Below are 69,929 nucleotides of genomic sequence, written 5' to 3' on the forward strand. Positions count from 1 at the left end.
TGCTTAGTGTGAGTACAAAGTGGCCACTGCGCACAGACCCTTGGGAGAAAGGCTCCTCTGGTCTGCATCCCAGAGTTTCTTACACTCCTCCTCAGCCACGGATCTTCGTATCTGGGGGGGATAAACGGACTTAGTTTCCTTCTTCTCACTGCCTGCTAAAACGTTTGGAGGCAAATGTCTGGCCCACCCTGGCAAGGTTCCCCTCCCACTTCCTACCTCTCTGGTTGCCTTACCTCAGTTTCCCCCGCAGGCTGAGGCTCCTCCCTCCAGCCTTTAAATGCAGGGAGCCCCCCCAGCATCTGTCTGCACCCTCCTCTCTTCTCAGGCCTCGGCTTCTTCCAGTTGCCTTCTGTTTCAGACCCACGCGGACCGCATGGGAGAGGCTCGCTGCGGATGCCGCTCTGGCGGCGACAGAGGTCTGCAGAGGCGGACTGTCCGGGGGCGGGGCGGCCACGCCGGTGGCCCCCACGTCCCTGCTTCTGTGGGCTGTTCCACTCCACCAGCTGTGGCCTGTGGCGTTTGGCCCCGTGGCTGTGGCCCTTCCAGGCTCACGGGGGGGGGGGGGGGGGGGGGCAGAGAGAAGAGGAGGGCAAAACTGCATGTCAGCCTAGTGTGCCTCTTTAGAAAAATAACAATAGATTTAAATAATTGTCCTCCATATAGTCACACAAACAAGTACCTAAATCACATGTGTTTAGCTGAATGAACTATTGTGAAAGGAATTTTGAGATATTGACATTTGGTCTTATTCCCAGGTCCCTTTTAGTCCTTCATTCACTTTGGTTTCTCTTTTTCCTTTCCTTCCTGCTGTTAACTTATTTTGTTACATTTTATTTGAGCTACCTCAAATCCTTTCTGGAACCGGGCAGGATAAGCTAAGAAAGAATACACCAATAGATGGACGGACACACAGTTCTCTGACGTGACCAGGAAGCCGCTGTACCCAGAGTCACCAGTCCGAGGACCAAGACTCCATCCTCGACGTGACGAAATGCCCCTCAGGAGAGATGGGGTGAGTGGGTCGTCACTCGTCATGGGGCCTCCATCCATACTGTTAATCACTTCCTCCCTCATTCGGGGTTCCCAGCTGTAATAAGCACCGTCATGGCATTCCTGCCTTCAGAATCCTCTGCTGTCAGAAATAAAGCCCAGTCATCTCCCTTAATTTGCTAGTAGGGAAATGGCCAATGCCAGAGAATGCCAGAATGACTGTCGGTCATTCCAGGGATCCCAGGTCTCCCATGGGACCTACATGCATTCCTGTCACGTAGCCCTGCTCTCCCCCGCAGAGCAATAACAAACAGCTTCACTGAGTCGGAACAACAGCAATTTCAGCTCTTAGTTCGTATGCAAAAGTTGACCAGAAGTCTTAAGAAGTACCATGTTGGTCTTCTGAAGAACAGAGTCAGAAAGTGTGGGGTGAGACAGACAATACTGGATTCTAATCCCAACCCCTGATACTTTTCTGGAACTCAGTTTCCTCTCTGAGGAAAGTACATACTTAAACTAGATGAGGTCTAGGGCCCTTTCAATCCCTGCCCTCTTCTTCCATTCCCAAAAACATGTGGGTTGGGGTCGGAAGTGGTAGGAGAATCCTGGCCGCTCTAAGGTGGCAAAAATGTTTCTGGATGCTAACACATTTCCAAGCAATTGTTTGAGCAAAGGGAGAAGCTCAACTCCTTCTGACACTGATTTAATTTGGAAAACTCCAGTGGACTTACTTCTTTTCTTGGCAAGTCCTTCAGAAAAGGGGGTGTGGCGCGTGGAGGTGGGGCAAAGGCCTGAGATGAGCATTGCTATGAGAATGTCTGCCTTGCTGAACCGTAGCTACTGCGACCTTTCAGAGGATGTGATCAGATAAATGGCCTGAAAACATAGGTTGGACTTAGAGATTTTCAAAGCAAAAGAGGAGGCAGAATTACAGAGGCCTTAGCTCGGGCAAGCCCTCCAAAGGGGCTCTGCTTGGAAACTCTCTTCAGGTCTTACTCAGGAACTGAGTCCCTGAAGGCTGTGAGGCTCAGAACAAGAGGACAGACCAACCATTAGCTGAGTCTTTTTTTTTTTTTAGGTTTTATTTATTTATTTGACAGAGAGAGACAGCGAGAGAGGGAACACGAGCAGTGGGAATGGGAGAGGGAGAAGCAGACTCCCCGCGGAGCAGGGAGCCCGACGCGGGGCTCGATCCCCGCACCCTGGGATCATGACCCGAGCCGAAGGCAGACGCTTAGCCGACTGAGCCACCCAGGTGCCCCCGATTAACTGAGTCTTAACCGGACCCAGGCAAACCACCTCCTACCCCTCAAGAGCCGCTCGCCCCCACCGCTCGCCCAGCCTGAGACCAGGGCCATCCTAGGACTCTGTGCAGCCATTCCCCAGGCCCCTGGAGACTCTTTTCTTCCCCAGGACTCGGGCCTCACTTGAAATTCTTGTCCACAATCCCCTCAGCTTCCTAATGGAAGTATCTCCCATGCTCAAGACCCTTTCTAACCTTCTTCAACTCCAGATCTTGAGGGGCCGCCATCTTGGTTCACTCTCTGTGTCTGCGCCATGGGAAAAGGATGGAAAGAGGGTCTCAATTAGCGTTTATTAAACAGCTATTTGGTCTGGGCACTGACTGTGTGTGGTGGGCAGTACAAGGGGTCAAGAAGGTCTGGGATTAGTCAAGATGGATGGAAATAGGAACTCTGACCAATTTCTGCCTCTTTTCCTCCCTCCCTGCCTCTCTCCTTCCTTCCCTTCCCTTCCCTTTCCCTTATCAGATGAGGCGAGCAGAAAAGAGGATTTTTTTCCCATAGAATAATAGGCTTCCATAAGTGGGCATCTAGTGTAATGCCTGTTCCCATTTTATGGATAGGAAAACTGACACCCAACTGGGGGGGGAGATGACTCGCTGAGGTCCATGTTCTGAGCTCCTAGGTTTCCATGTCTTTCTTGAACGTGTTTATCTGGCTAAGTGGCATTTTCCTATTCCTTTTTGGATTGTACACGGAGAGGAATTTGTAGAGAGATGAGGAGCAAGGCGGGTTTCTCAAAGTGAGATGGAGCAGGGGAAGGACAGGGCTCCCTGGCCTGAGCCCACGTGCCCCTGTGTTTCTGTGTGAACTTCAGTCATGTAGGGCATTCAACACAGACCTGTCCATTCATGTAATAATTAAGGAAAACACATCAGCTCTTCCAGCACCCGTCCCTGACCTTTAATTAGGTGTGGTGACGCGCTGGAAGCTGTTCCAGCCATGAGGACTGCGAAGTTGCTAGTTTAATCATTTCAAAGGGCTGCCCTGTTTTATTGTGGCATAAAATTTGGAAGTCTCAGATTAAAATGTGCAATTAAATGTATCTTGAATAAATTGCTTTAGGCCAAAGAGAACTTTTCCCTTCCTCCTGCAGCCAGCCCTGACTCCTCCCTCCCCTCCTCTGTTAACTGTCTAGTTTCAAACTCTCTCAATCCCTTTGAGGAAAAGGGATGCATGGGCTCTTAAGAAAACATTTGGCAGACTTACCTGAGTCAGTCTGTAGGTCCCGGGACACCTACTGGCTGGGCTTAGACGGTCCTGGGTGCTGGTGGGCCAAGAAGGCAGACCCCGCAGCCTCTTGGTCCAGGCAGCCTGGTCTCTTGATAAAATAAATGAAACAGGGGTGCCTGGGGGGCACCGTCGGTTAAGCGTCGGACTCCTGATTTCAGCTCAGGCCATGATCTTAGGGTCGTGCGATCGAGCCCAATTTTGGGTTCCCTCCTCAGCGGGAAGTCTGCTTTAGGACTCTCTCCTTTCCCTCTGCCCCTCCCCCTGCTTGCATGCACTCTCTCTCTCTCTCTAAATAAATAAATCAAATCTTAAAAAAAAAAAAAGAAACAATAGTGACCACCACCCTTCCTGGTTCCCAGCCACCTATGGAAAAAAGTTTAAGTTTCTCAGCCCAGAATATAAGGGCTTCATAATCCAGTTTTCTGTAAAAGCCCACTCCCCACACACACAGCACCTGCTCTTACCTTTGGGCATTGGCTTACCCCATGGCCCTCGCCTGGAATGCCCCCTACCCCTTCAGACCCTCTCAGAGTCCCATTTATCCCCCAAAGGCCTGTGTCCACCCACCACGCGTTTCTGGCTCTATCCTGGCTGAGGAAACCTTTCCCTCTTCTGTCCTGCGTGACTCACCCAGGAAAAGAGCACTTCGCATGGAGGGGGGCTAATCCTGGGCAGTGGGTGTCCCTCCTGAGAAACACTGAGCCCTTGCTCACAGGGGGCTGGCATGGAGGATAGGGTCTTTGAAATATGGAGAATTTAAGGAATGTTTTCTTCCTTATAAAATGTGCCAAGTCATATAGAGAAAATGTGAAAAAAATACAAAAGACAAAATTTTAGAGAAGGGAATGATGGCTCATATTCTCATCACCCAGAGGCAAGTCCGCCTTCCTCCAAGGCTCGGGCACATCTGCTGGGCGATGGGGAGCTGAGTGCAGCCCAGAGCAGGAGGGGGGGCTCTGCCACCCAGGCACGGCCAGGGCAACCAGGACCCAGCCCACCTAGACTGGGGTGGTGTGTTCTTTATTTTTGATAATGTTTTCAGAAAGGCCTAGTTTTAAACTTCATAGAAAAACTTTTCATGAGTTAAACAATGGTCTTCAACTCTGTCCAGCATTATTCACTCTGAGGACTGCTGTGTGTGTGTGTGTGTGTGTGAGAGAGAGAGGGAGAGAGAGAGAGAAAATATACCTAACATAGAATTTACATGTTAACCATGTTCCGTGTCCAGCACAGTAGCATTGATACTGTACCACCACCATCCATCTGCAGAACTTTTGCGTCATCCTCAACTGAATCTCTGTCCCCATGAAGCATCACCTCCCCACTTCCGCCTCCCTGGCCTCCTGGTGACCAAGCTCTACTTCCTGCCTCTCTAACTTTGACTACTGTGGGCACTTCGTGGAAATGGTGTCTTACCGTGTTTGTACTTTTAGACCCCCAGGTTGCTTCCACCTTTTGGGGTATTGCGAATAATGCTGCTATGGACACAGGTGTGCAAATATCTGTTTCATCCCTGCTTTTAATTCTTTAGGGTATACACCTTGAAGTGGGATTGCTGGATCCCGGGCTAATTCTGTGTTTAATTTTTGGAGGAACTGCCATACCGTTTTCCCAGAGCAGTGGCAACTTCTATGTTCCTATCAGTGACATGTGGGGGTTCCAGTTTCTCCACACCCTCGCCAACACTTATTATTTCCCATTTTTTTGGATACTAGCCATCCTAATGGGTGTGAAGTGGTATCTTACTGTGGTTTGGATTTGTGTTTCTCTGATGACTAGTGATGTCTAGCATCTTCTCATGTGCTTATTGACCATCGGTATATCTTCCTTGTTGAAATGTCTACTCAAGTCATTTGCTGGTGTTTTAATTGAGTTGTTTGTTTGAAGATTGCTTTTTCACGTGTGAAATCCTCTCTCCTCCACCCACTGCTCCCAGGCTTGACAACCTCTGACCAAATAGTCTCCTTGGAACACTCATGACTCTGAACACACCATCATCATCATCAGGAACAGAATGCTGGGGACTAAGAACAGTCTCATGACATTTGTCCTTGGAGAAACACCACTAATAACTGGGTATGGTTGGAGATGAGTGCTGCAGCTGTCACTGGGGATTTTAAGAAGGTGACTGCCTATTTGTCTCATTGTTATTATTCTATATATTGTCAGTGTTTCTGGCTTCATTCTTCCCACAAGAGGATGGTGTGCAGTACTTCAAATGGACCAAATTCTGCCCCTTTGGAACAAGTAGGAAGACTATAAAGTCCTTTCCTCAAAGACTGCCCTTTTCATGTGAGTGAAAAAGCAACAGAGAAGGGAAGGATGGGGAGGGGAGAAGGGCCCTCCCACTTACTGAGCATCGACTGTGATCAGGACCTGAGCTGGGCATTTCACACAGGATCTTTCTTCTAATCCTTTCATCATTCATATCAGGCAGGTTGTTATCTGAGTTCACACAGGGGACAAAGAGGCTCAGAGAGGTGGATTCACTTGCCCAGGTCCCAACCAGGGATAGACAGAGGTGGAAAGCACCCTATGAGTCTGAGCCCTTTCTGTGACTGAACAATTCTGCTCCTGCTGCTGGGACTACACCCGAGTGCTAAGGTTGGTGCCAGGAGCCTGTTTCGAGAAGAAAATATCATTTGCTCTATTTCTGCTCTTCTCAATCTCTTCTTCTCTGCTGGACATTTCCATTTAATCTCTGACATATCTAATCCTCTGCCATCCTAAAAAGTCAAGACTCACCCTCCCTCCAATCTTTCCTTCTGGGAACCTACCTCCTACACCTGCTCCTTCTACTCCTCTCTAAAGCACTAACTGTCCTTGTCACAGGCTTCCCGAGACCCATGGATCTCATCCATTGACCACTCAATCTTTTTAAGCTCTGCTCCCTGCAGCCCCCCAAACAGTCTGTCCTGCTGCTCCTAAGACCACCCTTATTGCTCTTTCTTGGTTCCTTTGGTGGACTCTTCTTCCTCTGTCTGTCTCGGTAATAAGCAGGGAGGTGGGGGAGAAATACCCAGGCTGCCATTCTGAACCCTCTTCTTACCTCACTCTGCACCCCAGACCCTTTGGGAGTCTAATGAAAGTCATGAAGGTCAAGCTGTCTCCTTGGAAAAGTGTACAGCACATTTCCACATACCTTACATACAATTTCAGGGAATTCATAGGCTGCACCCTCAGTACTTTAGGCGTAGAGAGGCTGCTTTAATGGGTGGGGCTTATGGACTCCAGATTAAGCCCAGTTGCTGGCCAATCTCCCCTTTATGTATGGTTTGTTAGACCTCTATCCCCACCCAGACCCTTCCCCTGAGCTCAGACCCTGATTTCAGGCTCTACTGGACAGTCCATATTATGGTCTCACAGGACTCAAACACAGCCTGTCCAAAATGAGTCTGCCCCTTTGCTTCTTACCGCCTCCATTGCCATGTTCTCTGGTCTCTCTCTCTCTCTCTTTTTTTTAAGAGAGAGAGAGAGAGCATTTGCATGGGGAGCAGCAGAGGGAGAGAGAGAACCTTAAGCAGGCTCCATGCCCAGCATGGAGTTCGATGTGGGCCTCAATCTCACCAGCCTGAGAGCATGACCAGAGCCGAAACCAAGAGTTGGAAGCTTTAACCGATTGAGCCGCCAGGCGCCCCTCTGGTCCTCTTAATGGTACCCACCATCCACTGGGTCACCCATGCTGAAAACCCGGCTGTTCCTTTCATGGCTTTTTCTCTTTCACCCATGGTATGGATTGCTAATAGCCTCCCTAGGCTGCTTCCCACTACTTCTCCTGTTACAAAAGTTTTAATTTATATATGGTGCTCAACTCAAGACTACATTTCCCTTGTAGATAGGGGCAGCCACATGACTACGTCCTGGCCAGTGGGTTATGAGTGGAAGTGATGTGTATAGCTTTCAGGTCATGCCTTTAAAAAGAAGGACTGAGCCCCTTCCTCTTTCTTGCCTTTCCTTTGGCTGGAATATGAAAGTGAAGGCAGGAGCTAGAGCAGCAATTTTGGGCATGGACTGAGGATGGCTGAGCAATTGGATAGATGGGGTCTTGCTTCCTGATATAGTCAAGTCACCATTCCTGGCTTGATGGGAAATAAACATCCACCTTGTTTAAGCTCTTGCTATTTTGGGCTCACTTTGTTTTGGTGGCCTAACGTGTATTGTAACAGCCCCACTGTATGACGCCACTTCCCCCCATGACCAATCCATCGTCATGTCGTACCAGTTTCACTCCTTATTAGCACCTCCTGATTCAGTCTCCTCTCCATTCTCACTGCCCTATCTTAGCTCAGGCCATCATGTCTCCCATCTGAGCTATTGCTGTAATGTTTTATCAGCTTTTCCTGCCGTCTCCCACCCGTACCCCGCAGTGATCCATCCTCTATGCTGCTGCCAGAATTATCCATCCTCCATACCTGTGTTTCTCACCCTCAGCACCATTAACATCTCAGTCCACATAATCTTTACTGCAGGGGGCTGCCTGTGCCCCGGAGGATGTTCTCTTGGCTGTACTCACTAGATGCCATTTGCATTCTCCAAGTAGTGACAACCAAAAATGCCTCCGGGCATTGACAAATGTCCCTTGGGAGGGGGGCAGAATCATGTCTGGTTGCTAAACAACTACCTTACACCAATCTGACTGTGTCTGTCGCTGGCCGCACACTTCTGTGGCCCTCCGTGACCTACAGAGTGAATCCCAGTTGGTGAGGCCCTTCCTACCTTGCATCTTGCCCTCGTCCCAGGATGGTGTTTCTCCTACGCCCTCATTCGCACCCTGCTCTCCAGCTATCTTGAACAATTCGCCACATGCTGAAGGTGCCATGGTCTTTTGTGCCTTTGAATCTTTGCAAACGCTATTTGTTCTTAGAGGCTGAACGCCCGTTCATTCTCCCAGGCTTCCTCCCAGGGCCACCTTCTTGGGGAAGCCTTCCTCTCATGGCCCAGGAAGTCTGGGTGGTTCCCCTGTGTCGCCCCATCCCACATATGCCTTATACTCGAACAAGACCGTTCATGTATTTGGGTGCCTCTCAGGATGAATTCGCTTCTGTTTTCTGGCACCTCGCCCAGGCCTGCCACTTACTGAATGCTCCTTTTGCAGAGTGAATGAGGGGCCCCATGGGGAGCAACCAGGATAGTTGAGGGAAGGGACTGTGTGTGATGTGTCTAAAGGGGCAGATGGAAGGGAGTGAGCCTGTTTGTGGGTCCCAAACATCTGAGGCGATGGCCCCCAGGAGAGGGGAGGCATACTGGGGTGTGAAGATGGGAAGAGAACCCGAGGGTGGAGGTTCCAGGGAGACAGGTCTCAGTGTAATAAAAAAAAAAAAAATGTTTGAAAGAGTAGAACTTTGTTTTTTTGTCTTTGAAAATAGTTGTTTTAATGATCCACGAGATGCAGCTCAGGAATGCATTTTTATTTAAATGGAACATAAGCCAACACACAGCGATAAAAAATCCGCATTCATCACTGTTCCCTCCCACCCCACACTGCAGCAGATCTGAGCGTGCCCTTCTGTGCCCTTTCCTAAGCATTTATGCATAGCTACAGAGATCACATGTGTGCATGTGTCTGCATACATACGTGTGTGTGCATACACACATTTGAATAGAAACACACACGTACACACAGAGGTATAACTGGGTGAAATTTTCTCTCACCTGCACTGTTCTTTCTTGTTCCTCCTCATCTGTGTTCTGGACATTTCTCAATAAAACTGAGAAAATTGACAGAGACTTGGATGGCGACCAATTTTCTTGGTCCTGTTATGAGAGGCCGTCCACATGAGTGGAAGGGATGGCTATTAGTTGGTCTTTGAGAGTCACTGCTCTGAGAAACAACCTAAAATTCCTCCCTCAGAGAACAGCCAGAGCCTTGGGAATGAGATGGCAACCAGGTGGAGGCTTCGTGGTTTCTCTGCCTCCCACAGAGCTGGGCCACTGCACGGGGAGCAGGGGGTGGGAGCAGAGCAGAGTGACTTGGGGAAGGAGAGTGGTCAGGGGACAGGCTGGGACAAGAGCTTTGGGTGCTCATCTGAGGCTGACCCTGTGAGCCATTCAATTGGTAAATTGATGTTTTGTACCATCTTCTAGTGTTTTGTGTGATCATGATGGACAAATAGTGAGATTGTTTTCCTCACTACGTTTCCCATATGTTGAAATAAAACTGAGGAGTTATACATGTATGTTTTCCCCCTAAAACCAGTGAGGGCAATCACACACACACACACACACACACACACACACACACACACACACGTATACATATATATAACTGCTTAATGCATCAGGTATATTTTTCTTCTTCGGAAAATAAAGCTGTATTCCATATTTTTTAAAGGTTTATTTACTTATTTTAGAGATGGGGAGGGGCAAAGGGAGAGGGAGAGAGATTCTTAAGCAGACTCAGCGCTGAGCATGGAGCCCCACACAGGGCTCAATCTCATGACCTTGAGACCATGACCTGAGCTGAAACAAAGAGACCGTCAACCAACTGCACCAGTGTAACTCATCTTTTAAAATTGGCTACTTGGTGTGGGTTTTCACGATGCATGGGATTATTGTCTTATGGACGGATATTTGTATTGTTTACAACAGTCTGTTTTTACAAACAATGCTGCACTGAGGATTCTTGGGCATATAGCTTTGTGTACGCACACAATCACGTCTGTGTATGTGGCACAGATCCTGGTGAATGGGTTTACACATTTTGAATTTTGATAGCTATTGCTCTACCAGTTTGTATTCCCATCAGCAGTGCGTGAGACCACCCACATCCTTAGCAGCCCTGGGTGTTTTCCATCTTCTTTATCCTGCCAGTCTACCCAGGGGATTTCACTGTGTGGTCCTGGCTTCCCCATCCCTGAAGTGAACCAAGCAGGGCCACAACTCTGTCCCTCAAGGGTGCCGGGGAGGGGTTACATGACCTCCAATTCCCTGGACTCTATGCTTATTAACTAAACTCAAGAAACATGCATGGGTGAGAAAGACTGGACTTCTCTGAAGCCCGGGGGCAACCTGGCCCTTCTGGTTCTCCCAGGGGGGCTGGAAAGTGAGCCCTGAGTTTTACAGAGCCTGTGGTTGGTGAATCAAGCTTCTACTTTCACCAACAGATCTCACTGGGGCCGTCTTGTTTTCTCCGTAGCAGAGATTGTGCGTCCCTATGAAAGAGGGGGCCTCAGAGAGCTAAAGCTCAGAGGTTCTGTCGCTGGGGAACTGGTCCTTCCTGCATGGACTGGGTGGCTGTATTGAAGCCCATGTCTTGTCATGAAGACCAAAGAGGATGGTAGGAGTGCTTTGAGAACTGGATGCCTTGTGGACAGCCAAGGGTCCAACATGAAACCTGAAACTCCTGCCGCACTATGCTTCCTGTGGTGTGGCTCTGACTGTGCCTCTATGCTCGTCCAAAACCCTCAGTGTCTCCCTACTGCCTGCTCTCTCTAGAGAGACCTGCCCCACCCCCTCGGCTTCTGCCAAACTCAGTGTTGGTGGAACACCTTCCCTCTCGGGTCTGATTCAATGATTTTCCTTAACTCACTGCCCCCACCCTTCCAGATCCTGCTCATCATTTAAGGCCACCTTCTGCATGAAACTCAAGCCCCATCCCTTCAAATGCACCCACATTTATCCACCTTATTCTGAGGACTTTACTCCCGTGGACTTCTCAAAATCCTTACTCTACACCAATTTAAACACAGCCACACTTCTATCTGTAGCAGTTAGGTGCGTATGAGCACACCGTGCTGGGAGGAGCACACAACCCACCGTCCAAGGTTTGAATTTTGTTTCTGTCACTTAGCATGTGATCTTGAGGAAATTAGTTAACTGCTCTGGGCCTTAGTTTTCCTATTTGTAAAATGGGGGCAATTACTCCCACTCACAGGATTATTGGTAGATCAGTAGTTCTCAACTGTGTGTGTGTGTGTGTGTGTGTGTGTCTGTGTGTATGTTCACAACTTGTAGAGACATTTTTGGTTGTCACAACTTGGGAGGGATGCTACTGGTGTCTAGTGGGTAGAGCCCAGGGATGCTTTAAGCATCCTACAATACAGGCACAAATCACTTTTTTGCACTTTGCTTTACTGTACTTCACAGATACTGCATCTTTTACAAATTGAAGGTTTATGGCAATCCTGTGTTGAGCAAGTCTATCGGCACCATTTTCCCAACAGCATTTGCTCACGTCATGTCTCTGTGTCACGTTTTGGTAATTCTCATAATATTTCAAATTTTTTCATTGTGATTACATTTGTTAAGGAGATCTGTAATCAGTGATCTTTGATGTTACTATGGTAATTGCTTTGGAGCGCCACAAACCACACCCATATAAGACAATAGATCAATGGTCTTGATCCTTTAAGTGTCCTGAATGCTCCACTGATCAGCTATTCCCCTGTCTCTCTCCTCTCCTGGGTCCTCCCTATTCCCTGGCACAGCAATATTGATATTAGGTCAGCTAATAGCCTCCACAATGGCCTCTAAGTGTCCAAGTGAAAGGAAGAGTTACATGTCTCTCTAAATCAAAGGCTAGAAATGATTAAGCTTCATGAGGAAGGCATGTCAAAAGCTAAGACAAGCCAAAAGCTAGGCCTCTTGTACCAAACAGTTAGCCAAGTTGTGAATGCAAAGGAAGAGTTCTTGAAGGAAATAAAAAGCGCTACTCCAGTGAACACATGAATCATAAGACAGTGAAACAGCCTTACCACTGATACAGAGTGTTAGTGCTCAGGATAGAAGATCAAACCAGACACAATATCCCCTTAAACCAAAGCCTAATCCACAGCAGGGCCCTAACTCTCTTCAATTTTATGAAGGCTGAGTGAGGTGAGGAAGCTGCAGAGGAAGAGTTGGAAGCCAGCAGAGGTTGGTTCATGAGGTTTCAGGAAAGAAGCCATCTCTGTAACATGAAAGTGTAAGGGGGGCAGCAGGTGCTGATGGAGAAGCTGCAGCAAGTCCTCCAGAAGATCTAGCTCGGGTAATTATTAAATGTGGCTACACGAAATAACAGACTTTAAATGTAGACAAAACCACCTTCTGTTGGAAGAAGATGGCATCTAGGAAATTCATAGCTAGAGAGGAGAAGTCAATGCCTGGCTTCAAAGGTTCCAAGGACAGGCTGACTATCTTGGTAGGAGCTAAGGCACCTGGTGACTTGAAGTTGAAGCCAGTGCTCATTTACCATTCTGAAAACCCTAGGACCTTTAAGAATTATGCTAAATCTACTCTCCCAGTGCTCTATAAATGGAATAACAACACCTGGATGACAGCCCATCCATTTACAACATGTTTACTGAATATTTTAAGCCCACTGTTGAGACCTACTGCTCAGAAAAAATGATTCCTTTAAAAATATTACTGATCACTGACAAAGGACCTGGTCCCCCAAGAGCTCTGATGGGGATGGACAATGAGGTTTTCCTGCCCGCTAGCATAACATCCATCCCACAGCTCATGGATCAAGGAGTCATTTCTACTTTCAAGTCTTATTATTTAAGGAATATATTTCATAGGGCTATAGCTGCTATAGATAGTAATTCCTCTGATGGCTCTGGGCAAAGTAAAAAAAAAATTTTTTTTAAGTAGGCTCCATGCCCAATGTGGGGCTTGAACTCATGACCCTGAGATTGAGAGTCACGTGCTCTACTGACTGAGCCAGCCAGGTACCCCCAGGCAAAGTAAATTGAAAACCTTCTGGAAAGGATTCACCATTCTAGGTGCCATTAATAACATTCGTGGTTCCACATTCACAGGAGTTTGGAAGAAGTTGATTCCAACCCTCATGGATAATTTTGAGGGCCCAAGACTCCAGGGAAAGAAGTAGGTGCAGATGTGGGGGAAACAACAAGAGAACTAGAACTGGAAGTGGAGCCTGAAGATGTGGCTGAATTGCTGCCATCTCCTGATGAAACTTGAATGGATGAGGAGTTGCTTCTTATGGATGAGCACAGACAGTTGTTTCTTGAGATGGAATCTACTCCTGGTGCAGATGCTGTGAGGATTGTTGAAAGGACAACAAAGGACTCAGAATATGACATAAACTTAGTTGATAAAACAGAGGCAGGGTTTGAGAGAATTGGCTCCAATTTTGAACGAAGTTCTGCTGTGGGTAAAATGCTATCAAACAGCACTGCATGCTGCAGAGGAATTGTCCCCAAAAGGAAGAGTCAATCAACGTGGCAAACTTCATTGCTGCCTTATTTGAAGAAATTGCCACAGCCAGCCCCGACCTGCAGCAGCCACCACCTCTTCAGTCAACAGCCACCAACATCCCGAAGCTAGACCTTCCACCAGCAAAAAGATCGTGACTTGCTGAAAGCTCAGATGATGGTTAGTATTTTTAAGCAAATAAAGTATTTTTACTTAAGGTCTGTACACTGTTTTAGGCATAATGCTATTGCACACTTAATAGACTACAGTATAGTGTAAACACAACTTTTATATGCACTGGGAGACAAAAAAAAAAATTCATTTGCCTGGCTTTATTGTGAGACTTGCTTTATTGTGGTGGGCTGAAAATGAACCTGCAATATCTTCAAGGAATGCCTGTACCTAGGACAGCTCCCCGCAACCAAAAATCCTCTGGCCCCAAATATCAATAGTGGTGAGGCTGAGAAACTTGATATAGATAGAATACTGTACAGATGTAACAAGGTGACTGTGGGCTCTCTGATTCACAGCAGGTGCTTCAAAAATGTCCATCCTTCCTCTCTCCACCCTATCAGCTCCTCATGGGCCAAAGAAAGTATGAGTCATACCTGCTGTCCACAGCTCCCAGTGCGGAGTGGCTGAATGTTAGAATCAGGAAGGAAGGAAAGAAGGTGAAGTGTGTGTGGTAATTCTTATTTGAGCAGGTTCTATGGAAAGGCAATTGACATCCCCATTGTGCAGATGCAGAGGTGCCAGGGTAGTAAAAGGGAGGGAGTGCTCCACTTGGAATATTATTTGGAAGGGAGGCTGGTGATTGAAGAGCTGGGGCTGGGCATTGTGTGGAGGCCCCTCCAAGCAGTGCTTGCCCCTCTTGGGATCATGCCACTTAATGGACTGGTTGCATTTTGTTGCTGGCTCTGAATCATGGTGCCTCCAATGAGGAGGAATGTGCCATGATTCAGGCGGTAGGGCTTGACCACGGCAAGCCACCCAAGTGACTATTTCAGTAATAACACTATGCACTTTTATGTCTGCCTTTCATCGAAGGTCTCAAAGCACAGTGTAAACATTAATTAAAGCTCTTGGCATTCCATGAGGCATGGTGTGTAAATATCACTCTCCCCACTTGGCTGAGAGGGTAAACTGAGCCAGGGAAGGGCAGGTGGCTCAGCCCAGTGCAGCTCTTGCCTTACTGAGGCTGCATCGTGGAGGACAAGCTTGGGTTTGGCAGCCTCCTCATCCCACCGACTAGGACTTCTTCCTCTTCTTGGTTCCTTGTCCCCCACTAGGGCAGCAGGGAGTGGGTTCCAATGCAGAGGTGAAAGGCACCGGGAGCCTCTCATTCTTAAATATGTCCCTTCTTAAATATGCCCCATTCTTAAATATGCCCTCTCATTCTTAAATATGACCCCTGACTGCATCCACCTGTGGGAGGGGGTGGCGAGGGAACAGAGGCCCATGTCGGAGGGAATTGAAACATTGTTTTTAGGCAGAACTTGCTGGGGGCGGGGGTAACTTTATCTTTCTTTGGAACTTAAAATAAGTGCTTTTGCCAAAATGTTAACAATAGGTAAATTGGGTTAGGCAAACAAGAGTGTTCCTTGTATCATTGTTGTCAAATTTCCGGCAATTACATCCCAATAAAAAGTTTGAACGAAAAAGGAAAGACTCAATGCTTTTCCACAAGCCACGGCGCTTTTCTAGAGCCGAGATGGCCAGCGCAGCGCCTTCGGGACTGCACTGGATGAAAGGGGGAAAGAGGAAAATGTGTCCTTGGAACACCCCGTGGCGGAAGAGCAGCGGGGCACGCGAGCAGGGGTAGGCTGTGGCCCCCGGCCCGGCTGCCCGCCCGCCCCTCCCGCCGCCGCGCCGGCTCGGCCCCCGGCGCTGACTCACGCCCGCCCCGGTTAAATACGGCGAGTGCCCGCCCGGCGCACTCATGCTGCAGCCGTGAGCCGGCCGCGTCCTGCTCTCGCGCTCCCACTGGTCCACGGCGGGCGGGCGCCGAGCTGCTGGTAAGTGGGCAGGCCGGCCTCCACCTCCTCCCTCCCTGCCTCCCACCGGCCCGCCAGCGCCGGCTCGCCCCTCCACCCCGCTGCCCCCCGCGGACCCCGCTGTCCAGGGCTGGTGGAGACCGGGATGCTCTCAGGAGGGGGCCAAGTGGAGCAGCGCTGGAGGGGTGCCGGGACGGGCCTCCCACCGCCCAGCCAGCCTGGGGCCACCAGCCCCCACCCCCTCGGCGGCTGGCTCCCCGACCAGCCTCCTGCCTCATGAGGTCAATCTGGGGGTGCTGCCCAGACGTTCTGCAGGGGGCAAGGTGCACTGAGAGTTGACTAAGTTAGCACACCAGTGACCCCTCGAGTTTACCTCTTTCGGGAACTAGCTCCACTGGGGGAAGAGTTTCTCTTGTTCAAAGATTCAGGTTCTTTGACCCCTCCTTTTGCTAGCACTCACTGTGGTGGCCACAGGTGGCCCGCCCTGCGTGTAGGTCTGTCCAGGACCCACGGAGGGGTTACCGGAAGACAGATCTGTCCTCTTTTTGCGGACTTAAGAGTTGCTGCAGGAGTGAGTTCAGCCGACGTGCCCTGCCTGGTTGGGATTTCCAGTTTGGACCTCAGCTGTGGACTCAGAGTTGTTTCGGGTTCTAAATTTGTGTGTGGCTTAGGCGACCCCATTCGGGCAGCTTTGCTCTCTCGCCAGCCGGAAGTGTCCGGGTGTGGCCAGGGCTGTCGGTTCTGAGCTGAGGCTCCGGGCCGCAGATGGATTTGTGATGACGGTGGGGTGCCTTTAAAATTGTGACTCTGATAGCTTTACGGGCATCTCTGCTCAAAGGTGGAGGCAGGGGCAAGGCCCAGGAACCAGCTGTGGGAAACCAGAACTTTCCTAGAGCTTTCCCATCTGTGCCAGAGGGTGAGCAAGCCAGGGCCAAATGTGTTACCTCAGGGCAGGCTGCCATGCTCTTGGAGAAGGTGTCCCTCAGGCTGAAGGTGCTGGATGCCCGTCTGCCATATTCCGGCTTCCCTGGGATTATCTGGGATTCCATCCCCATCCATTGCCTCCAGAATTTAGAACTCCTCTAATGGCTGTCACATCTTTCATTCTGCACTGATTGGACATCTGGGGTACATTCGGGGCCAGACAGTCCCATTTGCCTGTGGTCTTGAGTCAGCGGGCGGGCTCGGCCGTGAGGAGACCAGTCTGTGAGCGAGGTCGGGGCCGGGGGAGTGTTCTGAACACTGCCCGCAGAAATTTGGGGCACCCCAGGCTCCCCCAGGCCTGGTGGATGCTCGGTGGGGCTTGCTCTGTAACTGGAGGGGGTGGGGTGGGGGGCTGCAGGTGGGAGTAGATCCAGATGTGGAGAAACAGGGAGAGATGGGGGAGAAGCTCAGTCCCAGTTCGTCCCAACTTGGTCCTGCCAGCAAACACTCCCGAGGCTGTGATTACACAAGGCAAATTGCTTCCCAGAATCCTGACCACGAAGGAACGACTGCAGCTTCTGGTTTCATGGCTTCTCGGGCTTTGGGGACACAGGATTTAGAAAGTGTCTCCAAGATGCTTTGTGGAGAGGTTCATGAATCTATTTGGGGTCCCCTAGGTGTCAGCCCGAGGAGAGGGCTGTAGCTTCTTTCATTCAAACCCCGAGTGGGAGCCTCTCCCAGCTCTGCTGGCAAGTTTTTCCATATGTCCTGCTGCTTTTGCCAAGCTAATTACAGCCCTGCTCTGGCCTCTGCAGGAAGCCCTACCTCCCCGAACCCTGGGGCTGGAAAGGACTTGCTTTTTCTTACTCATTTTCTTTTTTAAACAAATGAACAATATGTTGGCTTTGAAGGTCCAGGAGAGATGGGGTCAGCAACTGAACTGGGTGGGGAATGACGGTGTGGCCGTGTGGCCGGTCTTCCCTTGGGGCTCCAGGATGCGTTGTGTTTGGGGTAGAGCGTTCCTAATTCGGGTAAATCCCTGAAGGGGCTGTGTGTTGAGATTATGGGATTAACCTCTTCTGGCAACCCCTTCTGTTCCTTCCTTCGACTCTTCCAGGCCACTCAGGTGAAACTGAGCTCACATGAGCTAGCCGAGGTCGTGGCTTGACGTTCAGTTTCCCTGATCCTGAGTTCAGGCTCTCTGTTCTTGGCAGTAAATGACACAGGTCAGGAGCATGTGTTTATGCTGGGCTAGACTCCCAGGGGTGCTTCTGAGTGCAGACCATAGGAACCTACATCTGAGTCACTTGGGGAATTTGTTAAACGGTGCGGAGCCCCGGTCTCACCCAGACCTGGGAATCAGGATCTCTGTGCGTGGAGCCTCCGGAGATCCTGATTTTACTCAACAGCAGAAGGAACAGGAATTGTCACTGACATTTTTCTTTTTAAAGATTTTATTTATTTGAAAGAGAGAGAATGAGAGAGAGAGAGAGAGAGAGCACACGAGAGGGGGGAGGGTCAGAGGGAGAAGCAGACTCCCTGCTGAGCAGCGAGCCCGATGTGGGACTCGATCCCAGGACTCCAGGATCATGACCTGAGCCGAAGGCAGTCGCTTAACCAACTGAGCCACCCAGGCGCCCCTGTCGTTGACATTTATTGGGTACTCATATTGTGCCAAGAAGGACTCTAAGTGCCTCGAAGGGAGCACTCACTTAATCCTCATGGCTGCAATGCTGTGAGGTCAGGTCTATGAAACAAGCGTCCCAGGATCTTCTAGGTGATTTTTACGTACTGATTTGGGGTGTAGGGTGGGTACCCCCTGTTTAGTGAGATGGGCACACGTCTGGATGCACTGAGTCTCTCAGTCGGTGACTTCGGACCCGTTGGATCGAGCCCTGATGAGCAGTTTGATGGAGGTGGATACTGGCGGGAGGGAGTAGCGGGGCTGCTGCTGCTGGTGGTACAGAAGCCATCAGCAACTCCAAGCCTGACACCTCCCTCCGCTGGATGGGGCAACCTGTCATTGCAGATGGCGCCATGTTTAGGGAGAGGGCACAGGCCAGGGAGGGAGATCGTCTCTCTGGGCCTCCGTTTCCCCAGGTGCCCTGGACAGGGGCAGGACCAGACGCTCCCTAATCCCATGAAATGGCTCTTGGCTATTTGAAGATGCACTGATTAACAAGTGGGTTTGCCCTGCCTGGAAAGCCTTTGAAACGAGGTAAATGGGTCTGAGTTCCTCTGGGCTCGGCATGAAGGGGGGGCCAGGCCAGGTGGCATTGTCGGCCGTCCGGGGTGACCTATATGGAAGGGAAGATGAAGAGAATGGTGGGGCTTCAGGCCCGATTTCCTTTCTGTCTCCAGTCAGAAGGTATCAGAGCTATCAAGGGCCTTTGGAAGTCTTTACAGGAGGGGAAATTAAGGTCTGGAGAATTTACCCAAACTCACCCTCCAATTTAGTGTCAAGACCAGAGTAGCACATCTGTCTGCCAGGCTCTTTCCAGAAGCTTTGCTCCGTGGCATGGACATAAGAAGGCATCTCCTTCCAGGGAGCGTCATGTTAAGGGGATGTGAATGATGGTAATAAACCAAAAAAGCGCCAACCCACCAACCCACCAACCAAGCCCAGGGCTTCCAGGCTAATTATGTGTTCAGTCATGAATGACAGGTAGTTCTCGCTGAAGAGACTCACAGCCAAGGTGCCTGGGCCAAGTGCTTCTCCTCCTGGGGAGGGACCACGTCAGACTGTCCAGGTGAGCTGTCTGTCTGTCCGCTTGGCTCACTGAATTCCTGGGCCAGCCACAGACCCCAGGATGGCCGTCCTCCCAGGACAGCGGCCGGGCTGAGTTGCTGCAGTGATGGGGAACGCGTTCGGTCGCCCTGGGGGAGGAGGGTATAATTAGGGTAGCTTTGTGGGTCTTTAACTGGCATTTGTCACGGCTGCCAAGCGGCCCTGGGCAGCGTGGGCTATTAGGCTGCTGTATGCTGGACTCCTGAGGGCCACGGGCTGCTGAGTACGCCTGCCTCGCTTGCTCAAGATTGCAGGGCCCGGCAGGCCGGCAGGCCGTCCAGCCCTGCTTCTGCGGGCCCTCCCTCCCCTGAGGGCTCTGCAGCTGAGTTTGAGGTGGGCTCTTTGGAGGTCCTTTGGAGCAGTGAGTGCCATGTGGCAGTAACAAGTGCTGGAAAACAGGAAACCGCCGCATGTGGGCTGGGGTAGACTCTGCAGACATAAGGATTTATAAAAAGGAAAATCTGCAAATTCTTGCAATATTTCTCAAGCTGAGTGTGGTCCATTTTAAACAACAGTGGCTCTGTTCCAATAAGGGGATTATCTTTTCGCTCTTTCTCCCAGGCCATGAGGCACCCTCCCCTGGCTCTGAGCCCTTCCCGGGGCTGGCTTGATGCCCCCACCCCAGCTGGGGAGTGCAGACTCAGAGAAGCCTCGGGGTGGGTCCTCGGAGGGCACCTCAGCCCACACCCTCACTGACAGATGGGGCAATTTGACAGAGACTGCCTTGGGCTTGCCACGTTATGGACACTTAATTTAGTCTCTGACATTTGGGCTACAACACCATTTTGAAGCATGCTGGGCATAGGAGTAGACATTAAAGATAAACAAGTACTAGCTAGTACATCACCAGGCGCCCCAGAGCTCCACCTTTTGAAAGTCAGTCCAGGGGGTAAGTCTCTCACACATGCATGTACCAGGGGGATGGGCAAACACCCCCACCTGCCCACACAGACCCCTGGGAGCACAGGCACGATCATCTCGGTAGATGGCTCTCATACCCTGGCCCTCTGGGACTCAGCCTTAGAATCCCGAAGTCTTGGGGATAGACAGGCCATCAGCCGTCATCCAGTTCAGTATCCAGCAGGTGTAGGCGTCTTCTGTCCAGCTTCCTTTCCAGACAGTTGCTCAGCCTCTGCTTGAACACCTCCAGTGATGGGGAGCTTACTACCTCCATGGGTTGTCCATTCTGATTCAGACAAGCTCTCTTCGGTGGTGAACTGAAATATGCTGCCCCATAGCTTCGGCACACCACTTTTGACCTCTGGAGCCACAGTGAGTCCCAGGGCAATCCCTCATGGATCCTTGGAAAGTGCTAGTAGCTTCCTTCACAGATGCTCTTCTAGCTATCCATGCACAGTTCCTTCAACGGATGCTCAGATATTCTGGTTTCTGGGTACCCTGATGGTCCCCTTACCCTTCTCTACCAGGCCTTCAAGAGGCTGATTTGTTATTAGTCTTCTTGAAGTTCAGGGTGGGACTGGGCCCAGCAGTACAGGTGTGGTCTGATCAGGGCAGAGCGGAGGAAGACCATCATTTCCTTTGTTCCATACTTCATACTTCTACTGGTGCAAGCTAAGATCATTCATTTTTCTGGGCAGTCTCCTTTCTCTGTTACTAGCAATAAAAAGCCTTTAAGTCTTTCTCCTGGGGTGGATGTTGAGTCACTTTTTCTGTGCCCCCTGTTTAGGCTGTTTATTTTCCGCTCTCAGGTTCTGAACCTGACTTTTGTCTATGCAAGTTCGTCCTTCTGGATGTGTCCATAGCTTCATCTGGCCCCATGACTCTGCATCTAGACTCTGTTGGCCAAGTTATTATTCATTCTTTCCTCCATCATTTTATGTACTTATTCAAGTCCTTAATGCAAAATTACAACTGGTCAGGGCTTGGATGGCTGTGAATAAATAAAAAATCAAGGTCTGGGTGGGTGGGGATGAACTTGGGTTCTGTCCTCCGAGCAGGCTTGTTGGTGGGGGAGGGGGGGCATGTCAGGAAAAAGGTGCATTGAGTTAAGGCCAGGTTGGGAAGCCTGGATTATTCTGAGTTATGGGCCAGGCCTAGGACTCTATGAGTTCAGGAAGAGAGGCCAGAGAAATATCTTCTCCACCCAGCCAGTTTATTATGCCCTCTATGCCATCATTTGAAATTCCTTCTTCTGACTCAGGATTTTTGCTTATTAAAAGGAGAGGCATTGCATTAACACTCAAAGTACTCACCCAAGAATCTGGAGCTCCAGGCCTTAAGCTCTGAGCCTCAGTTTCCCTGCTTCATTCATCCCCATGAAATAGTGGGAATGTATGATCAGCAGTTCTTAACCCTTTGGAAGTTAGAGACTCCTTTGAACCTCAGATGGAAGTTACAGATGCTGCTCTACACAGACACAGAAATCCTTAGTCCCTGGAGTAAGAATGTCAAGATTAAAATACACTTTGAGGCCTTCCTGACCTCCAAGAGCCTATAGAGTCCGTGTTGCGGATGAACTTGAACACTCGCACACATTTGCACGGCACTGTGCGGGACACCCTCACATCCATTCTCCTGTTTGCTCCACTCAGTGGCCTCAAGAGGGGGCAGAAGTTATCATCCCAACTTAACACATGAGGAAGCTGAGCTTGAAGGCTCCAAGTTTCCTTCAAGGTCAAACAGCTAGCTGGTGGTTCCTTTTTTTTTTTTTTTTTTAAGATTTTATTTATTTATTTCACAGAGAGAGACACAATGAGAGAGGGAATGCAAGCAGGGGGAGTGGGAGAGGGAGAAGCAGGCTTCCCGCGGAGCAGGGAGCCCAACACGGGGCTCCATCCCAGGACCCCGGGATCATGACCTGAGCCGAAGGCAGACACTTAACGACTGAGCCACCCAGACACCCCTAGCTAGTGATTCTTAACTATTCATGTAGGTAGGGCTCTGTCCATACCTCATGTCCCCACCACATTGTATACATTATCTGTAATTAGGTAGATAGATAATTCTCATGACCCCTGACCTCAAACATCGAACCTTTCGTGAATTTGACTCCATCCCCAGATCAGCACCATGCCTGCAGGAGCATCTGGCCCTACAACATTTGAGCTCAAAGGGCATCTTAAGTTTTCTGGGACTTACTTGAGGTCCCTCAATGTTTCTTTGTGGAAACCGGAACTAGGACCCAGAAGGCCACAACAGCCCCTTCCAGTGAGACAGGACATGGCACAGATAATTTTCTTTCATCTGGAAGGTGGTTTGAATTAAGCCTCCATGAAGTGCCTGTGAACGGGTTCAGGAAGGGCCAGGTTGCCAGTCACGGTGGTGGGGCTGGGCGGGGCGGTGCTGGGGGGGCCCAGGCGGGGGAAGAGCGGAGCTTGCCCTGTAGCCTTTTCCGCCAGATGGGCAGTGCGTCCCACCTTTGCTGGCTGCCACTGCTCTCCCAGCTGACCTCCAAGTGCATGGTCTCAGCATTTCTCCCAGATTCAGGCCCCATGTATTTGGTCTCATTTCCTATCTGTTCCTCCTGAGGAGATCATGTTCAACCGGCAAGTTCAGGTGCTATGGGGGATACACACAGATGTATCTGATCTGGGGGTTTTGTATCCAGACAAGATACTGTTCCTGCCTTAAGGAATCTATAGGGATGAAAGATGAACATCCCTGCCCTTGAAAAGCTTATTGACTAGAGAAGGACACAGGAACATAACAAATGCCATACAGAGCCGGCATGGCCATAGTGGACGCTGGGAAGACCACCTGAGTGGGAGGGCAACTAATGCTGACTCACGGTATCTGGGGAAGCTTCCTAGAGGTGACTGCATTTGAGCTGGACTTGGAAGTATGGGAAAGATTTAGTTGAGGACAAAGAGTACTCTGGGTGGGGGGAATTGCTTGGGCAAAGGCGTGGGGAGAAGGTGGAAGAGGCTGGCTGACCAGATCATAGGTAGCATAAGTCGGGGTATGTGATGATGGAGTTCAAAGGCAAGCCAGTGTTCGACACCAAAGATGTTGACTTAGATATAACCGCAGTGTCGGTGAGATAACCCCGAATCACGTGTGCTCTCTCCCCTTGCAGAGGCCATGCCACTGAAACATTTTCTTCTTTTGCTGGTGGGCTGCCAAGCCTGGAGTGCAGGGCTGGCCTACTATGGCTGCCCAAGTGAGTGTACCTGCTCTAGGGCCTCCCAGGTGGAATGCACCGGGGCGCGCATCGTGGCGGTGCCCACTCCCCTGCCCTGGAATGCCATGAGCCTGCAGATCCTCAACACGCACATCACTGAACTCAACGAGTCCCCATTCCTCAACATCTCCGCCCTGATTGCCCTGAGGATTGAGAAGAATGAGCTGTCCCACATCATGCCCGGCGCCTTTCGAAACCTAGGCTCACTGCGTTACCTCAGCCTCGCCAACAACAAGCTTCAGGTTCTGCCTATTGGCCTCTTCCAGGGCCTGAACAACCTCGAATCGCTCCTTCTATCTAGCAACCAGCTGGTGCAGATCCAGCCGGCACACTTCTCCCAGTTCAGCAACCTCAAAGAGCTGCAGCTGCATGGAAACCACTTGGAATATATCCCTGATGGTGTCTTCGACCACCTGGTGGGTCTCACGAAGCTCAATCTAGGCAAGAATAGCCTCACCCACCTTTCGCCCAGGATCTTCCAGCGCCTGGGCAACCTCCAGGTCCTCCGGCTGTATGAGAACAGGCTCTCAGAAATCCCTATGGGCACTTTTGATGGGTGTGGAAACCTCCAGGAGCTGGCCCTACAGCAGAACCAGATTGGTATGCTCTCCCCTGGCCTCTTCCACAACAACCGTAACCTCCAGAAGCTCTATCTGTCCAACAACCACATCTCCCAGTTGCCCCCTGGCATCTTCATGCAGCTGCCCCAGCTCAACCGTCTCACGCTTTTTGGGAATTCCCTAAAGGAGCTCTCACCGGGGATCTTTGGGCCGATGCACAACCTGCGTGAGCTTTGGCTCTACGACAACCACATCACTTCTCTACCTGACAACGTCTTCAGCGACCTCCGCCAGCTGCAGGTCCTGATCCTCAGTCGTAACCAGATCAACTACATCTCCCCAGACGCCTTCAATGGGCTGGCGGATCTTCGGGAGCTGTCCCTCCACACCAACGCGCTGCAAGAGCTGGATGGGAGCGTCTTCCGCATGTTGGTCAGCCTGCAGAACATCTCCTTGCAGAACAACCGCCTCAGACAGCTCCCAGGGAATATCTTCGCCAATGTCAATGGCCTCATGACCATCCAGCTGCAGAACAACCAGCTGGAGAACCTGCCCATGGGCATCTTTGACCACCTGGGGAACCTGTGTGAGCTGAGGCTCTATGACAACCCCTGGAGGTGTGACTCCGACATCCTTCCACTCCACAACTGGCTCCTGCTCAACAAGCCCAGGTTGGGGACAGATGCTCTTCCGGTGTGTTTCAGCCCACCCAGTGTCCGAGGCCAGTCCCTCATCATCATCAACGTCAACGCTGCTGTCCCCAGTGTCCAGGTCCCAGTGATGCCCAGCTACCCGGAAACACCACAGTACCCGGACACACCCAGCTTCCCTGACACCACCTCCATCTCCACTACTGACTTCACCAGCCCCATGGGGGACTACACCGATCTGACCACCATTGAGGTCACCGATGACCGCAGCACGTGGGGCATGACCCAGGCCCAGAGTGGGCTGGCCATTGCCGCCATTGTCATTGGCATCATTGCCCTGGCCTGTTCCCTGGTTGCCTGCATCTGCTGTTGCTGTGGCAAGAAGAGGAACCATGCGGTCCTGATGCAGATGAAGGCACCCAATGAGTGTTGAAGGGGCGGGCTGGAGGCAGCGCTGGGGAAGAGTGGGAGCCCTGGAGGATCTGGGAGTTTCATCATTGTGCCTCCATCCCTGGGTCCACAGAGCCATCCCCCACTCCCTCTCACTGGTCCCTGAGAGAAAGGCGCCCCCACCTTTTCCTGACCTGCCTGGTTCTCCTCTAGAGAACTACAGGAGAACCAGCTCTTGCAGGACTTCTTACCACCAGGGAGATCCAACCGGCCATGGCAAAAACCTCATGGGGTTTCTAATTCACGTCCCTGGGCTTCATTCGAGAAAGCCCTTCTCCACAGCCTTACCAGCTCTCCTCCAACAAGCTTCCCTGCGCCCGCGGCCCTGCTGGCCTCTGTAGACTCAGTTACCACGCCGGCTCACTTTGTGGGAATAGTTCTCCACGGGCACAGCTTCTCTCCTAAGTAGGATGTAAGTTGATTTCCCTTCCTTCGCTCCACCCCCATCTGTGGCATGCTCTCCCCTGTCCCCACAAATGAAAGGTCTCCCTTGATTTTCTGCTCCTGAAGGCAGAGTAAGTTCTCTCCTCACAGAAGGCTTCCACCCACTCAGCTGGCTTCCTAGGAGCTGCCAAGCACCTGGTTTTTGGGTCGCTGTGCAAGAGGCCCCTCGGCTCCCACAGAGAGAGCCACTATCAGCGTCTCTCACGGGATCGTTATCTGGAGAAGGAAGACTGGCACCTGTGCAACAAGTCAGCCTTGTAGAGATTTCCGAACCGCAGATTTTGCTTTGAAAAGGTTGGTCCTTTGAGGGATAAGGTCATGTAGAATGTCTGACCCCTAAAAACCTTGAAAATCAGCTTACTAGTACTGGATGGAGAAAGCACCCTGGCACTTGGGGTGTCCTTATGTTCATCCCTAGGGTTTTTCTCTTTTAACTTTTTATTGAAGTATAACACATACAGAAACATGGGAGCGTGACTGTGTAGAGTTTGTTGGATCTTCACAAACAGTTCACACCCGTGTAATCAGCATCCAGATCGAGAAACAGGACATCACTAGTATCCTCCATCGTGGACTTTTACTGGAGAAGACAGGCTTGTGGAGATGGGTCCCCAAGAGCCAGGACGGCCCCTCAATGCCCCTGCCAGCCTGCCCTTGCCAAGACCCAGCTGCTGGGGTGGAGGAGACGATGTGGGTACGTTCTGGCCTGGAGAGGAGATGTAATCAAATCCCCACACCCCGAGGCACCCAGAGCGGCCAGGTCAGAGGCATCTCGACAGCAGAGGCCCCTGCGAGCACACATCTTTCTCCGCCAGCAAGCTGTCCCCTGCTCATCGGAGGCCCCTCTGCCTGGGCCTTTTATGGGCATGCTCTGCCTCTATCTGTTTTTAATTTTCACTTTCCATTTGGGGGAAGCGAAATAGTTTGGAGATGAGAGCCTTCAGTTGAACAGCTGAGTGTAATGGAACCTGGTAATCCTTCTAGTGTGGTAAAATTCTCCATCAATGTTCCAGTCAGCTAGACACTGAAATTCAGAATGCTCACATATGGGAGGCAACATCAGGGCACACAGATAGGTCACGCTGGGTCTGGGGGCTCTCTGGAGTTCCTTCTGCCTGTGGCCTGCTTATAAGAGTTAAGTGTTTGGTGCAGGGTTATCTTCCTCCTTGAGTGCTAGCCACATAAATACCTGCCTTCAGTACCTTTCTGCTACACACGTATTCACACTGGTAAAGAAATTGTGCTCATGGCAACTCATGTCTTTGTTCGGACAACTGGTCTATCAGTTCAGAAATAAAAACAGTGAAATGGAGAATTTCAGCTGTCTGTGTCTGCCCAGGAAAGAGCTGCAGCCGGTGCTGTAAGGATTTGGAAATCCTGACGGGCTCTGACTAGTTTTCTCTGTCCCACAAGACAAATAAGAAATTGCCTGAGGCCTTAGTGGCATGATGCTGACAGGTCCCCAACAAAACAGGTCCAGGAAAGGATGTGTGTAAGAACTAGTACACTGTATAGTTTTTTTCTCTGTCCCAGAGAATCTGGGGAAGATGGGGCCTGTCAAAGGCAAAAGACATCTTCTCCCCAAGGTAAATCTGGGTCTCCAAAAGGTTTACCAAAGATTTGTAGCAACTGGTGGACATGTACCAAGACTTGCCAGGGCCCAAAAGGAAGTGAGCCTAGAGCTTGGGGCATGGGCATCATTCCATTGATGGTGGCCTGCCTGCTGGTCCTGGGGCCATCAGGAGAAGCTGGGCTTGCTTTCCTCCAGATAGGAAGCATGGTTTAGCACTGTATTCGTCAAGGTGCTCCTTATGAGTAGGCTCCAGTGTCTCATTGTGCAAGGGTGCAAGTGGGTACCTGGCAGGTGAGGAAGGAGTCCTTTTCACCCAGTGTGTCCTGCCCTTCTGGACCCAGAACCCTTGGGTAGTCCTGGCATTGGCCATGACATTGGAGGTCCTTTCTTCCAAGCCCAGGATAGCAACATGTTTCCCCAGGCCAAAGGTTGGCCTGAGGGCATCTGTCCTCAGATGTCTCCATGCAGGAGCACCCCTTCGTGGGGCTGGTGAACTCTTTACATGATGCTCTGAGCTTGTCTGGTCCTTTCTCCCATCAGAGTGGATTGGATGGAGCCATTGGACCTCCTCTTCCATGGCAGGCCTTTTGGCCTCTCTGAACCATGTTGTCTGGTCAGGGAGCTACCAGGAAAGCTGGATGGAGTTTCCTTTCCAACAAGACATTGCATTTGCTCACTTTTCAGGGCTGGAGTGAGCTGCTTGGTCCCCCCAAGTTGAGGTAGGGTACAGAATCCACTTTAATTTCCCCGTTTGCTCACTGGCCCCTAGGTCACCTTGCCAGTACCAGCAGCCTCCATTTGGAGTGAAGGGTCAATGTTGGAGAAAAGAGAATAAAAACCAGTTAGAACCACCGTTTTTCAAAAATGCTTACTGTGTGTAGATACCCTTTAAAGCACTGAACAAGCATTTTCTTTTTAAGCCTGACAACACCTCTGTGCATGGGTACTACCGTTATGCCCTGGAAATGGGTCTAAACTCACTCTTTCTTCTGCAACATTATTCAGTGAGCTGTGGGTTTTCTTTCTCTCTTCACACTTTCTTTTTTTTTTTTTTTTTTAAAGATTTTATTTATTTGAAACAGAGAGAGACACAGTGAGAGAGGGAACATAAGCAGGGGGAGTGGGAGAGGGAGAAGCAGGCTTCCCGTGGAGCAGGGAGGCCAATGCGGGGCTCGATCCCAGGACCCTGAGATCATGACCTGAGTGGAAGGCAGATGCTTAATGACTGAGCCACCCAGGCGCCCCTCTCTCTTCACACTTTGCACAAGACCTCATGACCTGTCCTGGGCTTTCATCCGTAAAGAAAATGGGAGTCACTTTCCTGCTGCTTCCTACAGTCTTAGCCATTGGAACCTCACTTGCTACTGTGTGGATCAAAAGCTTTGTCCATACAGGCGAACATTCAGCTCACCCATCCACTAAAGAAAAAGAGCAGTTTCAGGAATCTGTTTCCACCCTCAGGAAGCTGATGGAGAGCAGACAGCTAGGGAGATATCTAGATCACTGGAGCTGGTAACCAGACACTGGCTGTGTCCAAGCCTTTAGCTACAAACCACTCACAGAGCGCAGCCCACGGATCTCTCAGTCAGAACTGAACCCGGGCTGTTGGGGAGGCAGTGAGTCGGGGGCTCGGGAAGGAAGCCCTCACTGTGGTTCAGAGACGGGGGCAGGTGCTTCCCTAGGCCCAACTTCTGCCAGCTATGCTCTCTCCTTCACCTAAGGAGAGATTGTTCTCACCAACCCATTGCCTTCATACTGCCTTCAAAAGTAGATCATGTTTGCCTCGCTTAGAGAATCATTGCAAACAGTCCCAGGTGCTTGGTGTTGCATTTAGAGATTTCTAGGCCCCCAGCGTCTTATAGAGTGTGAGCCCTGTTGGGCAGGGTTGGGGGTCCATCTTTGCTGGGTGCTGCCTATAACAAATTCGGTGTACAGAACAATAAATGGTATACATAGGACACATGTGCGCTCGATGGATGTCTTGCCTAAGGAATCTCACACCTGTTGATTCTACTCTTTTTCATGCATGTGAGGCTGACCCAGACAGACCCTCGTGGAGAATAGATTCTGAGCTGGGGAAAGGCCTTTGGAAAGTGAGTGGGGAACATAAATGCAATAATAAATGATATCTCTAGGGCACTGTGTCTGGAAGGAGCCTTCAGAATAGGGTCAACCCATTTTATAGATGAAGAAAGCGAGATCAAGACAGGATATGAATTTCCTTGTGTAATTAAGGCCTGAGCTCGCACTGCAGCAGGTCCCCAAACTCCCAGACTGGGGGTTCTTCTACGTCACCACAAAGGCATTCGTTTGACCTGTACGCGAACATGCACACACGCACACGCACACAGGCTTAGGTGGGTGGGACTCTTCCTGCACACCGTGGCATTCCTAGGCGCTAGCAGTGCCTAGCACCAGGCTCGGTGGCTCACAGGCTCTCAGAAGACACCATCTGAGTGAAGGCGACTCCCTCCAAAGTGTCCAGGTGTCCCCAGCACTTTTTCAGGTCTCCAGATCCCAGGGGCTCTGCTGTAGCTGCCAGCTCAGTGCTTGAGAGAGGGATGATCTCTGCGGGTCCTTTATCCCACTGCTGTGCCAGGATAGGAGCTTCAAACTGTATTTTCCTGGGCTCTTGTAGCTCGTAGATCCTCTCTGCCAGGGGTAAGCTTGTCCCAGGAGTTTTGGCTAATGGGAAAAGGGGTTAGAGTCCTCATCCCATTTCCCAGAAGGTCCCTAGAGTTCTTAATGCAAATCTCCCCTCCGCACATGCCCACATATGCCCAGAGTTCTGCCAGCCTGCTCCTATCTGAAGTTTTATTTCACACGTGTGTGTGTGGGCTCATGTGTGCACGCACGGCACACACACACATACGGGTCAGCCCTCTACCACACCCGTTCCACAGAGGGGGAGGCAAAGACTTGTAGAGATTAAATAATTTGTGTAAGGACTGGTTCGTTAGTTGAAGAGCCAGGATTCGAACCTGGATCCACTGAAGGCCCAATTTCTCTGGCTCACCATGACATTGAGAGACAGACAAGGTCTCTCTCTAGAGGTGAGTGTCAGTGCCTTAAGAAGCCATTCAGAGCGCATGCCAGATTGGGCTGTTCCCGTAGCCTGGCTGTGGATCTCCTCCAGAGGTGTGCCCCCTTCCCTCAGGCCCCGGCCCCCGGCCATTCCTTGAGTATACCATCTTGCCCCTGCTGGCCTGGGTGGAGGGCGGGGTGGGGCGCATTCTGTTCCCAGCCCTTCTTCCCTCTGACATGCTCCTATGTTCCTCTGCCAAAGTGTGGATTTGTACTATGTCTCCATTGAAAAATGCTTCCTTGCTACACTTTATCAGAACTTTGTGATTTAGCTGATGAAATCCACTCACATGCCAAAGAAATATTAGTTAAGTCATGAAAAAGAGTGAGATAGATATTAATACCATGCAACGAGTTTTAAAGCCATCAGTCTGCTTTGATTGGTAGCCTCCGGACATTGAAAATGACCTAAGACTGCTTATCTAGGTCATGCCTTCACACTGCACCCCTTAAAATATATACACACCTATACACACACACACACACACACACACACACACTCTTTACCTCATTCTGCAGCCCCTGGATGAGCATCTCCAGACAGGAGAACCACTATTTTTTTTTAAAGATTTTATTTATTTATTTGAGAGAGAGAGAGCACGCACAAGCAGGGGGAGGGGCAGAGGGAGAGGGAGAAGGAGAAACAGGGAGCAGGGAGCGAGCCGAGCAGGGAGCCAGATGCGCGGGGCTGCGCGGGGCTCGATCCCAGGACCCCGGGATCATGACCTGAACTGAAGGCAGATGCTTAACCAACTGAGCCACCCAGGCGCCCTAGGAAAACCACTCTTTTCCAAAGCTACGTCTTTCATCCTTGGCTAGCCCTATGGCGAAACTGTGCCTCTCCATATTGGGCCAAAATTCACCTCCTTCCATCTTCTCCCCTTTTAACTCAGAAAGGGTTTAGAAAGTTAGTTTATGAAACAAACCAATAAGCCAAGGAACAAGCTCACAGCCCTCTTAGACTCCCTCCCGGCACTGAGAGCCCAGCAGGTGTCTGTGACCAGGTGTTGCCCTGTCAGGCTCCCAGCACCAGCCTGGCCTTTCACCGGGAGGTGATGTAAGTGGACCCCTGGCCGCGGTCCTCCTCCCTGGATCAGCCTACTGGAAACTTTCTAGGGCCTGCTGGATGGCCCGCGGCCCTATAGGTGCCAGGCCTGTGATTTCTGCTGGATTTTGGCCTCAGTGGGGATCTGTCCATGGGAACAGTTCAGGGTCATTTTGTTAATCTTCAGAGGCCTTGCCCCAGATTCTCCTCTGCTGTCCTGTGACCCTGGTGACATTCCGGGAACACTTGGTCCACGTGAGGGGAGGAACCACTGCGGGGAACTTTGATCAGCGCTGGCGCTGCTGGGCTCACACTGACCATAGACCACACCAGACACACTTCTGCTCCCTAGGAAGAGCCAGGGCGGCCTGTGCGTGTCCTCTCAGCCCCTCACGGTAGGTCTCCTGGGGTCTGTGGGGACGGGGGAGGACTCTGGCCTCCGTCCCGGCTGCGGGGCAGGAGAGGGGCAGTCACTCCTCCCAGGGTCAGAGCCTGTCCCCAGCTCCAAGCAGGATATACCATCCGGGTCCGCTGCCATAGGAGGAGAAGCCCCTGTGGCCCCCTGCCAGGGTGGTGCTGGCCTGGGGCAGGAGGCAGGGGCGGCAGGGGGTCCTGAGATGCAGGTGACCAGTCCCTGTGCTCTGGGAGTGCAGAGTGAATGGTGGAGATACGCAATACGCAGGACGACCATATGTCCAGCTTTGCCTGGTTCTACCCTTGTTTATACCATCCTGTGGCTCCCCTTTGAGTGCGGGTTTCGTTGATACAGTCACTCCAAGAATAAAATCCAAACGTAGCTACCTTTCATCCAACACTTACTATTTGCCAGGTGTTGTGTTAAATGCATTGTATTTGCTGTCTAATGTAAGCATATATATTATCCAATTAGGTGCTGATTTTAACCCTAAGGGATGAGGTTACGCTCGTGCATGGGAAAATTGAGGCTTAGAGAGGAGTGACCTGTCCAAGCCCGCACAGCCTGTAGGTAGCAGTGTCAGAATTTGAACCCAGGTCACAGCCCTGGCAGAGTTCAAGGGCTTCCCCACTCCGCTAAGCACGAGGAACATACGATGTGATATACAGGAGACCGAGAGCCACAGGCACGTTCGCTTCAATTCAGCACACCACACCTGGGCTGCGCTCAGCTCTGGGCCAGGTGCTGGGGTGCACGGCCCAGTAAGACAGGCTGCAGGGAGCATCCCCAGCCCCCAGAAGCTCACAGTCAGATGGGTGCAACTGACCAGAAGTTAGAGCAGAAGGATCCAAGCATTCATCTGAGGATGGGAATGACCTGTGGGGTCCACAGTCAAGGATGGCTTCCTGGGGGAAGGTGTGACTTGCGTGGGCTTGGGGTGCGGGTGGAGGTATGGGGGCATTCTAGAGCAGAAAGGGCTGTGTAAGCAGGAGTTAGAGGTGGCGCCCTGTGGGAAGCGTTGGAAGAAAGGACAGTGCTCAGTTTACAGCTTCTTTTTTTTAGATTTTATTTATTTTTTTGAGAGAGAGAGAGAGAGAGAGCGCAGGTGCACAAGCGGGGGGAGGGGCAGAGGCAGAGGGAGAAGCGGGTTCCCCCCAGCTGAGCAAGGAGCCCGAAGCAGGGCTCCATTGACCCCAGGACCTGGGGATCATGACCTGAGCCCAAGGCGGACGCTTAACCGGCTGAGCCACCCAGGCGCCCCACAGCTTCTCTTATTTCACCATGCTGGCTATCTCCCACCAAGGCAGCTGGGAGACAAGCTCTTTTGAGCCTTTGGGATGTAACTGCAAGGGAGGAGAGCAGTCCAGGAGGCCCGCATTATGTGTTTGGAATGGGGCTGTGCGTTTTTACATGATTATCTGAATTTTTATGACTTTCAACCTTCTTACAAACGTGCCCTGTTTATTATTTTATTTTTAGAAACTGTAGAAAATGTCTGATAAAGCAAAAGGAAAAAATTAAAGTCACCCACAATTCTGTTTTTCGGAGATAACCACTGCAAATATTTTGTGTATAATCTGAAGCTTATCTAAGAGCTCATCCGGAGTCACTTCATTAATATAAATGAGTGGGTCAAAAGGGTGCTATTATGAATAACAAAAGATGCCCCTCTATTATCTCTCAGGAAATTTCAAGGGTTTTTGGAGCTCTGTGGTAAGAGCCAGGCAGGAAAAAGACTAAATATATATTTCTTACTCTATCACCATATCCCAAACTCAATGCCAGTTACCTCAGTTAATTACCACAACTCTAACAAAGCTGTAATTTAGGTAGTAGTGTTACTATCATAATTGTTCTCAGTCTACAAATGCAGAAACGAGGCACTGAGGGGTTACTTCACTGCCTGGGACACAGTGGAGAGCAGGCTGGGGAGGGCCAGCCAGCTGGGGTCGGGGGCAGGGGAAGAGGCAGGAGCCCGGCAAAGGAGATGGGGTCTGGGGAGCAGCAGGACTTCCCGGGGGGACCTGGGTGAAGCCATCAGGGGCTCCAGAGGAGCCTCTAAAGCCTCTCTTCCTGCTCTCAGATGTGCTGGGGCCCCTTGGCGATGCAGACTGCAATGGAGCCATCCCCGAGTAGAGCAGCAGTCCCCTGATGGGGCTCTGGGCTCCCATCACCCTCTGGAAGGAGTGAGGGTTGGCTCTGTGGTGGATGACAGACTGGCCTGTGGCACACACAGAAATGTATCAACCCAAAAGCAATTTGAGAAGAGGAAAACGTCCATTTGTAACCAGTCAACCACCCCCTGCCCCCACCAGAGCCAGACTTCCCTGGCTTGCTGAAAGCATGGAACATTTTTTTGTGGGCATGTGCTGGTCTTTGCAGAAATGCAGAGGTGGTTTCTCAGATGAGAAGCAGGAATCTTCTGGCTGCCTCCCCACAGTGCCCGGGCTGGGGCGCTTCCCCTCTCCAGAGCCCCCAGTGACCTGCTCTTGAGGGCACTTGGGAAAGGAGCCCACATCCAGGGCATCTTAGCCACAGCCATCAGAATCTGCGCTCTTCTAAACCAAGGGCAAAACAATTACCCACTTCCCTTGGCTGGGAGGAAGGAGCCAGAAAAAGCGTGGTGGAGAGGCATCTTGCTGGTCCATAAATGGGGTGGTTGGATGATCTCATCAGGTTTTCCATAGCTAACCTCTGTGATGACTTTAGAACAAAGTTAGGGCTGGCCCGAACTCAGAATAATCAGGGTCATTAATGCTCCGTTGCTGAACGCTCACCGTGGGCCAGGCTCTAGGTTTGCAGCTTTCCACACATTTTCTCATTCAGTCCTCAGAATAACCCCATGAGGAAAGTAGTATTGAAGCTTGCTGTTTTGAAGATAAGGAAATTGAAGCACAGAGAAGTTAAGCAAGTCAGCCAAGGCCACACAGCTAATGAGGGATAGAGACAGGATTTGTACCCTTACGATCTGATTCCAGAGCACAAACTCTTAGCCATTCTAGAGTGATGTGAGAACGAGTCTTGGGCTGGGAGTGGATAGTTGGGAAACGGTCAGTGTTCCATGCCCTCACAGTGAGTACCATCCCCTGTTTCCTCCAACCCCATAGACTGGGGCTCTTTCTTTCCTGAACTTCAGAGGCCCTGTTCGGGTCCTCTTCCCACCTTGACATCTCTAAGGGGCGAGAAGTTTGCAAAATCAAAGGGACATATCCGCCCGGAGGCTATGCCCCCATCTTCAGTCATGCTTCAATCAGGTACCCAGGAGCCAGGACTGGCGTGGGTCGCCTCCCCAGGTCTATCTTCCCTAGGTTGACCAAGTCACAGTAGTGCATGCCCTTGGACATGTGGGGACAGATAGTGGGTGAGGTCCCTTGTATATGTTCGCTCTAGGGCCCTCAGGGCCATTCTAGTGGAGGCTTTTCTGGAAACTGCCTTTGAGAACCAAGGACCAAAGGGGTTAGCAAGGAAGGGGACTGGCACATTATGCATTGTTATGCATTATGGCATGTTTAAAATAAAAATTGCTCCCCTGTTACTCTCTGGAGGAGGAGGATTCGAGTCCACTCTCATGGTCTGGCTGGTGATCATTCACTGGGGCTTGAACCATGCTAGCTGTGGAAAGGTTAGCTGTCTCCCACTCTGCTCACATCACCTACGGGGAGTTGAGCTGGATGAAGCCCAGCCCAGCCCGCGGTAGGTCGGCACTGGGCTGGACGCCGAGCACAGCGATGAGCACACTCATCTTCTCATGACATCTTGCTGGCCCACGGAGAGCCACCGTTTCGGGGAACCATGCCAGCTGCCAAGATCGAGGAGCACACCACCAGGCACCGTATTCCTGAGGTCAGGATCCCTAGGGGCTTTGTGTGGGATCCCCAGGGGCAGCCCGGCTGGCAGGTGGGGCTGGACAATGGCCACCTCATCCTTCTGCAGCCAGGGCCCCCTTCTTATCGGTAACAAGCCTCAGACAAGCGTGTGCCCCCTGCTTCTACAACTCCCTAGACAAGTGGTTACCGAGTTCAGCTTTAGCTCAAGACTCTATTCTCTGAGGCTGTATGTAGAGGCTACGGACTCAGGCGTTGTGAGGGGCAGGCAGCTGCAGCTCCTAGGAGAGCCCTCCCCTGCCACCTCTGGTGGTAGGCTCAGCACCTATACAAGCGACAGAGGAGCCTCGAGGGAGGCATGCACTTTCTGTGGGGGAAATGGTCCCTTCTCTATTGATTAGGCAGAAAAATTCCTGGAGAAACTGGACTATTGAGTGTCTGAATGGGAGGAGGGTACAGGGAGATTTTGCAAGCGCTGTGTTTGCCTATGGGGAGCCCTTTGGCCTGAAGTGGAATCTTGGGAGGGAGGAGGCAGCCAGCAGAGGGCAGCAGAAAGGCGGCCAGCAAAAGGGATTGGGGCCAAGATACCCCAACTCAGGGCCGATTCTCAGTGCTCACTAGGGACAGGTAATCGAGAAAAATTAAGATTTTGTTGTTCAAGGGTTTCTTTCTTTCTGTCTTCCTTTCTTTCTTCTCCCCTCTCTCTTTCCTTCTGTCCTCTGTCTCCCCTCCCTCCCTCCCTCCCTCCCTCCCTCCCTTCCTTCCTTCCTTCCTTCCTTCCTTCCTTCCTTCCTTCCTTCCTTCCTTCCTTCCTTCCTTCCTTCCTTCTTTCCTTCCTTCCTTCGTCTGTCTTTTCCTGGTAAAGCCAAATGTATTCTATCTAAAGGGCATTCTGTTCTTCCTACTTTTTTGGTGTTCAAATAACCTTTCTGTTATGATGGTGGCTTACAAGCTTTAACAATGATTAACATCATTTATTAATTTCTCACTCTACATCAGACACTGACCTAAAACTTTGGCTATGTTTTCTCATTCAATCCTCACGATTACCCTGACCTGGTAGGCACTATCCCTGTTTTACAGATAAGGAAAGTGAAGCTCAGCCGGGTTAAGTAACACGTCCAAGGTCACATAGCTAGAATGAGCTAGAATGTGGTGGAGCCAGTATTTGAACTCATGGAACCTGCCCCGCTACAGGCCCTGTAAATGACAGGTGGGGGCAGTAGCGTCCTCGGAGGTGCACCCTCCCCATGGGGCAAATAAGCCCCAATTCCAATTGGTCTTGTCATGTGGGAATGTGAGCCCACTGCTCCTAAATCATCCTGAAATCTGGACTTTTTAATGTGAGATTTCTCAATTTTTACATGTTGGCTAGTGGTTCATATAGAAAGAAGACTGAGCCATGAGACACACCTGTGAACTGCAGCACCAACCCGTGACCTGGGGTTGGATGCTGGCATTTAAAGTAATTTCTTTAGGGACGCCTGGGTGGCTCAGTCAGTTAGGCGTCTGCCTTCGGCTCGGGTCATGATCCCCGGGTCCTGGGATCGAGCCCCGCGTCGGGCTCCCTGATCGGAGGGGAGCCTGCTTCTCCCTCTCCCACTCCCCCTGCTTATGCTCTCTCTCTCTCTGGGTCAAATAAATAAATAAAATCTTAAAAAAAAAAAAAAAGAGCCCATCTTGTCCCTGCAGCTGCTCTCACCCCCAGTGGATGTACAAGAGCAGATGGTCGAGTGTCCTCATCATTAGGCTCTGCAATGTGCTGAGATTTGGAAACCCAGGAAGAGTTCTGGGTTAAAAATTCCCCGCACACTAATAACCTACCCAGATTTTACACATTAACTTAAAAATTCCGTAATACCCATGGTCTTCTCCTTTCCCTCTCTTCCATGCCTTTTTATCTCACTTCCACCCTTTCTCCCCACCTGGAAAGCGCACGGGAAGTCCAGGAGACCTGGGTCTTGGTCCTGCCACTAACCTGCCAGGTGGCTGTGGACAGGCCACGTGACACCCTGCCAGGAGGTCCGAACCCGGGTCCCATGGACCTTGCAAGGCTGCCGCGAGGCAGTCTGAAAACAACCACTGAAAACACATTCTGTCCCAACGGGGGGCCTCCCTGAGAGAGTTAATCCCCATCTCCTGGCTGACCCCCTCCTCCCCCCGGGCGCTGGCCCCTGTGCCTCACTGCCCTTGAGAAAGGCGTCACCTCTGTTCTCTCTTCCTGCTGGGGTCAGGAGATGCTGCCCGGGGCCTGGCTGCGCTGGGCCGGCCTCCTGCTGCTGGCCAGGTCTGCCTGGCCCTGCCCTGCGGGCTGTGACTGCTTCATCCAGGAGGTGTTCTGCTCCGATGAGGGGCTGGCCGCCATCCCGCCGGACATCCCGCCCCACGCCACAGACATCATCTTCGTAGAGACCTCGCTCACCACGGTGGGAGCCAGGGCCTTCAGCGGTAGCCCCAACCTGACCAAGGTGGTCTTCCTCAACACCCAGCTCCACTGCTTCGGGCCCGATGCCTTCGGGGGGCTGCCCAGGCTAGAGGACCTGGAGATCACTGGCAGTGCCTTTTCCAACCTCAGCACCGACACCTTGTCCAACCTGACCTCGCTGGGCAAGCTCACCCTCAACTTCAACATGCTGGAGGCTCTGCCCGAGGGCCTCTTCCACCAGATGTATGCCCTGGAGTCTCTCCAGCTGCAGGGCAACCGGCTCCAGAGCCTGCCTGGGAGGCTCTTCTGGCCTCTGGGAGGTCTGAAGACCCTCAACCTTGCTCAGAACCTGCTGGCCCAGTTGCCCGAGGAGCTGTTCGACCCCCTGAGCAGCCTGCAGACCCTGAGGCTGAGCAACAACGCGCTCTCCAGCCTGCCCCAGGGCGTGTTCGGCAAACTGGGCAGCCTGCAGGAGCTCTTCCTGGACAGCAACTTGATCTCGGAGCTGCCTCCCGGAGTGTTCTCAGGGCTCTTCCAGCTGGAGAAGCTGTGGCTACAGCGCAATGCCATCCGCCATCTGCCCCTCTCCGTCTTCTCATCCCTGGGCAACCTGACCTTCCTGAACCTGCAGGGGAATGCGCTGCGGGGGCTGCCCGCCGGCCTCTTTGCCCCTACCCCAGGCCTGGTGGGCCTGTCTCTGTCCTACAACCAGCTGGTGGCCGTCAGCGAGGGCGCCTTTGCCAACCTGTCCAGCCTCAGTTCCCTGACACTCTCGCACAACGCCCTCACCCATCTCCCGGCCGACGTCTTCAGAGACCTGGAGGGGCTGGTCAAGCTCTACCTGGGCAGCAACAACCTGACGGCCCTGCACCCAGCCCTCTTCCAGAACCTGTCCAAGCTGGAGCTGCTCAGCCTCTCCCGGAACCTCCTGACCACGCTCCCCGAGGGCATCTTCGACACCAACTACAACCTGTTCAACCTGGCCCTGCACGGCAACCCCTGGCAGTGCGACTGCCACCTGGCCTACCTGTTCAGCTGGCTGAGCCAGTACAGCGACCGGCTCTTCAACATCCACACCTACTGCGCCGGCCCCGCCTACCTGAAGGGCCAGCTACTGCCCGCCTTGCAGGAGGAGCAGCTGGTGTGTCCTGTCACCCGGGACCGCCTGGGCTTCCAGGCCCCGGGGCTGGAGGACAGGGAGCCCAGGGGCAGCTGGGATCTGGCTGCGCAGGAGAGGGCCGTCTGGAGCCGGTGCACCTACAGCAACCCCGAGGGCACGGTGGTGCTCGCCTGTGACGAGGCCCGGTGTCGCTGGCTGAACATCCAGCTGTCTCCCCGGCTGGGGTCGGGCCCCCCGGGACTGACGTACAACGCCAGCCAGCACTGGGACTTGAAGTCCAGCTGCGGCTCCGTGAGGGTCACCGTGGCTATCGAGGCTCGGCCAGGGGGGCACTAGGAGCGGGGCGCGCGGAGCCAGGAGCCTGCCTAGGTGGCCTCCGGGGCCTGGCCAGGCCAGAGGTGGGGGCAGAGGGAGAGCCGAAGCCTTGCTTGTGCAGATGGCCTGGGACGGAGCTGAGTCTCCTGGTGGAGGAGGTGGTTCGGTGGCTCGGTGGCCTCTACCCTCCTCCCCCTCTTCTGTTACTGTTACCGAGGATGGGCCCTACTTCGGCCCTCCTTGAGCTTTGCCAAGCAGCCCTTAAAGCTGCACCACAGTCTGGAGAATAAAAGAACATTCTCCCTGGTGTTTCTGGATGATCTAATACCCACCCCACTCTCATTGCGCTCTGAGGTTCCAGGCCTCAGGCACCGCCAGTCCAGGTCCTCTTCGGACTTCCAGCTTGAAGGCCAAACGTCCGTTTTGATCTCTCTCCCTGGGAATTTGGTTTCAATTGATATAGAGAAAAACGAGGCAGGTGGTAGAAGCGGAGGTGAGCAGAGGATGAGGGGCAGAGGTCTGACTGGCGTGGGGGTGGGTGCTTGTGTCATTCGGGGCCACCTCCTGCGCTGTGGCTGGGGGAGACCAGGATGAATGGGGCCTGGGGAGGCAAACAGCAGCCGTTTGGACTCCCCCCATGCCAAGTCCCCCTTCTCCCCCCACCACGGACAACAGGGCTGCTCCCTGAGCGGGGAGGCGGGAGGGGCAGTGAGCGGGGCTTGGAGGCGTCTCAGCTCTCTGCTGGGGCCACTCACTCCCTGCGATGGTTCTCCTCTGGTTTGCAGGACACCACTCTCTCACAGCCCGGCCACTCCTTCGGTCTCCCAGCCACCCCTTCCATGCTGGGACACCCCCAGCCCCCCCCCCCCCGTGCCCTGCTGTTCGGCCTCCCCTGGGAATCTCATGCGTGTCCCTGGGGTTGGATGCATGATGACCCACATCTCCATCTTGGGCTCAGGTCTTCTTTGGCTCCGTGATGAGCTATCTGCCTGCTCAGCAGCCCCGTGTTCGATCATTCCGCCTCGAATGCCTGTAAAGCAAACCCATCCCCGGGATTCCTCTCCAGCAGATTGCCAAGCCCAGGAGGTGGGTGTGTTCTCCAGTCTCTCCTCCCCCTTGATCCTCATGGCTCACCCATCCAGGAATGCTTCTGAGCACCCCTCTATCCATTTTCCCCTTTCCATTCCCAGCCCCGGGATGCTCTTTGTCGCCCTGGACCGGACCGTGTGCAGCCTCCTACCTGGTTCTCCTGCCTGCGGTGTGGACCGGTCTGGGTGAAATGCCGAGGCTGGGGAGGGAGACAGGAAGCTGACGTCTGGCAGGCCCTCCGGGAACTCACTCACAGTCTGGCGGGAGAGATCAGACAAGGGTGCAGGTCTCCTTGGTGGTGGGCGGGGAGGAGAGTGAAGCCAAGAACCAACGGCAAGGACAGGCTTGGGGGAAGGCAGGAGCGTGATGTCAGCTTCAGACAAGGAAGTGCAACTCCCCCCTTGTGTCCAGGGATGCCCTTTTAAAAAACACGCTTCCGGAGGCTCAAATCAAAATCACCGCAAATTCTAAGGTGATGGAAGGTAGTTGACCAGATTTGCCAAAGGAACAGACTCCCGAATGCATTGGGTTCAATTCCCAGAAGCATTGTGGATTAATAATCTTTTTAAAAAAGATTTTATTTATTCATTTGAGAGAGAGAGCACGAGATGAGGGGGGAGGGGCAGAGGGAGAGGGAGAAGCAGACTCCCCTGCTGAACAGGGAGCCCACTGTGAGGCTTGATCCCAGGACACTGAGATCATGACCTGAGCCGAAGGCAGATGCTTAACTGACTGAGCCACCCAGGTGCCCCTGGATTAATACTCTTAATCGGTCCTCCAAGGTTGGGGACTTGTGCCACCTCTGGGAGGCCGAGGCCCCGAGCGTCTGAGGGTCCTGTAAAGCCAGCCCCAGGCTTGTGCTCTCCTGGCCCCGGGGCCAAAGGCCAGCTGCGTGAGGCTGCTGGCTTCCCTCCGGGGATGATGCACGCTGTCTGGGGAGGGCATCGCCGCCCCAGCACATCCAGGAGCTTCACAAGCCTCCACCCAGTGAATGCTGGTCTGAACTACAGCTGGCTGTCTGAATGGTCGTGCCCCCACTGCTGGAGATAAAGGAACAAGATCATCGAAGAGACATTTCTCTTAATTATATTCTCCCCCAAACTCTAACTCTTTATTACATTGAAATACAATCATTTCTCTCTGTGTTGAATGACACTGGGGAGAGAGCCCTGGCTGACGGCCAGGAGCTGTGTCGTCTGGGCAAGCTGCCTGTCCTCCCATTCCAGTTGGCTCAGCGAGACCCAGAGTCACTGTGCTCTTTCGGGTAGCATGGCCAGATTTTGCAGATAAACATATACATGTTGCATGGGACATCCTTGCAGCACAAAACTGTGTGTAGTTTATCTGAAACACAAGTTTACCTGGGCATTTATCTGGCGACCCAACCACCTGGTGAAGGTTGGGGAACTGGCGTCTGCGGTGGTAGAAGTCCTGACCTCTGAGGGGGCCACAGGGTCTTGAGGGGAAGCAGGAGGTGCTGAGCAGTCCTCCGGCTCAGACTGACGGTAGCAGAGAAGAGACTCTGAGTGTGCCCCACACCCCAGGAGTCCTCACCTCCTGCTATCTGTCTCCTTCTGGAGCCGGCCCAGTCTGGGGTGGCACTAAAGGTTTTGATGGGTTCTGGGATAGAAATCAGGACACTTGACTCCCTCCTTTCCTTAACATTCTGCCTCTGGCAAATCATGGCTCCTCTCTGGGCCTTTCCTCAGCTATATAAAAAAGTGTTTTCTTCTTTTCTTTTTTAAGATTTAAAAAGAGATTTGAGAGAGAGAGAAAGCACAAGCAGACAGAGGGAGAGAGAGAGAAGCAGGCTTCCCGCTGAGCAGGGACCCCCAACCCTGGGCTCCATCCCAGGACCCTGAGATTATGACCTGAGCAGAAGGCAGATGCTTAACTGACTGAGCCACCCAGGCATCCCAGGAGTTTGGTTCTTGATGCTGATGGAACCTCAGAATCACTGGGGAGGTGAAGCAAACCCTAACAACAGGTACCTGGGCGGGCCCTACTTCCTGAGATTCTGATTCAGTTGGCCTGGGGCAGACCCAGATAGCAGTTTTATCTTTAACTCCTGCAGGGACGCTAATGCTGAGCCAAGGTTGAAAACTTGGGCTCTATCTTGTCCCGTGCTGGGTCTCAGAGCCATTTGTAGCTAGACCCAGGGTAGTGGAGTGAATAGTCTGACCCACCTGCTGTAGTGCTCTGGATGAATTCATGAATGAAATGAGCCACAAAACTGCATATAAAAATATTTCGTAGGGTTTCTTTTTTCTTTTTTCTTTTTTTTTTTAAGATTTTATTTATTTATTTGAGAGAGAGAACGAGAGATAGAAAGCACGAGAGGGAAGAGGGTCAGAGGGAGAAGCAGACTCCCTGCCGAGCAGGAAGCCCGATGCGGGACTCGATCCTGGGACTCCAGGATCATGACCTGAGCCGAAGGCAGTCGCTTAACCAACTGAGCCACCCAGGCGCCCATGGGTTTCTTTTTTCTTGTTGGTTTTTTATTTCACCATCCTCTTGCCCTCAGGAGATTTTGAAGAAACAAACTGGATGCAGACTGGCTTGCTTTCTTGCAGCATAAGGATTGCTAAGGCATCCCAAAGCACCTCCTTCCAACAGATGGGGGGGGGCTCCTTGCCCTGATGTCGTGCATGTCCCACCGTCCGGTGATTTCCTGCCATTTGCCAGCAGTGGCAGGTAACTTGCCAGCAGTAACTTGGGCAAGTTACTGTAGCTCTTTGTGCCTCAGTTTCCTCATGCATACCGTTGATCACGGGCATAGTGGTGGCCACTTCACGGTACTATTGATGAAGGGGAAATACGTGCATTCATGTAACAATGACACATGGGTGGGTTCTCAGAAATGTTATCTATTATTATTATTTCTAGAGAAGCGTGGTGGGTGTGGCAAGCAGGAGGCAAGAACTGACCAACTGCTTGGCCCCTGCACTGGTGTTATCACGGGTGTTTCTGGGAGGATATCAAAGTTGCTCTTTATATATCAAAATTGTATCATTTGGGAGGATTGGAAATGCCATTGACAAAACAGTTCAGTACCTACCGTGGATATTGGAGAGCTGCCGGCGCTTCCAAAAATCAGACAACTTAGCACAATCAAAGAATTCTTTCTCACACTGTGTTTTCAATTCGCCCCCTCTTCTGCATCTGCAGACGGTTCAACATTTCCCAAAACCTGCAAACGGGTCGATTCGGCGGCTCAGGGAGCCCCCTTGTGGCACGCTGGACGAACGGCTCCCCTCACGGGGCGCGGCGCTTTCCTCTCTGGAAGTCACAACCCGCCCCCCGCCTCCCCGCCGAAGGGACAGCCGAACACATCGACTCGGTGGCGCTGGGGCCGCTCCCGGGCAGGCGGAGAGAGCTGCCGAGGCTTCTGTCTCCTGCAGCTCTGGGCAAATGCCAGGCCGCTGGGTGCCCGCGCCCGTGGGGCGGCCGGCGGGGGCCTGAGGTTCCAGGGCGGCACCGCCACCTCCTGGCGTGCTCTAGTCCGTCCCGTTGATGCTGCGCGTCTTGCACCGTGGGACATCCCTGCACGACAGCGAGTTGTCAGGCGTCGCCCATGACTTGCAAACGGGCCTCCAGGCACTGCTGTGTGAAATGCTGTAGTGAGCTCAGCCTGCCACTGTGACACAGGAGAACCCAAGGTTGTCCTTCTAGCTTGGACACTTTCAGTTTTCCAGGACCGCAACTTAGCATGTACCTGCTGGGAAGACTGTGCTTTGCCTTCTTTGCAATTTTATCATAGTTGTTCAGCATTTTGGAAAATATCCCTGCACCCTGCCTCCCTTAACCCTTATTTCAAAAACTCAAATATAAACAGAAAGCAGCTTCTCTTTAAATTCCTCCTTTCCTCGTTATCTAGTAGGTGAAAGCCTCTGATGATTTCATCAGATCTCTGGTGAGGTTGAACCCGAGCATTTTCACGTGGCGATAAATATTATTTTATCATAAACTACCTTTTATTTCTAATTTATTACAGTTAGAACATTTAATTTTTAAATTCTCTGTGAGATCTGATTATACTATCTGTGAAATTTATTTCAGGAGACTGAAGGGGCTGTTAAGAATCAGTTGCTATGGGGAATCATTTGCTATGGGGCGCCTGGGTGGCTCGGATGGTTGGGTGTCTGCCTTCGGCTCGGGTCATGATCTCAGGGTCCTGGAATCGAGTCCCACATCGGGCTCCTTGCTTAGCAGGAAGCCTGTTTCTCCCTCTGCCTGCCACTCGCCCTGCTTGTTACTCTCCCTCTCTCTCTGGCAAATAAATAAATAAAATCTTTAAAAATAAATCATTTGCTGTAACAGGGGTGTTGGATCTGTCAGCGATGAAATCCACTGTTCCAAGGTACGGAAGGAGCAAAAGTTGGATGTCAGGGTCTCTAGAGAAACAGAACCCAGTGGGACCCCCTCCCCCCACCTGAGAAGTCCCACAATCTGCCACCTGCAAACTGAGAAGCAGGAAAAGTCCTGCTGTAATTCAGCAGGTGTAATTCAGAGTCCGAAGGCTGGAGAACCAGCACCCCTGATGTCCAAGGGCAGAAGACGGATGTCCCAGCTTAAGCAAAGGGAGCACATTCTCCTTTCTTCCAACTTTTTGTTCTATTCTATCGGATGATGCCCACCCACCCTAGTGGTGAAGGGCGATCTTCCTTGCTCAGTCTCCTGGTTCGAATGCTCATCTCCTCTGGAAACACCCTCAAGGACATACCCAGAAGTCATGTTTTACCAGCTCCCTGGGCATCCCCTAGCCCAGGCAAGGGGACACATGAAATGAACCATCCACTGTCTTCACTGACTGAGGTGATTTCTCGGCACTTCTTTCCTCATGAGGTGGAGGTGGTGGTCCCGGGTCCTTGCCCATGTTTCCCCTTCCCTTGCCAGCTGAGAGCACCTATCACTTCCACTTTACTGGAGAGGCTTTGTAAATGGGAACAGAGGTCCAGGTTGGGCTTGGAGAGAAAGAAAAGATCAGGACCCCTGATTGGTGGAATCAGTTCTGCCTCAACTTCGGGCCTCCGAATCTTCATCGGGTAAAAGTGGGCGCTGAAAGCTTTGAGCGTGCACGTTCTCTTCAGCTGGGCATGTGGAGGGTCCCACGTCCTGCCCCCTCCCTCCCAGGGCTGCTCACCTGGCCTGGGGGATGCTGGGCACCTGGGGGAGGGCCCAGCCACAGTCTAAACTCCCAGACCTGTGGGAGCAGCCAGACTCCTTGGCCACAGCTGATGAGCACACCTCTCTTCCCTCCCAGGAGAGGGGACATGGGACTTCTCGGGAGAAGAAAAGGGGCCTCTGAATTAGACTTGGGGGATGGATGGGGAGATTTGTATTCAATCCCTGGACTGATTCTATTTTCGCTCTCAAATCTGTGTGTCAGCCACTATTCTTTGGTGTATGATATTGTTTTGACATCTGTGAAGCTGGCAAACTCTCGAAGTCTCTTGGAATCTTAAAAATTGGATCTATGAAATTGGCATATCCTAATAAATGACAAGCCAAAAGCCTTAGGGCATTTGCAGTAAGTATTATTAGACCCACTGCACTGGCCCACAAACACATCCCATATTTAAATTGAAATATAAGAAGTCATTCATGCAAAATTTTACTACCCAACTTCTACCCTCCCCGAGTTAGAGCTCTAAACCAGGAAAAACTAAAAACATCTCCCAAGCAGCGAAAAAAAGTTTCCAGGGCCTTAGATGAAAGCTCATGCATTGCTCAAAGGAACATTCCTCCACTCAGACTCAGTTCACTTTTATGTTAGACACAAATCTATCAAGTTTGGTCATATGGTTTCCAGACTGGAATAGATTAAAGGCAAAAATCACAAATTGGGAGGAGGGTGGTGGTCCTGCTGGAGACTTGCTAGCAACAAAGAAAGAGATGGAAACACGGCAAAATCAGACAGAAACTCCCAAAGAAGGACAGGCTGGGCTGTTTCAGTGGAAGGCACCTCCAAAGCTCCTGAGGCAACACGTTAGCCCAGCACAGAGCTGGAGGTAAATAATGAGCCAAGGTAGATAAGGATGACCCCGAGCTGCCCGGAAAAAGTGGACATTCTGTATAACAGGGTCCTAGTTTGTATGCTCATGAAAGCAGAGCTGGGGGCAAGGACTTGGATGCGGTTTAATTGGGAGGTAATCCCAGGAGGCAGCGCATTGAGACGGAAGGAGGAGACGCCAACACGAGGATGTCCTGTGGAAGGTGCTGTTGCCCACGGGGCTTGGTTCCATAAGGACTGCCTGAGGAGCGTCCAGAGTGTCCCGAGCTGCCCTGACCTGCCCCCTCCTACCGCCAGCTTCCATTCACCCCCTGCTTCTGGAAGTGGGGCTAGGGAAAGCCGGGTGTGAGGCGGGCAGAAGGCACCTGCTGCCGGCACCCTCTGTGGGCAGCAGCTGTAAACTCTAAGGGGGTGATGTTAGAGGTTTTAATCAATCAATACGCTGAGTCCTCAGTTATCAGTAGGGCAAGTACGAGCCAACCCAGAATGGTCATTCAACAGGGCTCTGGGAATGTCGGAAGAACCCGTGCTTGTGGATACGCCCATGGGGGTGCTGGGGGTGCAGTACCCTCCGTGAGCTCATGCCAATGGAGGCACTGGGGGGCTTTAATTAATCCTGGCTTCAGCCCTCAGGACACGCAATTAAAGCAGCCCTCCTGCCCCCCTCTTTCGGCCAGGGCTGCTTGTCTAGTGTGACGTTTTCCTCTAGCCACACCTTACGTTTCATTTACCCCTCTCTTGGGCTGGTATTAGGGTACGATCCCTTCATTCATTCCACAAATGTTTCCCAGTGTCTTAGGCCAAGCTCCCCAGAAGCAGACCTTGATGATGTGATGAGCACTGGGTGTTATATAAGACTGATGAATCACAGACCCGTACCTCTGAAACCAATAATACATTATGTGTTAATTAAAAAAAAATAGAAATAAAACTTCAAAAAAATTAAAAAAAAAGCAGACCTTGAGATGAGGGTCCAGATGTAGTTTTATTTATTTATTTATTTATTTATTTATTTATTTGCTTATTTACTAGAGGGGTTGGGGGGGCAGAGGGAGATGGAGAGAGAGCATCTTAAGCAGGTTTCATGGCCAGCACGGAGCCCGACATGGGGCTCGATCTCACAACCCTGAGATCACGACCTGAGCTGAAATCAACCGACTAAGTGACCCAGGCGTCCCAAGATGTAGGTGATTTCTTAAAAGGAAGCGATCCCAGGAGAAACTGGTGAGGGAATGGGAGCAGCAGGGCGGAGCCAGGAAGCCAGGCGGCATGTGATTTCGGGGGAGAACCAGCCCCTGCCTGGTCCAGCAGGAAAGCTCTGGAGTGTAAATCGTTTCTCACTTTGCCCCAACTCAAGGCAAGGAGCTGGGCTTTACATGCCTCATCTGTCGGCCACTGCTAAGGGCCAGCCCCCTGAATCCCTGCTGCTCCCCAGGAGGCAAAGCAGCCCCAGTAGCTTGGGGTCAGCTCTCCAAGGAGTCACAGGTGCTCAGGTGAGGAGTGAAAACACCCAGAGGCTGAGCAAAGGCACACAGAATAAGAAAAGGGGACCCCGGGGGTCTGCAGGAGTGTATTGCTAGTGTCCTGCAGTTAGGCTTTACTCTGAGCCTGGCGCTAGCCTAAGGGTGTGGCTTTACCAGTAACACTTGGAAGAACTGGTTTGGGCCATTCCTGCTCCCGAGTGCACTAGACCCTAGGAGACATGGATCCTCTATCCAACGCTGTAACTTTAAGGGCCTTGGTTTCCCATATATAAGTGAGGGGGTTTGACTCTCTAAGAACCCCCCATCCCACTTCTACCCTCACAAGTTGGATGGTCACGGAGGCTTAACATTATGGTGTGTATGCACTGACAGAGCGTACACTTTTCAGCAGTCATACACCATCTTATTTTTTGCAGAGGTATGTGATGAAAATTCTGTTATAAGCCTGTTGGTGAGACCGCCGAATTTGCTTCATTTGGTGGGAGGATAGAATCATCTGAACATTGTACTTAGGCAAATTCGGTCACAAGCGCTCAGGAGAGGGAGAGACAGAGAGACAGAGAGGAAGTCGGGCTGGGTATGTGATTTTAGGTGGATATGTTTAGGGTGTTGACATAGTTGAGGCAAACCCGGATTTAAGAACACAAGGTACAAACAAAAGAATAAAAAGGTAATTGCCACTTGAGGCCAGGACAAAAGGAGAATAAACAGTTGAGCTATAGTATCATCTGGCTTTTGCCCACCCACAGAGCAGGGAGCACAAAGACCGGGTGGAGGGAGCAGCTGTTACAGGTGTGGGGTAGCTGGGATTGCTGCATGGGGTCATTTGTGGTGGAGGATCCACCAGGACCAGATCCACCACGTGGGCGTGGAGGGGGCTGTAGGTCTGCTTTCTGGAGCCCATCTCGGAAAGGGTGGCGTTTTGAGGGATGAGAGCCTTCCTGCCTTCCTTCCTCCGGCATCCATAAAGTAGATGGGCAGGACACGGGACCGGCGCAAAGCCGTGTACTCCCAGCTGACCCAGTCTGTGCCTGGGAAGGGACGCTGCGCCCCCAGGAATGCTCGGGGCCGGGGTCGGGTGGCGGAGGAAGCCTGAATGCCAAGCAGTCAGTAGAGGAGATTGATGGGCTGTGGTGCCTTGCGGGGGAAGCCTGGGCAGCCGACTGCCCTTTCCTTGTGGCTATTTATGGCCTAGCTGGGGCGTCCGAAACCAGGCTGACAGCTCCCAGGAACCTGACCTGGCTGGTGCACCGCCTGCAGCCTTCTGCCGGCTCATCCCTCAACTGGAGGAATGTCAGCCTCACAGACAGTGACCAGACCCGGTAGGTGTGGAAGGAAGGATTCCAGAACACATCCTAACCCGGAGACCTCTTTATCCAGAGAGAGGTGTGTGTGCACGTGGGACCCATGGCTGTACCCCCTAAATATTTACAGAAGGAGACATTTGTGAACTAGACCTAGGGCAGCTAAACTGATTCTTACTTTTGGCACAGGGCAAGGGAGCTCAAGCCTTCCCAAACAGTATGTAATCCAAAAACAGTTCTTTGTAACTGGGGAGCATATACCAAAGGTGGTTTGGGTTTGTTTGTCTCCTTGTTTGTTTGGTTTTGCCGCGTGCGCGTGTTTGTGTGTGTGTGTGTGTGTGTGTGTGTGTGTTTGTCTTTGGGTAACAGAAGTACAAGTCTAATCCTATTCCATTTACCTGACAGGTCAAGGGGGTCTAGACATGTTCTGGGTGCTGAGGCCTGAGCTGAGCTGGCCAGATGGCTGTGGATGAGTCAGTCCCCCCTGGGGCACGTGCAGCAGGAACCCCACCCCACCCCCTGTGACTAGGAGCAGCCCTGCTGACAGTGACCAGAACAGGATGAGAGACCGTGGTGTGCGGGCAGAAGTCCAGGCGGGAGTGCTGGAGGGACCACTTCCTTTTAGAAAATGGGCCTCGTCATTCCTGCTGAGTCGGTCTCCATGCCAGTGCGGAAATCAGGTGAAATGAGGCAGGAGCAAATGCTCCCCAAAGTGCAAAACGTTCCTGGGGAGGTCTGTATCGTGAAATGGCTGGCGGCGCGGCCCTGGGAGCTCGCGGGCTAGTGGGGCCCGGCGCGGTCAGCCCACCGGGCCGACTCAGGGATGGAGCGCGCGGGCAGAGAGAAGGCCAGGCGTCACGGGACTCCAGACCAGGGTTTTTGTCAATGGCCGCACAGCACATCACCCTCCGACGTAGTGGTTCCCACCAGCAGTGATCATTTGCTCTCCCTGGGTTTCTGGGGGTCGGCTCACAGACAGGCATGGCGGGAACAGTTCGTCTGGGCGCCATGCTGGGGCCCCAACTGTGGGCCCCGGGCTTCCTGAGCATGGGGGCTGGGGTCAAAGGGCAGGTGTTGGGAGAGACAGAGCCAGAGAATGAACATGAATACGAGTAAGAATCAAGTGGAAGGGCTGACCTTTTCTGACCTAGCCTTGGAAGTCACGACGCCTCGCTGTCCCTACGCTCCACTGGTCAGGGTAAGTCAGCAGACGCACCCAGATCCAAGGCGAGGGCATGAGACCCTCCCTCCTCGGGAGCAGAGTCCCGCACACTGCCAGGAGGTCCTGTGGGATGCGATAAGTGCACAGGAAGTGGCCATCTTTGGGAAATACCGTCCGCCGTGCTGTACGGGCGGTGGAGGGCGGGGGGCGATGCTTTGCTCTGAGTCTTAAAGGCTGGGGAAACTAAGATGTGTGGCAAGGCGGGGAGGAAAGGGATTCCAGGTGGAGAGGTAGCACCCTCTAAGCACCAGGGTGCTGTAGAAACGTGGAGACTTTGGGCAACCAAAGCAGTTCCGTGTGCCGGAACCAGTTGTGGGAGATGGGAATGGCAGGGGACCGGGCTGCACAGTGGAGGGCTTAACCTGGAGCTCATGACCGCCTGGGTCTGCCTACTCCCGTCACAACCTCGGGAGTTGTGGCCCCTCGCTCAGGGGAAAGTGCCCAGAGGATACTCTACACCATGTCAGGGACCCGGGCAAGGCCTGCAACGCAAGAGGCCCTCAGAGATCCCTTCCTGCCTGCGTTCTGTGGAGCCAGCTCGGGCCCCACCGTCGCCAGTGGCCGTGAGCGGGGCTCTAAGGGGAGGGGGTGTGGAAATCACCTCCCACTGTATCAAGAAAGGAAGAGTTTGAACTTTGTGCAGGGGACGTATGCTTGGGCCAGTGCCTGCCGCAGGAAGGCCCCCTTCGGGGTCCTCTGCTCTGCCCCCTGTCCCCGGTCATCCCAGGTGAGTGGTGGGGCTGGGGACACGTTGCGTTATGCTGCGCTGGGATAGTGTGTGTGTGCTGCGGCGCAGAGCTCCCGAGGACGGACCAGGCCCACCTGTGAGCAGGGCTCAGTCAGTCCCCCTCTGGGGGACTCGTGTGAAGGTGGGGGGAGGTGACATTTTAGGTCAGTGTTTCAACACTTAGATTCACTGTCTAGCAAAACAAAACAGAACAAAACAAAACAAAAAGTGCAGGTTTACTTTGTCCATTACGAGCATCAACTGTCCCCGTCCGCAGGCGGTTCTGAGACCGCTAGCCCTGGTGCAGACGCACGCGTGCAGCCACACACTGTGCTGTCCCATGGCCTCATCCCTCCTGTCTCTCCCTGGTGCGCTCGCGGCCTGGCTCCCATCTGCAGAGCCCCCCACTTCCGTGGTGTTGAGGGTACCTACTCTCTGCTTGGTCGCCTCCCTGCTTCCAGTGATGGGGTCACAGGCCCAAGCCTCGCAGGGAAGGGACAGCCTGGCCATATTTAGGGCCTGCCACTCTGCCTTCTCAGTCATTTAGAATATGGGGGGCTGTCCTAACAGAAAGGCCAGAGAGGTGGCCGGGCAGCTAAAACTCACCCGGAACTAGCCTTCGAGGACAGTTGTCAGCAGCAGGCCCATGGCACCGGGATCTCTGCAGGTGTAGGTAATCCCACGGGGCCCCAGAAGCCTATCAGACTCAACCCAGCCCTCGTCCCAAAGGCCTCAGGGGCATCGCCGAGCCCTGCCTGGGCCTGGCGTCTGCATGGCATCCTTGGGCTTCCTAGAGTGGATAGAGCATCACTGTTCACAAAGTGCCTCTATGTGGTTTCGATTCTCCTGATCGAGAGTTGAGCGGCCTCCCCAGGGCAGCCCTGTCCTGTTCCCCTGAGCGGGGGGAGGGGGGTGCTGGGAGATGGCTGAGCCTCCTGGTCCCACCTCGCCCTGCTGCACCCCTGAGGCTCAGCTCTGGACACTGTGGCTCAGGCGCCATCAGCTTCCGGCTCAGCTGGGAGAGCCTCTGACAGAGCCAAGCCGACCCTTCCCATTCCCGGCCCGTGTCTTCATGGTCAGCTGCCTCTTCTTCCAGGTGGGCGCCTCACGCTTCCCGTGCCCCGGGGTGGACTCACTGCGCCTCCTCAGCTGCCTGCTCTCTTCTGCCCCGTGTGAACACTGGCCGGCTGCTTTCACATGGCACCCCAGCCTTCTCCGCCTGCTGTCTGTGCTGGGGGGGCATTTCCCAGGTGTCTGGGTCTCCGGACTTTCAAGCAGGCTTGGCCAGTAGCAGGTGCAAGGTGGGAGGGTGGGGACAGAAGCCAGAGCATTTCTTCCCCTGGCCCTGCACTGGGCCCCCTCCACGGCCTCCGCTCCACCTGCACCGGCCTGCAGGGCTTTGTGCGGGGCCCGGCAGCTCCCAGCTCCGGGCTCTAGATACACTGCCTCCCTTTTTTGTCCTGCCTGCCCTAGAGGATGCTGGTGGCTTCTTGCCATCCCTAACCTCTGTGCTGCCTCGACATCCCGTTCAGCTTCTTAGCTTTTACAAAGCTATGCAGCCGACCCTCTGTATTAAACTCCCTCCGTCTGAAGTGCTAGCGCGCTTCCTGCTACCCAGCCGGACCGCTGACTGATGCATCCCTTTCTCAGAGGATGACGCCACGTCAGGGTGTTCAGGCCACGACATCGCCTCCCCCCATCCAGTTTAGTCACTGGGTCGGAGGACTGTGTTTCTGGAATGCCTCCTGAGCCCGTCCCTCCCCACGGCTGCAGCCCGGGGCAAGTCCTGATCGTTCCTGGCCCAGATGAGCCCAGCAGCCTCCCACCATGGGCCCCGCCAGCCCACCCTCCCCACAGTGGTCCAGAGGCTTCAGACGAGGCCCCAGAACCTTCCCAGCCAAGCCTGCTCTTTAGAGCTAGGCTTTCCAATCTGACCCAAGCTGCCTTCCAGCCCTGACCATCTCCCTGACACGCCACACCAGATTAGTCACTTCCCAAACACTGCCCCCCACCCTTTGTCCACCTGTCTCTGCCTGGACTGCCCTTTCTTTCTTACTATAAAACCTATTGACTCTTGAAGACCTGCCGCAGATGCTGCCTCCTCTGGGGTGACACACATTACTCCCATTCTGCCTTCCATGGCCCCCGGGGGTACCTCCTTAAGAGCCCTTCTCCTGCGTGATGTGGCATCCTTGGTCATCCCAGGGACCTAGCGCCATGGCCAGCCCTCAGACGGGAATTCAGCAAATGTTTGTTGGTGGGAATGGAGAGTGCTGGCTGGAATCAGCTGGCCTCCCAATCCCCTGCAGGTGGGGCCCGCCCCCAGGTCCCTGGCCTCTTGGAACAATCCACCAGAGAGGCCGGGGCCTCTCTCTCCTCACACCCGGCCTTGTCATTTCATTGACATTCTCAATGATCCCGGTTAATGTTTAATTTTGATTTCTTTGTTTTCCGTGAGGCTGGGAATAGGGGGCTGTAGCTGGGAGTGTAAAACACCACAAGAGGAAAACAAATACCCACCGGTTTTTACTTTACAATTACAAATTGGGTATTTGCCAAGCTTTTTGGGAAGGAGTGGAAATGAATGCCAAACGGTAAGATGTAGCCCTCCCAAATGCTATAACCTTGTCAAGGATGTTAGAGACTCTCTCACTACGAACCCCTGGAGCTGGGGCGGTGAGCATCAGCAATATGCTGGGCTCTAAAAAGACTCCGTCTTCACAAAACTTCCATCAAAGTCACTTTGCCGCATCACCACTGGGATTCCAGTGGGATCCTGGATAAAGCCTGACCTCACCAACTTTAAATTCAGGCCCACCTCCCACCCCTCCCTCTCTGTTCAGCCTCAGCTGCCCCTTTTCCAGACAGACATCCTGTTTATAGACTCCGGGCAGGCCACACCTTTTGAGGACAGTGTAGAGGAGTGGCTGGAAGTGAGGTCCCCTGAGCTTGGGCGGCTCAGGCTCTTGGGTGTCTGCCTTCAGCTCAGGTCATGATCTCAGGGTCCTGGGATCGAGCCCCGCATCGGGCTCCCTGCTCCGCGGGAGCATCCCATCGCTTGCACATGCTCTCTCTCTCTCGCAAATGAATAAATAAAATCTTTAAAAAAAAAAAAGTGTGAGGTCCAAATTTGGACAAGCCTGAGGTCATGTCCAAGCTCCATCATGCCCCAGTTAGCATGGCCACACAGCTTCCAGGAAGCTCTCTGGTTTCCCTGACCTACGTTGTGCATCTGTCCAGTGTCCACCTGTCCCAAATGCTATCCTTCCCCTCACTCTCCCGGACATCAAAACCTCGAGTCTTGTGATAGGTGTTTCATTGTCGTTTATTCATGTGTTTGTCTAGTCTCTCCACCTGGACTCTGCATGCCCCTCAAACTGCCGGCATGAATAATAACATAAAAAGATGGAAACCCACAGTGAGCTTTGGCTAAAGCTGACCATTGAGCCCACTTTGGGGACAGGCTGCTCAGCATGTGCGGATTTGTCTATAAGACAGGTCCCTGTAAGACAGGCCTCTGAGTCTCTTCCTTGACAATTCAGAAGAGGAATCATGAACGAAAAATTGGTATGAGTCTCAACACTTAGGGTCAGTGGCTGACACTCAAATCTCAAACCTGTCCTCCTGGGTCATCTTGTACAGACCACCTCCCGCTGTGCTCTCTGTGGCACTTGCAAGCGGATAGGACAGGAAGGACCTGGACATCCACAGGCCCCGCTGAGTTCACAAGGTGCCTGACCGGTGGATGAAGGTCAGAACTCACGGGGAGAGGGGCGCCTGGGTGGCTCAGTCGGTTAAATCGCTGCCTTCAGCTCAGGTCATGATCCCAGGGTCCTGGGATCGAGCCTGCATCGGGCTCCCTGCTCCGCGGGGAGCCTGCTTCTCCCTCTGCCTGCTGCTCCCCCTGCTTGTGTCCTCTCCCTCCCTCTTTCTCTCTCTCTTGCTATCTCTCTCTGTGTGTCAAATAAATCAATAAAATCTTAAAAAAAAAAAGGAAACTTAAAAAAAAGAACTCACAGGGAGAAGAAGGGGATGTTCATGAGTATATGACATTTGAGGTGCCCCGGATGATTGACCGGGGACAGGTTTCTTCCCTTCTTTGGGTCTCAGTTTCCCCCATCTGTCATGCAAGAGACTGGGATCAGATAGAATGTTCCATGAAGTTCTCTGATCCAGAGGTTTTGCTAGCCCTCAACACAGCCTGATCATACGAGGCTTGCCCAAACGGTGTTCAGAGCAGCCCTTCTAAACCTTCACGTCATGCGAATCACCTGCATCTAGAAAGACTGTAGATGGTGATTCAGCGGATCCCAGGTGGGACCCTCAGAGCTGTGTATCTCACCAGCTCCCAGGTGATGTCAGTGCTGCGGCCTGTGGCCCACTCTTGGAACAGACGTTTAGCCGGAGTTCTCCAGGTGTGATCCTCGCAACGGCAGCACCGCCTCACCTGGGACCCTCCTGGAGCTAGTAAGACCTCACCGCACACCTACTGGGCCGGAAACTCGGGGTGACGCCCAGCGATCTGTAGTAATGGGCCCTCCAGGTGATTCTGATGAAGCCTCAAGCCTCAACCACTACTTTTAAGGAAACTTGTTCTGAACATGATGGTACAGAGCAAACACCTAGAGAGGTTTTTTTCCCCCCCTTTAATTGTTTATTTATTTATTTCTCGTCCATATGTGTATTTATAGAGTTCCTGTGTCAAAAACTTGGCAGAGTGAATAACTTTAGCCTCTGAGCCACCCCTCTAGAGAGTTTTTAAAAATACTGGCGCCTCGGTCCTGCTTCCAGGGCTTCCAATTTAATTGGGATGGGGGGCTTCCTGGGCATCCAGATTTTTTAAAAGCTTCTCGAGTGATTCTAACGTGAGGCCGAGGAATGTTAGACTGTCTTAGAGGCGAGGGGCCGCACGCCTAGGCCGGCGGGGCTTCTAGACGCGCTCTCCGAGCCGTGGCCACTAGAGTGCGCTGTCGCACCGCCTGCGAGGCCGGCCGGCGGGCGGATCGCAGTCCTCCCCGCCTGGGGCCGGAGCAGCGCGGGGGTTTGGGGGCCGGCGCCGGCGGGAGCGGCTCCTGGCTGAGGTCTCCTCCCCCGTGCGTCTGTACCTAGTTAGTGCTGGCCGTGGTCCCGCTGCGCTTGACGTCACTGATGTGCTTCGTGCTGGGGAGACTTGGCTTTTGCGCCTGCCTGGGACAGGGTGCCTCACGCGACCAGCCCTGCTGCCTGCCTCCTCCAGGCAGGATGCCCGGCTCACTCTGGGTACTGAGCCTTTGTTCACGCTCCGACGAGTCGGCCTGAGACACAGTGCCCTTCCCCATCTTCCCAGCAGCTTCCTGCCTCTCCTCTACCTTGTCAGGACCCCGAGGGTACCAGGAAATCCCCCAGGCCTGAGTCCTCGGATTTGCCAGGTCAGCTGCAGGAACCAACACTTACCTTTCTTTCCCCTTGTGAGTTTCTCTTCCCCTTGGCTCGCCTCTGCTCAGTTCCTTCCCTGCTGCCTGCTCTTGAGCTGTGTGGATCAGATATTCCAGCTCATGTGTTTTCATAGGCAGGAGTGGAAGAGATGGGGCCAGATCGCCAGGGTTTAATGTGACAGATAAGGCAGTGTGCCATTGGTAAGGAACATTGTCTATCTTGGTGGGTAGGAGCAGGGTGAGTTCTGGCTGTTGATGAAACGTCTATTAAAAAAAAAAAGAAAAGAAAAAGAAAAAAAGACCCCCTTTAGGCAAAAGTGGGAGTTTATTCCGGACATGAGGGCCCAGTCAAGTAGTGATGTTCTCCTATCTAGCTTCCCTCACCAGCTGAAGACCTTCCTTCTCCTGGAGTTGCTTTTCCCAGTGGGCCAGCCAGTGTTGCTTTTATCATAAATGTTCCATTTCATCCTTGCTCCCCCCACCTCCCTCCCAGCAAAATCTCTTTGCTCTCTGGGCCTCACTGGTGTGAGATTTCATCTGGTGAAAGTCTATGCGGGTAAAAGAGGCTTGAATACCTCTGGTGTGGATGGTGTCTGAAGACCCTCCTGGCTTCCAGAGCTCACCGTTCTAAGAGAAGAGGTAACTCTGGGAAGCAGGAAGCAGGCTTCATTCCTGCTTCTGACCTTGACTTCAAGTACCTGTTCCTGGTTTCTCTCATGTGAATCCCACCCCCTCCATCCCAACCATGACCAACCAGTGAGGTGGGCATCCCTGCAGCCCCACAGGAGGGAGGCTGCTTGCATGTGGGAGAGGGACACAATGTCAACACTGGGCAGATGGCAGAGAGCCAGGCCAGCCCCAGGGGAAAACAGAGGCCCAGAAAGGGGAAGGGAGTTACTCAAGGTCACACAACTGGTTCTTGGCAGATCCCGTTTCAAGCCAATTCCTCAGAAGCCCCTGCCAAGGCCCTTTAGAGCTCCTACTAGGTGCTGGGTGTGACATTCTAGGCAGTGTTGAGAGAGTGGTGGCTGGGTTCCAAAGGGAACCGGTTTGGTTTCATTTGAAGAATACCAGTTTCTCCTTGAGTCCAGATGAGTGACCCCTTGTCAGGGCAGATGTCATTCCAGGGCTCAGCCTGAACCTGGGGCAACACCGAGTCACAGATCCAGCAGGGGCTGTGCATGGAAACAGCCTCCCCAGGACTCAGGGGGATTTTCGCCTGTCCGGCAGCGGGCCTCACGGGGGACAGGAGGCCAGGGAAGAGGTATGGGAGGTCACTACACATCCTGCACCTGCCAGTATAGCCTCGGAAAGGAAAGGCCTGAGCCTCGAATTGGATCGAAGGTGGGCTGGGGAGGGGCGGGCAGGACCATCCAGGCAGCGGGCATTTGGGCTGGTGTCTCTGCTGCCTCAGCAGAGCGTCTGGCCAGAGCCTCGCCTGCATCGGGGGCTCCTGTGCCGCTAGTGTGGGGAGGACCACAGCGACTTGTGCTCAGGGCGCCTGGGGGAGAAATTCAAGTGGGGCAGGAGAGGCGCTGCCCCAGGTCAGCGAACAATGCGCCAAGCGGGCGCTTACACACCGGCTCTGGGCTCTGAGTCCTGTGTCCCACCACTGTGCTGTTTTCCATACGGAAAGAGGCCCTGACCCCACTCTATGGGGGCCGCCTTTTTTCCCCTCTTCGCAGTGTGTAACGTATGTATCCGAGGGCACGCACACGGGCACAGACATTTCCTGTTTTCTGTGGCTCTGCCTCCAGATCCTATCTGTTTCATGACACACGGAGGAAAAAGGATTGTACCACCTTAGTACGTCCTCACCTCTCCCAAACCTCCCATGCTCTAGCGTACGTCCCTCCAGGTGGGGCTGGTAGAGTCTGGGACGTGGTCCAAGTGCTGCAGGGAACTGAGCGGGGCTGTTTCCCCAAGGAATGCCTCCTGGGGTGTCCACCCTGCTGTCTCTGGCATGGGCTCTCTCTGCCTGGGATCTTGGTTGGTACTGTTTCTGCGGTTGCTGATCCCAGCTAGTGATTTATTGTCTGCTTCTCCAGAAACCGCTCGTTGATTTCTGCTGGCGAGAAGGGATGGGGGACGGAGGTTGGAGGGGGTGAGCCTGCGTCCTCTGAGCTACCGAGGGAGCCAGCGGGGGTGACGTATCACCTCCCCGGGCAGGGACCTCCATGCACTCCTCCCTGCCTCTCTCCACCTGGTGAAAAGCAGCATGAGCTCCCCTCCCACCTGGAAGCTTCAGGCACATTTTCTGCTCAGAGGACATTGAACGCAAAATTCCACCCAGAGGATGAAGAAGGAGGAAGGAAGTATTGAGGGGGGTGCTGCTCTGTGCTTTGTTAGCCCACTGGGTCCTTGGGTTGCAACCCAAAGATTCCAGTATTGTCTTCATTTTACAGATGAGAGAACTGATGCTCAGGGGGCTTCAATCGTCTGAAGTCATACAGAAGTGAGTAGAGTCGGAATCCAAACTCTCGTTGAGCCAGTACCAAAAGGGAGCTCTTCCTTGAGCAGGGTTTCTCGAGTGTGTGTCGTGGGCCATCTGCATGGGAATCCCTTCTTCCTTCAATCCATCCTGTTAAGCCAGAGAGGACCAAGCCAGGCACGGTTCCAGGCTCGTGTGATTCAGCAGTGGACAAGACTGGTCCTCCCTTCAGGGAGCTTCCAGTATGGGGGAGACCAAAACCAAGTCTAAGAAGCAAGTCAGTTATATAGTTGTCTTAGCTTGGGCTGCTATAACGAAATATTGTAAGGGCCCTCTTCCTGGTTTGCAGATGGCTACCTTCTTGCTGTGTCCTCAGGGGGCAGAGAAAGCAGCGCTGGTCTCCTCCCCTTCTTATAAGGGCGCTAATCCCATCATGGGGACTCCACCCTCATAACGTCATCTAAACTTAATCACACCCCAAAGGCCCTGCCTCCAAACACCGTCACCTTCGGAGGACTTCAACATAGGGTTTGTGAGGAGGACACAAACATGTGGTCCTTAGCAGTGGCTTGAAAGAAGGTGTCATACTGTGGGGGGAAGGAGAGGGGAGGGGATGATTTTATTTATTTTTTATTATTTTTTGAAGATGTTATTTACTGATTCATTTGAGACACAGAGATAGATAGATAGAGAAAGAGCACGAGCAGGGGGAGAGGCAGAGGGAGAAGCAGGCTCCCCGCTGAGCCAGGAGCCCGATGCGGGGCTCGATCCCAGGACCCTGGGATCATGACCTGAGCCGAAGGCAGACGCTTAACCATCTGAGCCACTCAGGGGCCCCTCGGTTGTGATTTTAGATATAATGGTCAGGAGAGGCCTTTTGGAGAAGGTGACACTTCAGAGATCAGAGATCAGTGTTTTACTATTGAACTGTGCTCCCTGTATCCACTGAGACCTGTTCACTCAGAGCCTCCCAGAACGGGGCCTGGGAGTGTGTATTTTGACAAGTCACTCATACACATCCAAACTGGGAAATTCCTACTCTACACCCTGGTGCTTCCTCTCCATGCAAAAGACTCTGACCTAACAGTTCAGGAAATACTTGTCCAAATCTGGGTGTGACTACAGGAGTTCATGAATGCAGCTGGAATCCAGGGTCCTGGTGACACTTTCCTTTGTGACTTGATAATTGGCTAATACTTAGTAACTCAAGCAGGCAAGATGTACTCCTGACCACGACTGGGTCTGGAGAGCCCTGTGTCAGTGCAGGGCAAGATGCTGATGTCGTCCCATCAAGGTGCAGCCCAGTTTATTGTAGCAACAGGCTGGTGTCATGAGAAGGGCATGACCTGGAAGGCTTGGGGTCTAGCCCAAGCTCAGCAGTGCTGAGCTTGGGCGGGTCATTTGCCTTGAGGAGCTTCAGCTTCCAGGTTTATGAAACAGAGCTGCCGAAGCTTCCCCTATATGTCACAATGCTGCTCCACCTTTGCCCCCAGCCAGTCTGCATATCCATCCATCCATCCATCCATCCATCCATCCCCCTGCTCACCAGCCTTCTCCCTCAGTTTCCTTATTTCCTTATTATCTGCATTTCTACCATGGCCTGTTCCACGCCTAGAACTTCTTCTTCTTCTTCTTTTTTTTTTTTTAAAGATTTATTTATTTATTTATTTGAAAGAGAGAGAATGAGAGAGAGAGAGAGCACATGAGATGGGGGAGGGTCAGAGGGAGAAGCAGACTCCCTGCTGAGCAGGGAGCCCGATGCGGGACTCGATCCCGGGACTCCAGGATCATGACCTGAGCCGAAGGCAGTCGCTTAACCAACTGAGCCACCCAGGCGCCCCCCCAACGCCTAGAACTTCTTATAAAGCAATCTGGCCTGAGAAATTAATGAAGAAAAATCGTACGGAGAGAAATTAGCTGGGATATCGAGACCTTTAATCTCGGAAGATCTGTTCAATGAGGTCCAAAGGTGGGGTTCGTGCTCTCGTCTGGGGGAAGCAGGCAAGTGCCTTATAAGTTGGGTTGCAGTGAAAGCGGCTGCAAAGGCAGCCTCAGTTCTCCCCTGATGGCAGGGAGCCCAGCCTCAGTGCCCAACCCCATTAACTGTTGGCTTCCCGGGTGCTGCATCCAGCCAAAAACCTCCTTCGCTGTTTGAAGTGCTTATTGGAAAAGCAGATTTCGTCTTGGCTGGAGCTGCGTGCGGCTCCTTCTGTGGGGTGCTCCCCAGGGCTGTAATTGAACACCAGAAAGCATCGGCCTCCTTTTGGCATTCTTGCTTTCATCTCAAAGTCACATTTTAAAATTTATATTTAAAAAAAGTCAGGGAAAGGGGCCAGGCAGCACAGCTCACAAGGCCGCTGGTGCCAGAACCCCCAACACGGCAGCTCCAGAGAGGAAGCCTGCGGAGGATTAGGGGAGAGAATCAGAACTACATGGCATGGCGGTGCCTCACGCCAGCCTTCCTGGAGCTCACAGCCGGCTTTTGAGGCTGGGCCGTGGTGGGACCCAGGCTTCACAGAGCAGGAGTCCTGAGGGATCAGACCAGGCCCCACTCACACCAGTCCGGATGCGTGACGATTTTCTGAAAGCCCTGGAGAACAGGAGAATCTAAAGCCTTCGGACACCCACCCGGCGGCTGACCAGCCTGCTCAGCAGGAAATGCTGCTGGGGAACCAGCTTTCAGAAGACTTTATCTACACTGGTGACCATGGGTGGGGTTAAACCTTTGAGGAAGAGGCCTGGACTCTTTTCTTTGCCCTCCTGATGATCTTTTTTCCAGATCTTGAGCAGGATTCTGACAACAGTAGGTGTCTAATGGGTGTTTGTTAGACAAGCCTTCCTATGCAGAAAGATTGCAGTTAAGCATGACACGACCCTTTCCTACAAGTCTTAGTAAGACCATTATCTTCTCCAGAGGGCAATGTGAGACTCAAACACCAAGCTTCATTGAGAAATGAAAGTGGTGGTCTGGAGAAGGAGTAACCCCCTGGCACAAGATTATTGTTGCATCATTGGCTTGTGCCCCACTCTGACCCCTTAATTGTTTTCAGGAATTTTTGCTTATGGGAAACAATTTTTTTTTAAAGCAGCTGGTTTCTTCTCTGAGAGTAGGATCTTGCATTTATCACTCTCTGTTTTATATGAAGATCATTGATACCTTGAATTTAGCTAAAAATAAAACACGAAAAAAATTGGGTGCTTTTGACCAAAGAACACACATTCAATAAGATTATAAAAATTATCAGCCTATTTCAGGACCACAGGAAGGAGGAGGGGAGTAAGTGTACAAAACCTAAAACTATTAGCAAATTGAACACTGAGGCTCCTAGTGGCCCAGAAAAGAAAAGGAAGTAGACTCGTTCCTTAGGGGACATAAAGTTTATGTTGTCTTTGAGTTCTAATGTTTGGAGGGGCTCCTGTAGAGTGCTACAGTGGATGGCGTGTGTCAACAACTGTTTTATGCTGAATGAATGGATATTTTCTATCATGATCTTGGCCAGGATTTAGGACATCACTGAGACTAGTCTGGGAAGTGGAAGGCGATCTTGGGGTACAATGGAATGTGGGACATTCTAAGAGGACTGGTAAACTCATCTGGCCTGTACATCATGGAACCCCTACTTAAGGGCACTTTGAGTTGGATCTGGGGCAAAAAAAGAAGAAAGGCAAGCTACTGAAGGTGTAAGGCAGAGTCTATCTCCAGGAAATCACTAACTCCACACTCTCTCCCTGTGCCCCCACCAGAGAGCAGAAAATGAATCATCTGGTTAAACAGCTAAACAGCTAATACCTTGGTTTTGGTGTTGACGTCTCTGGACATGTCTGTATGTGAGTGGGTGTGAATCCAAGCATATAAGCCCTCTTCCCCCACTGCTACTTCTCCACCGCCCAACGTACACACCACCACAGAGAAGACTCTCGGCATCCTGGAAGCAGCTCCTCTGTTGGTAATTTTGATAACCAGCCCAAATAGAGGGTCTTTTCAAGGTCTGAAGATCTTCTTGGGAAGAACAACAGGACAGTTTCTGAATGCTCAGGGTGACAGCCTGTGGGGGATAGTCTTAAATACTCCAATGACTAAATGTTTGGGAATGGGGGGAGAAGAGGCAACAGCATCAGGAGAAGGAATCTCTGCTTCTTTGTTGCAGGATTCCTTGTTAGACTGGACTGAGCCCCCCTGAGCTGAACACAATTCCCAGGCCCCCACAGTTTCTGCCCTATAATGCTCTTTTTCCCCCTTTGGGAGGTGTTGACTTGTAAACCAAATTTAAGGGCTTTATTCATTTATCTTTCACCGAGGACCTAGTGGAGTCCAGGCACTATGCTAGGTCCCGGAGATGCTGACATGTGGTCCCCAGCCCTGGAGGAAGTGGAGAAATCCACTCCCCACTCACCTCGTATTGTTAGGAGCTGATACAACCCCCTATGTGTTGAGAACGCAATTAGGAGAGAGACGTATATTCTAAAAAATTCTTCTTTTTCCAGATTGTGGTTTTCCTTCTACGGAACCATAGGCCACTTCCTTCACTTCAAGAAGTGATCATGATTGGGATCACTACTGACCCTCAGGGTTAATGGCATGACTTTGCCTTAAAAGCTGTAAGTTTGGTGGCCACAAAGACCCTTCTGAATTCTGAGAATGGGGCCTTCACCTCTGAAGGCTGCTGCACCAGCCTGAGGACTGATCCCCAAGAGGCCCCTCACCATGGCCACAGGACAAGCCGAGCCTCTTGGCCCCCGTGGGGGTGGTATCTGTGCCCTATTCTCCTCACGTCCAAGCTCCAGCTAAAAGGGCAGCTGGTGACTCCCAGCCTTGTTTCAGCCCATGACCGGCGGGGAACTTTCCAGTCCGACTGTGGTCTGGAGTTGGCACTGATCGGGCTGGAGCCTGGGTCATGTGCTCGTCTCAAAGCCATTGCCCACCCCCCCACCAGCATCTTAGAGTGGAGTCACATTGTAAGCAACAAGAGAAGCGATAGGGAAGTTTGATCTTGCTCCTTTGCAGTAAACAGCAAATGGTTTCTTCTCCAAACCAGGTGTCAGACACACACCTTCTGGACCCCAGATCCGAGTTACGAAATCAGAAACTCTGGGGGGTGGGCTGAATGGTTTGTGTTTGACCAGACCCTCCGTGCTTCCAGTGCCACTCATGTCCACGAGCCACTGGGGCCTGTGTTAGCACCTCCAGAACTGGGAGTGGGGGTGGCATAGATGGTTTGAAAAAGCCCCTAGAAAGATTGTGCTATCTTTCCCCTACCTTACCCTACCCGACTTGAAAATCCTTGATCTAGAACTAATCATGCATTGGAAGATGCAACTCTCTTTGTATTTTGCTGATTTTTTTTTAAGCTTCAGAAATTTTATTGTATCACAGAGTGACTTTGTGCTCAGTCTGGAAATCTCCCACCGTAGCTCTAGGCAAGGACCGAACTTACAGGGGCCGAGTCTGAAGAGTTTGCTCAGAGGAGTTTGGGAAAATCTGGGTGAGTAGCTTGCAGATGAGGGGTTGTTGCAGCAACAGCCCCCCTCTCCCCCAGGAGAGGCACCCTGGAGGCTGCCCCTGCCTCCCCAGCCCTGGGAACACAGGGACTGTGGCACCAGGCCCCGGGGGACGGTGGGCTATTGCTGATCCTCAAGCCCGCATGTGCGCTTGCCCTGGGTTTCTGACAGGCTCCCTGAAGAGAACAGATGTCAGGCGCCTCCTTTTATTGCCCTTGACAGGGAGAAGATGTACCCTTGGTTGTCTGGAGTTTGCAAACAGTGGTAGACCTGAGTTTGTTTTCTTTTTCTTGAAAAATGTTGTATTGGGGAAGTGGCTCCGGATTTGAGGAGATGGAGGGTGTTTAAGAAGTAAGGAGAGTTTCCTTTAATCCACCCATCTCCTTGCTCTCTGCAGGTGTTCGAGCTGCTTCTACTGTCAGGAAAACCGCCAGAAGAGAGGCAGCTTCTCAACAAGTGGGTTTTCCTGTTGAAGGGGTGGCGCCGGCCATGGCTTATCTGGGTGACAGGCTCTACCTCCTCAGAAGGCGGTGTTTCCCTTGTGGCTACTGAGGCAGGAAGCAGGCAGCAGGGAGCTGAGCCCACAGATTCCCCCAGAGCAGGCCAGGGTTTGCCACCAACCGTGGCCGGCTCTGATCTCACTGATTGCCAGTGGCCTTGAGCCTCTCTAATGGAGAGACATCGGCTGATGTCCTCGGCAGGTCCGAGGCTAGGCCGGGGCTGGGAGGCATCTGGGCCTCTGTCAGGGGACAGGCGGGGCCTCAGGGATCCAAAGCTGCTGCTCACTCTCAGCAGATGGGGGAGGAATCCGGGCCCAGCTTGAACCCAGAGCCAGTTTTGTAATGACGCTCTGCCTGAGTCCTGGCCTCCCCTCCTATTCGGATGCAAGTTCCATAGGCATGAATTTTATTGGCTTTGTTCCTCACATATTCTAAGCATATAGAACAATGCCTGGCACACAGTAGGTTCTTAGTAAATATGTGTCGACTGAATAATTGAATCCCCCCCTCCCCCACCAAGCCTCCCCTCAAGCCTGTTGGGGAAGGAATTTAAGGGCTTGTCCCTGGGTTATCAGCTGCTCTTCTGGTGCCCCAGTGGCAAAGAAGGAATCTTCTGGGAAGACTCACCTTTGTGCAGAGGTTTCCAAGTGGCTGCTCGGGAGAAGTGAGTTCCCAGGATGCAAACACGGAGCCACGGTGTCATGTGTTTATAAGAGGACAGGCCAGCCCTCTCCCTCGTCCGCCCTCCCCGAAGGCCTATGGACTGACGTCCAGCATGGGAAGTTAGGATAGACAAGGGACTGAGACACACAGGACTTTATAGCCACGGGGGGCAACCGCTTCTCTAGCAGATGGCTTTTAAACCCACGGTCCATCCAGAAGGTGGAGACCAGCTGACCACATAAGCTGTTCTGTGTAGGAGGCGGTTGGGCTAGACAACATAGCAGAGCCCCGGGACTCCCTCGAGTGTGTGGCTCTGGTGGCCTGCAGGCCCCAGGCTGTGTGGTCCCTGGCTGAGGACCCAGACGCTTAGGCTTGAAGGACCCTGTGGGATGGCCGTCCTACCCCAGCCTAGGCAGGACCCTGTCCTCCAGAGCCCAGAGCTCGGCCTTGGATGCAAATATTCCAGACAGTTTAAACTCCTAGTGATATTAATAGAATATTAGTAATATTAATAGAAAGGCATTCCCTGGGGCTTGACGAAGCCACTGAATTTTAATGTGCCTATAAAAACAAATGGGTCATGTGGTGTGGTTTTCGAGCTTTCCCTTCTACCGACAGGTGGCAAGACTGGTCCCACAGCGTCCTCCTAGGTGGGCTTGGCAACAAATACGACAATGTGAGAGTGACCAAGAAGGAGAAAAAGAGCAAGAAATGGAGACAAACACGATATGCTCCACTAATCTTCAATGAGATAAAACTGGTCGTTTTACCAGGAGGCCTAGGCCAACCCCTTCGAGTTCAGCAGCGAGAGAAGGAAGAGCAGGGACTTGCGGCGGTCCCCTGGTGGTCCAGACAGCCCTGAGCTTTGACGGCTATGGATGCCAGTGTGCTGGGATGGCACTGGGCTTCTGGCTGGAGACCACTGAGGAGAGGGCTCCCGGGTTCCAGGGCCTGTGATAATTGGCCCGTTTTACACATTCATTTAATTAGTCATTATCATTAGTCATTAATCATTCATCCTCCAGGAAGTGCCTTCTGAACGCGTGCTGGGCTGGTACCGGGGAAACTATGGCGACCAGAGACAAGGTTCCTGCTCCCATGAGCTTACAATCCCGCTTCCTACCCTCCTGTATCTCACTGAGAAGATAGAGCAATGAGGGGACGGGCATGGGTTTTAGTCCCCCCAACCCGCCCCGTGCCCACAGCCATGCCCTTGTCCCTGCCTCCGTCCTGTTCCTATGGATGAACATTCCACACTGGCCAAGGCCAGCGCCTCCCCTGGCGCCAACCCTCCCATGCCCTCCTGGCTGCGCAGGACACTGCTCCAGCCCCTCCCTTCTCTCTGCTACACCACCAGTCTCTCCCTCTTTACTGTGTCTCTCCTAACAGTGGGGGACCACACTGTTATTTCTTCCACCCAAATATACCTTCTCTTACACCACTTCCTCCCCCAGAAAAGGGACCCCAATGCTCTTCTCTTTATAGCTAAGCTCTTAAGATAGCTGTCTGTATTTGTACCTCTAAACCCTCTCCTGCCATTCTCCTCTGAATCTACTCCCATCATCCTGTCACTCCTGCAACCCTCTTGTCAACGTCATCAGTGTCCTTATTTTGCGAAATCCAATGGACATTTCTTGGTCCTCACCGTGCCTGACCCGTCAGCAGCATTAGACATAGTCGCCCGTCCCTTCCTGTTGCTCAATTTCTAGGACACCACCCTTCTGGGGTTTCCCTTCTACTTCGGGCTGCACCATCTGCCTCTTCGGCGAGCTTCTCCGCAGCTTCCTGAGAAAGGAGGTACAAAGAAGAACCTCCAGTCTCAGTCTTGGAACTCTCCTCTACCCGTCCTCGCTCATCCAGCTCATGGCTTTAGATGACCCTTTGCGTGCTGACTCCCAGGGGCTCCTTGGCGCCCACTGTGTATGCGACATCTCTGCCGGGCGGCTAAATACATGTGTCTTGCAGAACTGAGCTCCTGTCACCCCCCCCCCGCCCCACACAAACCCCTTCTTGACTGCAGTTTTCCCCATCTCAGCTAATGGCATGTCCAAAAACACCTTTGCGTCCTCTTTGAGTCTTCTTTTAGGCTCACTGAGTGACTCATCCAACCTGAAGCTCTGCCTCCAAGATCTGACACTTCTCATCACCTTTACTGCTATCACCTCAGTCTTGGCTCGAGCATTACAATAGACTCCAAACTGGTTCAGCCTGCCTCCACCCTTCCCCATCACACCCTCCCGGCCTTCAGTCTGTTCTGCACACAGCTTCCAGAATAATCCTTTCAAAAGCAAAATAGATCGTATCTCTTCCTTCCCATCGCGGGCACTCCGAGTGTCAACCAAATTCATCCCAAGGCCTGTAGAACCCTATAGGGTCTGTCCTCCCATTACCTCTCTGACTGTCTCACACTACTCTCCCTTCTGCTCACTCTCTCCTGCCTCAGGACCTTTGCGCGTACAGTTTCTTTTGCTGGAACTCTTTTCTTCCAAGCTCTTGCCTCACATGTCATTTTGGTAAGTCCCTTCCTGATCATCCGATTTAAAATTTCCACCTATCCCACTCTCATTCCCCATCCCATATCCCTGCTCTATTTTCTACATTGTACTTCTCATTCTTTGATTCCCTGCCATACCAATTCAGGGGTGGGGTGGGGGTGGGGGCCAGGGCACAAGGAGATGCATCATCTGTAGAAAATGTAACAATAATCATGACATGTACTAAAGGTTGGTCAGCTCTTCATTAGCACCATGGATTGGCGATTGTAAATAATGTTATAGGATGCTCCTCCCCACCAAGACGGGCAGCTCCCACTAACTCTCTCCTGTTCAATGCACTGCATTTCCCTTATTTATTCGCTTATTGTTCGTTTCCCTCCACTCGAATGTTAAGCTCCTTGGGGGCAGGATGTCTTGTGTTTTGTTCACGGCTGTTTCTCTCATGTTTGCCGCAGGGAGCTTTAGTGAAACGAATGAATGAGGGAGAGGGTGCCATGAGCAGCCACAGATGAGGGTTGTCAGGAGGGTCTCCTGGATGAATCCATGGCTAAGTGGTGTGGGCAGAAAGACAAAAAACCTGGAGCAACTTCACTGTCAGTATCACCAAACCAAGAGTAGGAGTCAGAATTCATGAGTGTCTTCACTGTAAGTGTTTCCTTCATAATGTTAATGTTGAGTAAATAAATGTGTTCCTTTTTTTTTTTTTTTTAAAGATTCCATTCATTTATTTGAGAGAGGGAGAGGGAGAGGGAGAGGGAGAGGGAGAGCACAGAGGGAGAAGCAGACTCCCTGTTGAGCAGGGAGCCTGACATGGGGCTCAACCCCAGGACCCTGAGATCACGACCCAACCAGAAGGCAAATGCTTAACTGTTTCTTTATTACTAGTTGGTCGAGGGTCCATGGTGACGTCTTGCAGAGGGCTGGCTGTCACTTTTAATCAGAACGGCTCTTCTCCACTCCTGCTGAAGGACTGGAGGCCTGGGGCCTCCTCCACACTCTCAGAGCCTTCACTTATCCCTTGTGTTAAGTGTGGACTCTGGGAGACCACTCAGGAGGAATGGTCCGAGAGTGGCGATGAGAGCCAGGAGACACTCTCAATGCCACCTCTTCTGGGAAGTCTCCCTTACTTTCTCTTCCCTCTTCTGGGTGGAGTTTGTATCTTCTTCCTTTTGGTTCCTTGTTCACTTCTTTATTTTATGTTATTTGTTATTTTTTTTTAGAGATTTATTTATCCATTCTACAGAGAGAGAGAAAGAAGGCACAGGCTCATGAGCCGGGGGAGGAACAGAGGGAGAGGAGAGAATCCCAAGCAGACTCCGTGCTGAGTGGGGAGCCCTACTCAGGGCTCGATCCCATGACCCTGAGATCATGACCTGAGCCTAAAACAAGGGTCGGATGCTCAACCCATTGCGCCACCCAGGCACCCTTCACTTTTTTAACATTTATAACATGTTACCATCTTTATTTGCTTCCATGTTTGTATCTTCTGAATGTGACTCCAGACCAGAAACGATGCCCATTCATTTCAGTTCCTGGTCCCTAGCATAGCACCTGGCACATTGGAGGAAATGAATAAGTGTTTGTTGCATGCATAAATGACAAAGCAGATATTGACTAAAGAGATGTACCGATATCAAATGAATATAATGGTTATTGTGATGATGTTTTTGAATGC

The 69,929-nt window shown here is 52.2% G+C and overlaps 2 protein-coding genes and 2 long non-coding RNA genes across 5 annotated transcripts; 3 read left to right on the forward strand and 1 right to left on the reverse strand.

Moving 5' to 3' along the window:
* The first annotated feature begins 5,475 nt into the window (after positions 1–5,475).
* On the forward strand, positions 5,476–13,841 carry LOC141374559 (uncharacterized). The gene is made up of 3 exons (XR_012381572.1): positions 5,476–5,600; positions 5,694–5,816; positions 13,265–13,841. It is a non-coding gene; the product is annotated as an uncharacterized lncRNA (long non-coding RNA).
* Positions 13,842–15,623: 1,782 nt separating this feature from the next.
* On the forward strand, positions 15,624–29,126 carry LRRC15 (leucine rich repeat containing 15). 2 transcript variants are annotated; one of them, XR_012379054.1, is made up of 3 exons: positions 15,624–15,676; positions 23,404–25,580; positions 27,955–29,126. XR_012379054.1 is itself a non-coding variant. In XM_073895414.1 (2 exons), the coding sequence occupies exon 2, from the start codon at positions 23,409–23,411 to the stop codon at positions 25,149–25,151; it is 1,743 nt and encodes a 580-aa protein (XP_073751515.1). In that variant the 5' UTR covers positions 15,624–15,676; positions 23,404–23,408; the 3' UTR covers positions 25,152–29,126. The 2 variants fall into 2 exon arrangements, 1 of the variants encoding a protein (XP_073751515.1); XM_073895414.1 differs by having other exon boundaries at positions 23,404–29,126.
* Positions 29,127–31,557: 2,431 nt separating this feature from the next.
* Positions 31,558–39,720, forward strand: CPN2 (carboxypeptidase N subunit 2). Its single transcript, XM_073895420.1, has 2 exons — positions 31,558–31,709; positions 37,788–39,720. The coding sequence occupies exon 2, from the start codon at positions 37,791–37,793 to the stop codon at positions 39,432–39,434; it is 1,644 nt and encodes a 547-aa protein (XP_073751521.1). The 5' UTR covers positions 31,558–31,709; positions 37,788–37,790; the 3' UTR covers positions 39,435–39,720.
* A 3,091-nt stretch (positions 39,721–42,811) lies between these two features.
* LOC141373271 (uncharacterized) lies at positions 42,812–44,353 on the reverse strand. Its single transcript, XR_012379056.1, has 2 exons — positions 43,561–44,353; positions 42,812–43,300 (listed from the first exon to the last, which is right to left on the reverse strand). It is a non-coding gene; the product is annotated as an uncharacterized lncRNA (long non-coding RNA).
* Between the last annotated feature and the right edge of the window lie 25,576 nt (positions 44,354–69,929).

This window comes from Callorhinus ursinus, unplaced genomic scaffold (assembly GCF_003265705.2).
Source record: "Callorhinus ursinus isolate GAN/ISIS: 27379988/994484 unplaced genomic scaffold, GSC_fseal_2.0 scaffold1, whole genome shotgun sequence".
In the NCBI taxonomy this organism is placed as follows: domain Eukaryota; kingdom Metazoa; phylum Chordata; class Mammalia; order Carnivora; family Otariidae; genus Callorhinus; species Callorhinus ursinus.

What these genes read in the sequence shown, in the direction of transcription:
- LRRC15 (XM_073895414.1), top strand. Translation starts at nt 23,409, where the DNA reads ATGCCACTGAAACATTTTCTTCTTTTGCTGGTGGGCTGCCAAGCCTGG.
- CPN2 (XM_073895420.1), top strand. Translation starts at nt 37,791, where the DNA reads ATGCTGCCCGGGGCCTGGCTGCGCTGGGCCGGCCTCCTGCTGCTGGCC.